Source organism: Schistosoma haematobium, chromosome 4, assembly GCF_000699445.3.
Source record: "Schistosoma haematobium chromosome 4, whole genome shotgun sequence".
NCBI classification, from domain to species: domain Eukaryota; kingdom Metazoa; phylum Platyhelminthes; class Trematoda; order Strigeidida; family Schistosomatidae; genus Schistosoma; species Schistosoma haematobium.
Genome location: NC_067199.1, coordinates 29146150 through 29218238, shown reverse-complemented (window position 1 = coordinate 29218238; position 72089 = coordinate 29146150). Strand labels below are relative to the sequence as shown.

General features: G+C 33.7%; 1 protein-coding gene across 1 annotated transcript; it reads right to left on the bottom strand.

The window, feature by feature from the left end:
- Window positions 1-22138: 22138 nt before the first annotated feature.
- KIF21B (Kinesin-like protein kif21b) lies at window positions 22139-69698 on the bottom strand. The gene is made up of 26 exons (XM_051219355.1): window positions 69455-69698; window positions 68956-69421; window positions 67408-67449; window positions 59023-59115; window positions 58018-58149; window positions 56569-56766; window positions 53535-53846; window positions 51952-52086; window positions 50084-50295; window positions 48716-49071; window positions 47637-47806; window positions 46450-46588; window positions 45708-46051; window positions 45274-45573; window positions 42114-42521; window positions 41340-41991; window positions 37858-37915; window positions 34949-34988; window positions 31970-32325; window positions 30960-31091; window positions 28551-28960; window positions 27627-27807; window positions 24867-25173; window positions 23685-23906; window positions 23267-23436; window positions 22139-23165 (listed from the first exon to the last, which is right to left on the bottom strand). The coding sequence occupies exons 2-26, from the start codon at window positions 69112-69114 to the stop codon at window positions 23129-23131; spliced, it is 5565 nt and encodes a 1854-aa protein (XP_051066716.1). The 5' UTR covers window positions 69115-69421; window positions 69455-69698; the 3' UTR covers window positions 22139-23128.
- Window positions 69699-72089: the final 2391 nt, after the last annotated feature.

Below are 72089 nucleotides of genomic sequence, written 5' to 3'. Positions count from 1 at the left end.
TCGGAATCTTCGATACGAACGTCAGGACAGTTCTACTGTACGGAGCTGAAACTTGGAGAACTACAACAACCACCATCAAGAAGGTAAAAGTGTTTAAATACTAGACCACTATTGAAAAAGAAAAGCCATGAGCGTGGAACAGAACAAAAGACAACCTTATTTGTTTCCTCAATGTTTCATTATTTATCAAATAAAGTCAATAAATCAATAACTACCAATCGTATATTGATTAAACTAAGTTCATAATGTAAAATTATTCATCATCTAATGTTTTTTGTAAAATAATCAAAATCATTCGACTGCTACTTATACCTTAACCTCTACTTGAAACACTACATTTTCTAGAATAGTTCAATGGTAGAAAGATTTTTTAATTCAGCTGATAAAACAATAATTTTAATAGTTGATTCATGGGTCCACGAATTTAACTATTAATATTACTACAATATCCACAAACCCCATTCTGATCATAATCATCATGTGCTCACTAGTGACTGACTTCAAGATGATTTCCTAGAGTTCTAGTGATAACCAGTGACTAGTGGAATCCAATCAGTGTCGGGTAGAGACACTTATCTATCTCAGACAATAAATAAATTGTAGCGCAAGAACATAGATCGATTGAAGCTAGAAATTAATACCGGCTCAGTGGTTTAAAGGTCAAGTGTTGGCGAGTGAGACGGAAGGTCCTGAGTCCGAGTCCCACGTGATGGATCGTGGATGCGTACTGCTGATGAGTTTCATACTAGTAAGAAACGGTCGTTTTGCGTTTCCAGATTTCCGATGGTGGTCTAGCTTACATCGACTCATGAATTCAACTATTAAAATTACTAAGATCTCCACAAAACCCCATTCTGATCATAAAACAATAATTGTCAATCGGTTGTAAAAAGTTCATTCATCTAGTGAAGACTTTTTTATACAACTAATAATGTGTAAAGAAAATATAATTAAGCTAACTGTTTATATTTACTACAAGAGTAATCCCCCAGAATTTCTATTCACTCGAGTTACTGAGTAGACGATAATAATCATGATAGATTCTAATAAAATATTTTTCATATGGTTATGTGAAATATATACATATGTATATGGTAAATAACTAACTTTTGACACATCTTCGAAAATTCTCTGCCAACTAATTCTCAATACGGGGTTATGGAGTGTTACATTTTTGATTGAGATCATGAATTGACCAATGTTAGACCATCATTGAAGACCTGGAAGCATTGGACTGCTGTTTCATCAGCAGTGCGTACTCAAGATCCCGTGCAATTGATTAACTTCAAGACCACTGAGCCGACATCTAACGGTGTTAATGTTTAATTTCAACCAATCATCGGAATTGTGTAACCATCTTCTATTGTCTGAGGCAAATACCTGTCTCTACCTGACACTAATTAGCTCCACTAATCACGGCTTTTCATTAAATCTCTAAGAATCACCTCACAAAGCTGGTCAATTATTCCATTTATTTCATTTAGAAAATTTAAAGTTCTAATTCACCTACTCTTAACTTCTCTTTAAATAAATAAATAAATAAATAAATAGATAAACAAAATTATTCACATAATCCTTTAACTTAGAACAGATGGCTCATGTTATTTTTCTTTTAAAATCTTATGAATTATACTTTATTACTTTATCACTACACATTGTAAATCATATAAATTTCACACTTGGTAATAGGGTTGTTTTGTTGTTGTTGTTTTTGTCTCACCTTTTGTATAAAAATTTGTTCTTTACGTGACCAATTTTAAAAATCACAAATTTTCATTGTCTAACATCATAAATTAGTTAAGTAATATATATTCAGATTTTTCATTGGATATAGAAATGAATTAATAAATATCAATAGTTGAATTTATTAGTTGATTTAAACTAGACCATCATTGAAAACTTGGAAGTAATAGACGACTCATGAATTCAACTATTAAAATTACTACAATCCTCCATTCTGATAATAAATATTAGTTAAATACATATGTTGAGATCATGAGTCAATTGAAGCTAGACCACCACGGAAAACCTGGAAGCACTGGACGGCCGTTTCGTCCTAGTGCTGGACTCTTCAGCAGTGCGCATCCACGACCCCGCTGCGCTAGATTCGAACCCAGGACGTGGATGCATACTGCTAAGGAGTCCCAAAATAGGACAAAATAGCCGTCCAGTGCTTCCACGTTTTACATGGTGGTCTAGCTTCAATTGACTCATGATCTCAACTGTTGAAATTACTACAATCTCCACAAAACCCCTTCTGATACTAAATACATATGTGTCCAGTGTAAAAATGTAATAAATAGTACATTGAACTATTACACTGTTGTATTTGAACTGTTTACTTATTATTATGTAAATGTTTGAATGATAATAAATAAATAATAATTCACTAGAAAGAAAAAACGAAAGGTTTGTGTTTTCATGCACCATGATTTATTCATTAACTGTATATAAAATCCTTGTTTCCTTTAATGAAAGAGATATTCAATTAACCTAGTGAAACAACTAGCTAGTTAATTCATTGAAATAATGTTTTTGAACCGTAACAGATATTTTTCTATGTCAATATTTTTTTCTTTCTTAATATAAAAAGTAAATCTCATAATACCTTAAATATTGTTCTTAACAGAATTTCACACCACTATTAATTTTAAATACCATCAGAATGGGTTTTCTGGATGTTTTAGTAATTTTGTAATTGAATTAATGAGTCAGTTGAAGCTAGACAACCATAGAAAACCTGGAAGCATAGGATGGCCATTTCGTCCTAGTATGGAATTCCTCAGCGGTGCACATCCATGACTGGTTGAAGTTAGACATTATCACCATTGGATGACGGCTCAGTGGTCTGTAGGTTAAGCGTTCACGTGCGAGATTAGTCCTGAGTTCTAATCTCGCGAGGCATGATCGTGGATGCTCACTGCTGAGGAGTCCAACACTAGAACGAAACGGCGATCCAATGCTTCCATGTTTTCCATGGTGCTCTAGCTTTAATTGACTCATGAATTCAACTATAAAATTAATTTTAACCAGTTGTCGATTCAGCTACTAAATAAAACAATGAGAAAACCAATTTTAATATTTATTATCTTTAATGTATGTACCAGTTATGATTTGACATTTCATTATTAATTTAATCATCGAATCTACTTTTTTATTTCGTACTTATTTTTAGTAAATCCTCATATAAAATGGTTTAATTAATTTCTACTTTATCAATAAAGTTACTATAATTAACTACAAATTACTGACAAAGTTTAAAGACGAGGTAGATTTCGTTTGTTTATTTTATTTGTCAATTTCTGAAGTAAAGCTTTGATGAACCAAGATGATCTACAGACTTTAAACTAAACGGTACTGAAACATAGTTGTAAAATATTGAAAATTAAGGGATGTAATGAGATTTTTCAAAGTCTAATTTATTGACTATAACATGATCTAAGAAAATCTCAACTTTAATTATGATTTATTTGAATAAAGTAGCAAAAAAATAGGAGATTGAAATTCCTTGAAATTTCTCATTTTAAATAGGAATTAGTTAATTAGCCAACTAATTCGAATAGTATGTAGGAACCTTCCATCAATGCATATACTTCAGTTTCTCAATTTAAATTCTTTTTATTAAATAGTTTAGTAATACCATTATTCTGAGAGTTTTGATGAAAAGCTTTGATTAGTTCAACTTTGTTGAGTATCAAACAAGTATCATCAACAGTAGTAGGCGATTGTTGTGCAATACCGCGAGTCGATTAAAGTTAGGAATGTAAAATAATGAATGCCAACCATTGGTTTAAAAGTTAAACGCCCACGTGACACCTGAAGTTCTCGAGTTCAATCCTTAGTGGAATCGTAGATGCACAGTACTGAGGAGTCCGACACTCGAATGAAAAAGTTATCAATTGATTCTTGATTTTAAGTTTCTCTCTAACTGAGATTAGTTAGTGAAATAAACCATGAAACTCATCAATATCCACAACAGCTAATAATAATAGTATTACGTCATTTCTCATGTCGTTACTTAGATGCCGATTTTTATTTAAATTGACATTTATTAGTAACTGAGATTTAACAAATGTTACTGTCACACTTATTTTTACATATACATAGAAATTTACAATAATCTAGGTATTCATTCAAGTTACTTAAATATATATTATTCAGTATTAAAATATATAAGAGGAATTAAGTACCTACATATTAAAACGAATTTTTTCTAATAAAATAACCTCGGGTAAAGTTCTATTCGAATACACAAAAATTGCAGTTCATACCTCTAAATATATATTTAGTGTAGTAATAACATTCAGAGACTTATGTGCAGTTAAACTTTTCATTCATTAGTCGAAGACAATCATTACCGTAATACGGGCCTGTTGACCTGTTGAATATATAAGACCCTAAAATTTGTTATTTAAAAATTAACGAAAATATCAAATAGACGGTATCGCGTGTGTAATAAGTAAAATTATATAAAAATAGCTTTATTATTTATTTATATTTTTATTCCCTTGGGCTAGTATGTAAACTATTGATATGATTTGAGTAGTAACTTAATAGTATTTCGGAAAGTTAGAATACAAAAGAGGTTGATAATTTGTACTACCGAGAAAGCCCTTACAACAGAGTTGAATAAATGTTTTTCTTGAAGAGTTGCATGAACTCAGATCATATATCAGTTGAGTCTCGTATATAACATCTCATCATAGTTTTAACTAAGATAATTATACCGACCGTCTATTAATTAAAACGGTAATTTTTTAGGATAGTCGCGAGCTTCATAATTGCCAGTTTATCAATCAAATTAATGGAAATGTGCATAGTTTCTCACTACTACATTGTAATCAATAATCATTTAGCTTGTTACAATAATTATTACTGACTTTAGCCTAGAATCAGTTGGTTGAAATCTGAATTTTGACTTATAACAGTTCGTACATGAAAAATCTTGTTCATTAATATAGTTTGACCCTAAAAGATGAGCATTTTTACATTAAAAATACTTCAAATTATGAAACTTATTCTCTGTCAATAAAGGTAGAATTCAATCACTCTCTCATGTTTGAAACTTTGACTGTATTCCTGAGTTGATCCTAGTAAGATGGTTTATTTAGGTATATGCGAAAGTAAATGTAGTTAAGCACCTCAAGTTAGGTTGACATTAGACAGTCTGATTTTAAAAGTCACATAATAAGGTTTCATTGTAAAGTAAAACACTTTAAATTGTTTCATTTTTGGTTGCCTATTAGGCATATATACAAATTATCTCGTAAGTCACATTCGACGATAATTCAATACTCCTAAATATTTTATCGCTTTCTAGATTATATCAATTTAAAGAAGATAATCATTGTTTGTAAGTTTTGATTACACATATTGGTCATATCTAGGACCAACACGTAAGGTTTTTTAGAAGGATCCTTTGATAATATTTAGATTTATAAGGTAATTATTTTGATTATACACAAAGACTCTTCAGTAAGTGGAAATGCGGGACTGGAATTACAATTGATAGCCATCACTGTGTTATGCAATCGTAACATCTATTGATCAATCCTTGATTAGACTTAACATTAGGGATAATGTTAGCCGTTTTGCTTATAATCTTTTCAACAATGTAATAACCATATTAATCATATATGTAACTTGACGCTAGTTACTAAGACTTAAGTAATTAAGGTCGTTAACTTATCAATCTTCTATGAATCGAGCTTAAAATTAATTAAATAAAATGTTTTAAAATCTTTTTACACTATTGGTTGATATATTTCAGGTACAAAAAAACATGTACTATAAGAAATTGTTTCAAAATACTAACCAGTTGCTATTCATCATTTTTATGTCTGCTTCCACTTCTGGGCGCGGTGTGTTCTCTGGCCTCCTTCTTTTTCATTCCCCATCAGGATTCCAAGTTAGCGCTTGCTTCGTGATGCATTCTGGTGATTTCCTCAATGTATATCCTATCCACTTCCAACACCTTTTCCTAATTTCTTCTTCAAATGAAAGTTGGTTTATTCTCTCCCATAGTAGGTTGTTACTGATGGTATCCGGTCAACGGACATTCAGTATGTTGTGTAGACAATTGTCTAGAAATACCTTTACTCTTCGATGATGGTTGTAGTAGTTCTCCAATTTTCAGCTCCATACAATAGAACTAACTGTCTTGACGTTGCGTTAAAAAAAACCAACAATGAATATTAGACAGTAATTTTTATTTTAATTTGATAATCATCGACAGTAATAACTCTTATAAGTAATTCTTAATATCATCGACCATTGAAATGATTTATTTCGGAATCTTGTGAAAGAATGGCTCCAGTTATATGTTTAGAAATTAGTCACATCTTGATTGGAACTTTTAAATTCTTATATTTTACTTGGTTTATCATTTATTACATTTGAAGTGTACTTCTTGTGTTTGTTTTCACTATTGCCGGTACTGTTGTTTTGAATTTTTCTAAAATCTATATTCGTTGTGCTGATATCAAGCGTAGGAACGTTTTCCAATACGTACTTTATCATGTACTCAAGGTTGTTTCTGATTAATTGGTTGAGGTTACACATTAACACCATTGGATGCCTGTTCAGTGGTCAAGTAGTTTAAGCGTCCGCGCGCGAGACTGAAGGCCCTGGGTTCGAATTTCGCGGGCGGGATCTTGGATGTGCACTCCTGAGGAGTCCCACAATAGGACGAAACGGCCGTCTAGTGCTTCCAGGTTTCCCATGGTGGTCTAACACCAATCGGTTCAAGATCTCAATCAACAATTTTAAAGAATTATGTCAGCTAGTCTTCAATATTTTTTTTAACTTCTCAATTGGTACCTTCTGAAATTTTAGATTATTTACAACATTACGTTGAATCAACTTGCATCAATCAGTTATTAATAAAAATTAATATCGTACTGTCTTATAAAACAATATAGAATTATTGATCCATGCAACTAATCACTTTCATAAAAACCATAATTTCAGCCAATTAAATGAAACTTCGAATTGTTAAGGATAAATGTCCAATATTTTGAGCAAAATCAATTATTTCCATTGTCGATAAAACATGCTGATGTATTTATAATCTGTTTGTTAACATAAGAAAAATCACTTACAGTGAAATAAGATTTGTACTTTAAAAGAAATCACTGGATCAGTTGCAGAAATGGATATATATATATATATATATATATATGCGACTACTTTCCATAAGTTCTAGTGTAAAACGGATCGTCTGTGTGAACTACTGCTTAGTATATTCGTAAATTTACAAGTAATAAAATGTAATAAGTAATATATAACACAAAATATCTGAAAGGGATCCTCTTTTAAATTAGTTTTAAAATAAACAAACAATAAGTAGTGCTCAGACGGGATAAAAAATAAGCCATGATCTTTGAGTATAGCAACTATTTATTTATTAAGTTTAAAACTGAGAAAATGCATTACTCTAATTTGATAATTGATGGTCATCATCATCATCATGAAGATAATGAATATACTAACTGAATATTTGATAGCGATAACCAATTCCAGATAGACATTTCTAGTCAATATACCATTCTATTTCGAAAACTTAACGTGACATTTTTTCTTATGTATGTATTTATATCTATATCTGTACATATAGAAACAGGAACTAAATAAACAAATAACTTTTTCCCCTGCATATTATTAAAGAAAAAAAACCATGCAACAATACTATATATATTTTTTCAATACTTAGAGTACTTGAAACAAGAGTGATTACTTTATTGTAAGCGTCATTAATAACATTACCACTAGAATTATAATAATGAATAAAACGGGAATATTCATCATGATAAGTGCATTACAGTGTTACTAAGAGAAGGAAAAATAAATTTGTTTTTGTTTAAAAAATACACATGGACAAAGATTAATAATCAAATCATTTATATTAATTCAACTGTATATAAGTGTTTTGACTTTTTTTTGTTTTCAGCTTATGATCTTATCGTGTAAGAACCTCAATTTATCTTTTTTAGATTCTGTTTTTTGTTGTTGTTTTATTGTTTCTAACTATTTATCTCTCGATCTATCTGTCTATCTATTCGTGTCAATATTATCTTCCTATGCTTAATGTACGGGTTCATAGAAATGTTATCATAATAATAATGGTAATAATAATGTTAAGCGAGGGAAATTGAATGAAAGGTCATAATTGTCGCCTATGATCTTTCAAGGTTTTTCCCTCTCAATATATATACTACATTTTGATAAATAGGAAATAGAAATAAGATTTCTATGTACCATTCAAAACACATAATATTAACAAACAATTAAATATAGTCTCAAATGTCATTTGTTCCAGTTAAATGAAATGAACAATAACTAACATCAATATTTTAGTTTTATTTAAAGGGTGCTTCAATTCAATTTGTCAAAATAATAGTAAAAAGAATTATATTCTATTAATTTTAAATGTTTATTTCTAGCAAAAAGAATTTATTTTGCGTCCCAATTCAATCAATTTGACTGGGCTTATTTTTTCCAAAGTTGTGTGAACCAGTTAAACTGGTTTACTGAATCATATCTAAAGCGTTCAATCATTAAAAATAAAACTAATAACTTATCATTATTATATAATTAATAACATGACTTATTAGTTTGTTGAATGTATCAACAAATTGAAAGTCTAGTCAATGTTAAATTTTTTTTTAAATTACAAAGATATCATATAGTATAAAATGATATTCCATCTGTAGCTCTTCTAGAGTTACTGCCGGTTCCAAGGCTGAGTAAAGGAGGAGGGTTGGGTGTGGGGTTGACAACCCCATCCGATAGAAAAAATCTTACTAAAAAAAACCCGAACAGATTAAACTAATTAAACCGCTTAAACTCTGTCCCGGAATTTGAAGGAAGAATTATGACGCCTCAGGATGAAAGCCAAGATTCTTCGGAAGTCGCATGGACGATGTCCCTTCTTATAACCAGAGCTACAATTTTTATAGGTACATGGAACGTCCGGACAATGTAGGAGACTGGGATGACTAGTCAAATGGTAGCGAAAATAAGGAGATACAACTTGACAGTACTATCAGTATACTCAATTAATTTCTTATTGAAAATAATGCGTCACTTCGATAAATTTAGTTAATCCAATGTGAAGACGAAATTTATCATGAAAATGCCTCATTAAGTAAATGATCAATCAGATTATTCACAATGTATTACGCTGACATATCATATAATTTTGATAGACTTAGTCTTCTAGTTGCATTATGCTAATTTCATGTTGCTTTTTTTCTGTATACATTATTCATTACGTACTGTGAACAGCTGAAGAATGATTAGAAATCAGAGACCACCGGAGTACTGTACAGTTTACTCTAATTTGAAATTCCATAGTAAAGTGAGTTGATGAGTTGGTGAGGAGACGAATCTAATCACATCCATGTATCGTTGTGAAACTGAAAAAAGACATGTCCTGTATGAATGGTATTTTTACACTTGGAAAAGTAGCTTACGGTAAATTGAACATAAAATTTCTACGAATAAACACAGTTTATTTATTATCGTCTTATAATATGAAATAGTTTATTCAATAAAATATTGACTGACTTATTTAGAAAAGACTTAGCTGTTATTCTAATTGATAATCGAAGTGAATAAACTCAAAACTTCTCCTAAATGAACCCGATCACGATTCATAATCAGTTAACCTTAATACTTTACTAAAAACCAATTCCAACATCTTCAAGTATAAATCAAGAGATATAGGGGAAGAAACAAAATATTTTTACCAACATTCTCACATTTTCTTTCTCTATCTTTATGGATGTTTCACTTGTGAAAGTATTTGATGATCTGATATCATCATTAAGGAAAAAAACATATTTGATGTTACTAGTTAAACGTGATAAATTTAAAATAAATTTAATAATATAATCTATGATCATAGAATATTCACTTGAATTGGACTTTTCCATATGGTCATACAATAAATTCAAATACAACTTATGAAATAGACATAATCAGACATTTTGAACTATTCAATTAATAAAACTAATTCATTCAATAACTTAAGTAATATCGATAGGAAATATTGATTTTCGCTTCTCAAAATTGATGGTTACTACTACGAGCAAGAAAAAGAAAATAAACGATAACATCATAATTAATATGACAGAAGTGTGCTCTTTATCGATTGTGTCAGATAAGGTGATATATATATATATATATATATATATATATATATATATATATATATATATATTCAGTTAGTTTCTATCAGCCAGTATACTAAATATGAATTACCATATAGATTATTGTTATCATTTTGGTCAGTAGAATAATAGTTTCCAGTACTTAGAACTGATCAACTTTAAAGTGAATCGTGAAAAATTCCATATAAAAAATGATTTCGCTTATCATACATAAATCTTAAAATAAGATAATAAAATAGTAATGAATAGTCAAAAGCAAATAATAAGAAGATTTAGATATTAGATTTTGTGAATGTAACGGGTTTTCAAATTAGAAGGAAATATATATGGTTGTTAAAAAAAACTAACCTATTTTACTGTAATTTAATAGTTGAATTCATGAGTCAATTGGAGCTAGATCACCATGGTTTTGGGTTTGAATCCCATGAGCGGGATCGTGGATAAGCACTTCTGAGGAGTCCCATACTAGAATAAAATGGCCATCCAGTGCTTCCAGGTTTTCCATGGTGATCTGGCTTCAATTAACTATTAAATTACTACAATATCCACAAAACTATTTTCTGACTATTTTATTGTGATTGAATCAAATCCACTAGATAATTAAACGTTATGTAGTTTAGATTAAATTCTGCTGATAAAAATTTATAAAATGTCCATTAGAGTGAATGAATACTCTGAGAATTTATATTCTATGGTAAACACTTGTAACTAGTTAAACGACTACATATATATTTTTAACTTTTACGCTTCTAACTTTAGTGTTATACAGACGTAAATCACTAAGAGAAAATAGAAACTAAATGAGAAAATTGAAGTATCTATTAACATTTTACTTTATTGTGGAATTCAAAAGAAATTCGTAGTTTTTTTCAGTCTATATCAAGATATGCTTTTGTTTGCCTTTTTAATCCATAGATAGTATCCCTGTGGTTGTATTTAATAAATTACTTGAATCTGACTAATTGTATCTTAACACAATAATTAAAAAAAACTCTTTCTTGTGTTTATTACGTCATTGAGCTTTCTTATATTTCGACTGCCTTCCAGATTGGTAATTATATTTTATTAAATGACCCTACTCTTTTAATTCTTATCGGAGTTTATTCATTATGTAATCACTTGTTTCTGGTCGTTTGAACTCTTGTCACAATCAACGTTGTAGAATATTCTTTTACATAATGTATATATTTACAATATACAGTCTATTAAATTTATTTACCTTCTTGCCTTCAACATAATTTCCAACTAAACTCTTACATGTGAGTAATTTAAACCCAGTTCGTAATTATGTTTTCAAATATTACAGGTTGTAGGCAGATGACGAGAACCAAACGAAATAAAACGAATTCATGTTATTCTGCTAAACCCTTTGTTCTTTCTCTCTTTAAGATAATAAAGGGAATAATGTACATAAAATAAATAGATTTAAATGTGAAAAATATTGAATAAATTTCACTTGACAACTTGAGTTTTTTTAAGAAAAATTCAAGGAATTTTAAATGGTGGATTATTTATGGAGATGATTGTTTCAAAAAGATGCCGGCTAAGTTGTCTAGTGGTTAAGCGTTCGCGCGCGAAACTGTTAGGTCTTGGGTTCAAACCTCGCAAGGTGGGATCGTGGATGAGCACTGCTGGAGAGTTTTATACTAGGACAAAACGGCCGTCCAGTGCTTCCAGGTTTTCCATGGTGGCCTAGCTTCAATTGACTCATGAATTCAACTATTAAAGATGGTATTTGATGTTAATTGTCATGAAGAAACTAAGAGTTTTCAAGTCTAAATAATATTTAAAATGTATCGGGTAATTTTCGTGACAAGTTGATTTTAATTATAAAAGGGAAATGGTTTAGGAAATAATGTACATGTAAATTATGTAAAAAAAACAATTTATTGAAATATTATTTTAATAAAACTACTGTAATATTACAGTTTATGAATGTTTTTGAACTTCAGTAATTTGTACTATTAGTTAAAAGATGAAATTATGAAATCAAACTGTTCAATTTATTCAGCACTCTGTTTTCAAGAAATAACAGTCCTACATTAACATCACAAAATTCCATCTAGAAATAACCTCAAAGATCCATTAAGAGATGGACAACTCTTAGGTAGAAAAGAGATTATACTGAGTACCCTTCAAAAAGAAAACTATCAGGTACACTATTATGAATGCTAAAATTGAATATCATGACTTTGAGGATTCATGAAGCAGACCAGAAATATTCGTAATTTCACTTCCTATAAAGCCAATAACTAATGTGTTCATATGAAAAGTGATTCTTATAAACAAAACTGTTGAATAACGCTATTCAACTATTAACAATTCTCCAGCTAACATGAACTTATGAAAAAAGTTGATTGTTAAATACATTTTGAAATTAAATCAACTCAAGTTTCCTAGATATTATATTACTCAAGTATAAATTGTGAATTATATATGTTTAAATCCTGAATATATACACTGTTAAAACTTCTTTCAGTTTGTTCTTCAATATCATTTGACGCAGTATGTTAACCATGAGAATTCTAAGGTTTTAATAATTAAATTGAGCAGTTTACTAGTAGTACTGAGGTATGTGCTACTGATATCGACAGATATAAGTAGTACATATCGTCAGTCAAAAACGAAATCCCTATAGGCAGAAGATCGAAGAAAGTGAATGAGAACAAATAATGATTAGTGTGAAAACGAAATAACAATGAAGTTTGAGACGATTAACTGATATTCGCAAAAGGAACTGTCAAGTTTGAGACAATTGAATGACATTTTGCAAATGAAGTATTTACAGCATGGTTCTCAGATTTTACTAAGACATTTTGTAATTTTGTATTGAAATACATTCGATTATTCCCATTTATGTTCTCGTTCACTACAGTATTATCAGTTCTCATATGGTAATATTGTTTGAATTTAAGGTTTAAAAATAATTTGTACTTGGTGATTTATGTTATTATGATAGGGAAAACTAAAGTTTAAAGATTTCATGGTATGTAAGTGATTTAAAACAAACAAACAAACAAAAGAATAGATGATTCATTTATTTTCAATTAACTATTATTTCTTTCAATCCCTTTTATTTATTTATTTTCATTAACATAAGTAAAATAGTAACAAGACGGAAAAACTCAAAATAAAACCATTACTATCAACATGTTGACATTTTATTTAGAAAATTGTTTTGAAACAATATACTCTTAATAAGTAAACTATAAATTGTATTTGTATAATACATATAGATAGAATAAATAACATGGTATAGGTTATTGTGATATGAGTTAAATAAGTCAACGAAACAACGACAATAATTATAAAGTTCATTCAATGAACACAAAATCATAGTAATAGTAGAAGTACTACTACTACTACTACTACTACTACTACTACTACTACTACTACTACTACTACTACTACTACTACTACTACTACTACTACTACTACTACTACTACTACTACTACTACTACTACTACTACTACTACTACTACTACTACTACTACTACTACTACTACTACTACTACTACTACTACTACTACTACTACTACTACTACTACTACTACTACCACTTCTCCTACTACTAGTACTACTAATAATAATAGTAATAATAATAATTATTATTATAAATAGTTGATTGTATAAATATAGAATAAGAAGAAATTGGGATAAATATGTATTTAGGGAAATTAATTTTATAAGTCATAATGACCTTCTTGAAAATTTCTATACAATGATTATTTATTAAATAATATACTAATCAGGTGACCAGGTGCAGTAAATATGAACAAAATAAAAATGAATGGAATGAATATTATTATTGTTTTAGAAAGAAATATGTACATTCTAGAAAATTCTTTAATATAGACAATAACAACAAATGAGATAACTGTCAGTTAGAATATATATATATATATATATTGCTGAAAGGTGAAGATGGTAGATTATTGGTTACCCTATGAGGTTTAGTTTTACCCTTGACCAATAATCTAAGCATATCATTTAAGGTAGATATCTTATTTTGATGCTTTAATAACGGTAATTTCGTTTTGAAGAATCTACTTAATTATAACTAGAATGATAAGTTACATCTGTAAGTTATCACTTCTATCAATTTATTCATTCATAACGACCATTTCAATAACTATGACGGCTGGATTAATCTAAAAATAACTTTTATCAATATAGTACCTATTCATAATTGAAACTATTTGTTAATGGGCTGACTAGGATCTAATTGGTAATTTGAAACATTATTCGGTTTAATCTTAAGAAGTAAATAAAGATTATAAACTGAATATAAAAATTTTTTTTGAAAAGTCTCTACCTAATTTTTACTGACTGTGACCCATCTATCTCAGGATTATACGAATAACAATATTAAGATTGACGCAAAAATGTTGATTAATCATTGACTATATCAAGAACTGGAGTTTCTTCTATTCAGTTATCTCTATTTAAAATTTATTAACAGAATTCTTTGGTTCAAATGTAAGGCTTTCATCACGAACTGAGATTAAGTGGGGAGGCATTGTACATCCATGGCTCTAAACAAACTAGAGCTCAAGACTAGCTTTGATATAGATTTCACTAAGTTTCAATGAGAAGCTTTGACCAGTAAAGCTACCTAAATCTGGGTAGAATCAACAGCTTGTTGATGGAAATGAATGAGCTTCAAGATAATGTATTTTCCTCTTATCGAATTTGAATTTCGTGAACCAATGAGAATGACGTAACTCTTTTTTATTCTACCACTACTTAAGTGTTTCGAATTCCGTCGTTATCATTGTGTAAAATGAATTCGAAATGAGAACAATTTATGTTTTGAAGAATTGAAGCTACATATATTTTATATACAACAGTGGATAGAAAGATTTTGTATAAGTTGTTCAGAATACTTATCTATCTGTTACGAGAGTGATCATATAAATCACTATGTCAGATTAAGTTTAAGGAGTCAAATAATTGTAACACTGTCAGGGTATGCTAGTTACGTAATTTACTAAATATGGGATATATGATTCTGAAGCGGTAGAAAAAATCTAGTGAAAATACCCAAGCTTGGAATCTCCTATAAAAAGTCATAAACTACACATATAACATGAAGATATGTGATGATATTTATTAGTGTAAACTAATGTTTTATAGGAATATAGCGCAAATGCTGATATTTACTCACATCTATCACTATAGAATTAACCCTAAAACTGGGTAAGAGGTTGTTTACTTTGAGAAAAAAATGACCACTACCCACTAAGCTACAAAGTCGCCCGAACGTCTGAATAGTTTTCTTTTTAAACAACATGGGCATTGAGCTATGACTCAACAAGTACATTAGTTGAGTTGCCTAACAAGTTGGTTAAAAAAGTATTATAATCACTAGTGACTCATTTAAAAATGTATTGAATTATGTTGATGAACTCTTCTGTAAACCAGGTTGGCAGCTAGTGATTCTCTTAAAGACAAAAGAAGTTTTTTTTTGAAATTTTGTTAACAAAACAGTATGTGATGCTTATTACTCATTAAACAGATTATTCCCATCAAAATTTAAATATCACACGAGAAAATTAAGTTATAAATACCTAACTACTTATAAGTAAAATAATTCACGAAACGTTACTTAATGTGTAAAATAAAATGATTTCTTTCATGAATCTCTATCACTTCTTTGTAATTTACTGTTAAAATAACCATTCATAGTAATATCAGTGAAAAGTTACTCATGAATTTTGTTTATACGTACAAAGATAAGTTAGTTAGCAGTAACTCTTGTCTATTGAAATCAATGTAATTTTAGGCAGAAATAGTTTTAATTAAATTCACTTTGTATTGTTTGTTTGAATCTTCCCATTGATATTTAGGACTGTAATTGATCAGCCTCTTACTGGCATATGTACATTCTGTACGAATATCCTCCAGCATTCTAAGCAAAGATGGATGATGGCTAGCAGTGGAATCGAGGACGCGCATTTCGTCCTATTTCAGACTCGTCGGCTGAATGTACCTGGATCCCAGGACTCACTAGTTAAGTGGATAACGCGATGTCATTTGAAACGAACAGTACTGGATCCAAGTCCCGGAGTGAATATCAACTCCGAAATTCAGGTATATCCTGCTGAAGAGTTTAAAATAGGACGAAACATGCATCCTGGATTCCACTGCTAGCCCCCATCCATCTTTGCATATAAAGAAATAGTTTGTGTTCATTTGCACACTAAATCAGTGTTAATCAGATAATTAATTTTTCCATGTTAACATAATATATTAGAAGTTATAACACAGAAACGGACAGAATAAGAGTATCAATTATCTTGTCTTTTCATTAATTTATTTATATGAGGAAAAATACTTTATATTCAAAATAGCTAAAAACTCGATGTATATAAGAAGTCAAGTGATAAAATAATAGGACATATAAAATTGAATACACTCCATAGAAGTCAATGTTGTATAAATATAACATTAGGTTTTCATATACAAGAAAGAAATGCATTATATCAAACGAAAATAATTTAATAAGAAAATAAATGTTAAGATTTTACAGTAAACCAAATAGTACAGTGAATTCTTTGCTAGATATTTCGTATGAAGACGGAAGTCCCGATGATATTTACCTTCAATAAACGAACGGTGATTGACTTAAACAGCATTATATGTAGACTGAAATCCAATTACAAATCAGTAGGGTTTCGAACCTGTTATCTAGAGAACATTGACTTAAATTCTACCTGTGTTTTAGACATTCTCACAACTTCAGTTATCATCTAAGTACAGAAATTACCGAGGATTGAACGATTTAGGACAATTTTTCGGGTTTATTTCATATCATAAACAATTTCTAAGCATACTACCTATTGATTAACGAATTCTATATCAAAAGTTTAGGAAAATGTTAACAGTGTGATTATCCTAACCTATCACTAAAATGACATTTTATGCTAAACTTGTAGTCATGGTAAAACAATTTGTCAATTTAATCAATATATATATTATCATTATTATCTTGTTACGTAATTAATATAGTGTATAATAGTGATTGACATATATGAAATAACCGAAATCGATTAACAAAAAGAATAGACTACTATGAAAATTCACTGTGATGGATATTAGCAGATGGTTTTATTTGTAAATTAATATTAAATAATTGTCAATTACATTTCTCATAAATAAAAATTACTAACCCTTGATTATATAATTTAAACAGTACATTATATATTTAATTAAGATTAATCATTGTGGGATAACATTTCAAGGAATTCGTTGATATTAATTTACACTTGTAAATATTCCGATTATTGATTGATGTGAAACTAAACTTTCTGGTAGTTTAGAAAACTATAACAAGTTGAAGTTCAAAGCAAAGTTACTAAGCTTAAACTCAATATGAACACAAACAATGGAATAGAGGAAGATATATCTAGCTGATGAACCCCATCTAGCACGAAAAGCTCGCATTCAAGAGTCCACTGTTGGGTACAATTCATCTATTTTCAACAAGGTCATTATTTAATACCACACTTTAATAAACTCATGAATTGCCTTGAAGCATCATGAAAACAAGGCTTGTACAATTGTGTCATTCATATTTCTCTACATAAATAAAGCGTTTAGTGAAGTATAACTGTCTTTCTATAACCTTTTATAATGTTTTTATTCTTTGTATCTCTAAATCTGGTCCAATATTTCCACTAAAAAACAAACTCCTAATATGCGTAAAATATTAGTGAAAATACTTCAGTAAAATTTAGCACTATGATACTTTGAAGTTCAGTTTGATAATATAAATGAATACATTTTCGAATTGATCATTATGTATATGAAATATTATTTACTTCATAATGGTGAACATAGAGACAGATCATAAAAAGATATATTGTTCTTTTTAACCAATATAATATGTTTCTCATTACATTTGTATAGAATTTGAACAATAAACAAATCAGTTTTGAAATAAATCTACTCAGATAAACAGAAATTGTCCTTAGTCAGTAGGATATGAATCTGTCAGAACTATTTACAGAACTGGAAAGCAATTATAATAATTAATTTTTAGTCAAAATAAGTAGTATTGCATTCATCATGATTTTATGTTTTATTATGAATGTACGCTTATGAAAAGTTGTAAACTAGAGTAAAACGATTATTGAGTACTCTCTATTTTCAAATATTTCTTCAATTCATATTAATTTTCATAGTTGAGATCATGAGTTAATTAAAGCTAGACCACCATGGAAAACCTGGAAGCACTGGGCAGCCGTTTCGTCCTATTGTGGGACTTCTCAGCAGTACTGATCCACGATCCCGCCTCTCAAGCTTCGAACGCAGAACCTATCAGTCTCGCGCGAGAGCGCTTAACTACCAGACCACTGAACCGACATCCGAGTGTTAATATCTAACTTCAACTAATCCACGAAATTGAGCGACACATCCACCATTGTTTTCATATTAATTTGCGAAGAAAAAAAATACTTTTTATAACCATATAAAATCTTTACGTAATATCACTCGAAACAAATCAAGTCAGAAACAGTAAAATGAATATGGATATTTAATAAAGTATGATTTAATATTGAATAGATACACGAAAGTGATAATTTAGAATTCAGGTGAACAAATAAATAAATAAGAAGTTTTAAGACAATATTGCATGTTATAAAAATTTCTATAGTCAAATTAACAGTTTTGTGTAAATATTAGTCACTTAAAATTATAAATTAACATAACATTTTTATTTATTTAAATCTACAATATAAAGTTTAATAGGATAAGTTGAAAGATTTTTAATAGAGATTTATAATAAATTATAACAATAATCAATAGAATGAACTGATCAGTTAGTAATAAGTCTGACAGAGAAGTCCTACCCACTGCCTTCTCGTGACGGGGGTGTTGTTTACGAAATTGAGATGATGAAAAGCGAATGTCCGGAGCTTTAACCGGGTTGGTGGACAAGGAGGATCCAACTAGGGGAGTTGGAAAACCCTGATTCCAGACCGATGGTCCACATGGACTCCAGCAATCTAAAGGAACAAATGGGGTATGAACCAATTGTTAGTCACCGGCTACCATGGGACTGCATCTCCTGACGTTGCTCAACTGCCTTGTGGATCAGACCTTTATGTCAAAGGCTCCGAGTGTGGCCCCCTAAAGGAAACCACCTGTTTCGTTTTGGGCACCCGGGCAGTATCCTAGCCCGAGCGCATATCTATTTGGTGCCTCCTTGTACCAATATTTATGTGTTTAAATAGACAACTAGCTAAGCTTTTAAATTAGTAGAAGTACAGTAGCGATTATAAATATATTATACGTAGGTACTAAATACGATACATAAAATCTTGAAAATAACAAAGGATTGTACCAACATGAGATCATAATCCCAAATCCAGTTTTATTTGCAATGATATAACAGTTCTGTCGCATCAAGTAAATAGTCAATATTGAAACAGAATGATCCAACTTGTTTTTTTTATGATGCGTTCAAGAAACGATGATCGCGTAAATCAAATTTAAGAATTCGTGAATGGTAGGTTCAGAGCAACAGTAAAACGAATGATAGATGGTTTACAGTGAAAGGATTATGTAATATTGGATTTCCTCGATTTAAAATATCACTCTTAATTAGGATAGAATTCTATAGAAAACAGTACGTTTTGCTCTTTCAGTTGGTGGTTATAAATTTAATGATTATATGAAGGTGCCAAAAAACGAACATTTAACTAATCTTATGTTATCAGATGGGTTTTTGTGGAGATTGTAGTAATTTCAATGGTTAAGATCATGAGTCAGTTGAAGCTAGACCACCATGGAAAACCTGGAAGCACTGGATGGCCGTTTCGTCTTATTGTGGGACTCCTCAGCAGTGCGCATCCACGACCTCGCCCCCTGCGAGATTCGAACCCAGGACCTACTGGTTTCGCACCCGAGCAATGGTGAATGTGTCGCTCAATTTCGTGGATTAGTTGAAGTTAGACATTAACACCGTTGGATGCCGGCTCAGTGGTCTAGTGCTCGAGCGCGAAACCAGTAGGTCCTGGGTTCGAATCTCGCAGGGGGCGAGGTCGTGGATGCGCACTGCTGAGGAGTCCCACAATAGGACGAAACGGCCGTCCAGTGCTTCCAGGTTTTCCATGGTGGTCTAGCTTCAACTGACGCATGATCTTAACCATTGAAATTAATCTTATGTTACTCTACAAACAATGACGAATTCACTGAAATGTAAACTGTATCGGACAAATGTATAACGCTAACAAATCAGTGTAATTACAAACCACAATGGTTAGGCTGTCATGGTGCAAAGTTTATTTGCCCGTTAATGATAGGGGAGATAAGTGGAAATCCAACCAGATATATTGAAATTTTCGTCTAGCTGATTAAAATTATCCCTAGTTGGTCAAATTATATTCAGCTATTTTTAGTTGCATGCTAATTTAAGAACTATGTAATTTATCAAACGAGATGTTACTAGTAAATTCAACCTCTCATACTTCCTTTATTTATCACTTTGATGCAGAAGAGCATCAAGACAAACTTTTTCCAGTGTTCAAATTCTTTTTACCCTAACCTATACATTAACAAATGATGGAGTGTAAGAGTTTATACTAAAAGTCAATAACAGCACTTAATATTAGCATAGTGTATATCTTAAGCTCTGAATACCTGTGGGATTATTTACGTACAGTGTGAAGCTACTAAACAGAAAACATACTCTCTAAATCGAGAACTTTTTAACTGTTGCTAATGTCCAACCCAGTTGAAAAATAGGATTAAGGTTCAGGACTGAAATAACTTTTGTCTCAAAAGTGACAAGAACTCCGAAATGATTAGTTTTAGTCAACTATCCATCTACACTAAACTTTCAAAACCCTCTGTCAGGTTGACAGGTGCAAGATTTACTAAGTAGTGTTCCTAATATTAGGTGAACGGTAGGAAATAAAAGTTGTATAAAAATATGGCCAAACAAAACAGAAACCTGGGTGCCATCAACCAATGGAAACGCTTGATAGATTGCCAAGAAAAACGATAGAACTGAAAACAGTTAGTGGTTTCACTTTAGAAATTACTAAAAAATAAAAGTTATCAGGGGAACCTCACTAAATGAAGTTCCGATTACGGACTAGATAGGACGGCAATGGATTCCCGTTAGCATCAAACATTTGTTAGAAAGTGAGCACACTGGGTTTCATGGTCATCCTAGAAGATGAAAAGTGGATCGGATCAATGAATCGATTACATTTAAAGGTTTTATTTGACGTCTCATAATAAGTAGCTATCTCAATTCTTCGACAAATACATGTAACCTTTTTTAAGAGAGCTTCGAACCAAAAGTCGAGATTCCGAAGTTCTTTAATTTCTCAGAAACATTTACACTAACATCCATATGAAATACAGTTCGATTAGAAGCAGTAAGTTCGGAGAAACGATATTCCACGGTGTGACCTAACCTAGAATGGGAAACTAATGTGAACCAAGTGGATACAATAGTAAGAATAATCCGAATTAAAAATTTTGATACGAGATGTTCTGAATATGCTAAAAGCATCTAACCAAATAGGAAACCATAAGCACGAAACTGTAGTTAGTCTATACATACCCTGTGTACAGGTATCGTTTGTAAGATAGGTACTTATAAACATCTTTGAGAGCTTGTCGGGCTATATAAATACTAGATAATTTTACTCGGTTTGAAGTTAACCAACATGAATAAATTTTCTTCAGTATGGAAACTGGCTCAAGACGAGTTAAATTGCAGGTCATAACTATACAATTTGGTAACTTTAATTTCCGAAGTATTTCTCATGAATTTCCTTGCCTTACTTACTATTAGTGAGTAGTAAAACAAACTACTCGTTATTTTAAGACATTACGGACAACAACTGTTTGACTGTGTTCACCAGAAGTAATTTTCATGCCCCTCATTACATTAACTTACGACTAAGGAACCCCCCAAGAACTCTTATTGAGAAAAAAAAGCATTATGGATAAAACTTGAGATAGTATGTATCGAATAGATATCTCATGTGATACATAAAAAGAGGACAACAAAATCGCGGATGACATGTTATGTTAGATAAAGTGATATATGGGTATATATTTTAAAAATAAATAGAGAATGAATGGACCACATAAGGGAACTAAAAAGAAATTAGTTCAACTCAATATACATATAGATATTTATATTTTATATCGAGGGCAAACAAACTCAAAGTGTACGACAAGTGAATGAAAATTAGAGATACATAAAGCGTAGCCAGAGCCAATAATAATAGCCGTGAAAATAATAAATGTCAATGTGAAACAATGAAGAGGAATACACAGAACAACTATTTCTGGAAAATGTGATGATAACTACATTGTGTATGTGTGTAGAAGGAAGAATATATATAAGTATCCGCTATGTTCTAAATCTTAATTTAAAAGGCAAAATAAATGTGATTCCCGCACAGATGCACAGAATAGTGATTATTATTATTATTATTATTATTATTATTATTATTATTATTATATGATCGGATATAATTGTCATATAAGGAAAAGGAAAAACCAAATAATGATAATAATAATAATTTAATTATTTAAAGAATAATTTCTCGATTAAATGCATCGGTATTCTTTGTTGATTAATTAAATAATTAATTAGTTAATTTAGAATAAAATGCACATTCACAAAAACAATTATTTACATAGATTTTTACAAGTATATAATGTATGTATATGATGGGAATGATTCAGAGTTAGTAATGACATTTAGTCACACACATATATTATGAAGCACCTAATAATCTGTCTTTTTTTTCTCCCAAATATCACTAGCGGTAATTTAAAAGGAAGAAGATTCTGGACCACGATAGATATCACAGAGAATGATTATGTAATCAAGCAAGCTAATAATAAAAGTTGTATTGGTTGAAATTTAACTCCTGGTGTTTCGCATGGTTAACAACATAATCCAGCTAATTTGACCAGATTAATTGATAAATTTCCAAAATCGTATATCTCTATCACTAAAATAAAGAAAAGCAAACAAGAACAAGTTAATATAGACGCATGCAAAAAGTGACAAAAAAGACATAATCAATCATTAGAAAGTAAACGAAAAACTTACTTGCCAGCAGTGAATACACGATCTTTATATGTTCTCACACAATTAATAGCCCCATCGTGTGCATTGTTAATCTCTCCTAAGCAAGTACAATCTTCCACTTTCCAAAGCTTAAGTGTACCACCACGACAACCACTAATAAGATTTGTCCCATCGTGTGTAATACCCATACCCTAAAAAAGGAAGTCAAGATTAAGAAATTAGTTAGAAAAACTAATTCAAACATTTTATGTTGAACCAATAGAGACTAGTATAACCTAATTATCAATTGGAAGACTAAATTAGCATTGCTAAAAGTTATTCGAAATCCCTCAACACAACATATGATTAAGTAGGGCTAGCTAAGTAAAATCAAATGAATATAATTATATGGAAATAATCGAGAAAACTTTCGTCAGAAGAAACAAAACAAAACACTTACCTGTATCCAATCTTTATGAGCTTGTGCAAGTAATACTTCTTGGCGACCATTTTTTGCTAAATTCCACTTTTTAATTGCAGCATCTCTTGAACCGGAAAACAAAATATTCCCATGGATAACTAGAGATTCTATTCCATCATAATGTGGTGGTTCCAAATCCAGAGTAGGTGTGAGCAAACCAGATGTCGTTGAAGAAACATCAAACACTTTTATGTAATGATCCTGAAATCGAGCATAAATCAAACAGTCAGTATTTACTTAAAACAGTTATAAAAGTCAGAAAAACGAAAAAAAATTCGCTTGCCAAATGTTAATCTTTTAAGGTAAATTGCTTCACCAAAATTTAAGAATGATAAATGAATCTTTTTCATTTGAGAAGTTGAGATTAGCCTAAATAAACCAATCAATAAGAAATATTTGACAAGAATACAGACAGTTTTTTGAGAACCATTCAGGTATTTCAGTTGTGATGTCGATAATATACATCAGATTATCAGTGAATATAACGAGAATAAAATGTAGCCCGCTGAATACGAAACATAACCGTCGAATGTGTAGAACAACCACAAGTTGTAGATCAGTTGCTAGATGTATAATCGAACTATTAGCTACGTGTTGCGGGAACACTTAATAATCGAGGTTGAGGCCAATAGCAAAGTTCCGGGCAAAAGCCCAAATTAATTGGTAAAGTTGTGAGTATCTGTCGATTGAAGTGACTTAAATTAAGTAACACATGTTTCTAGTTACAGTTTACATTAAAATTCAGTACTGATCGGATTAGGATTGCGTTGTAGGAAATCAAATGATGAGTCAACTCAACTATAAGGTTTTCCAGAGCTGGTATGGAGTTTTCAAAGCTATTTTTACAACCCAGAAAACAGCAGTTAGAGATCTAAGGGAAGGGATAGGTACAGACTTGATTGCAATGGTTCATATGTGCTAACAGTTCTCGTAATCTTTAAGATGTACTATCTTTTAGATGTTACTTTTTGGTGTTGTGCTTTCTCTGAACAGGATGGTCTAATTAATCAAACTATTCTCCATTTGTAGGGATATTTCATTCACGTGATATTGTGGTGTGCAACTTGAACTAAAGATATTCCCTCATAGCTTGGTGACAGAGTAATATCAAATAAAAACTACATATCAAATCAAACCCAAAAGCAAAAACATACAACTCACTTTTGAACCAGTAACTACGGTTAATCTAGGTTCTGAATCAGCGGTTGGAGAATTACATGGAGTTTGAGCAGCAGCCAATACCATTACAGGGGCCTGATGACTACCATGTAGTTTTCCTACACAATAAAATCGTCTTAAATCCCACAATTTTACAGAATTGGCAGTTGCTGAAAACATTAGATGATTTAATGATGGATTAGATCCGCCAAGGGTAATATCCATAATGTTTGTTTCGCCAGGTGGACAAATATTTTGACGACGCATAACCTTCGTTTCTAAAGAACCTTCCTGACTAAGGCCACTCGATCTTAAAAGAAATAGCAAAGGATATATTATTTATCATGGATAAACAGTTGATTATAGTCATTTTGTAAGAAAATAAACTATAGTCAAGGTTAAATAAAAAGACTGAATGACACATTACTGAACAAGTTGAAAATAATATTTTATTGTCTTAGCTTAATTACACGGGGCTCCAACCCAATGGCTAAAAGGTGAATGCCCCGAAAACTACATATACCCAAACGTTTAAAAATACATCATTCTCATAAAAGCAGAATTTTCTTTTATCCATTTCAACAGTCAGCACAGTTTTTTTGCTAACACCATCATATCATGAAAGTGAATCCATTATTGTATAAATAATTTGATAATGTAGCTGTTACGATTCATTCATTATCTTCGTGTTTAGCTTGCAAATGATTATTGTTTTAAATTCTGTATATAAATGAGAAACGTATCACAAATATATTTTGAAAAACATTGTCATGTACTTCATTACTAGAAAAAGAACAACAATTGTAATCTTTAAAACACACTAACAAATAAATGAATGTTTCATTCACAATGAAACAAAATATTGAATTTCAACATAGACAGATAAATGGCAGTAATACAGAAATAATTCAATTTTGTTCAAGAGATGAAATAACATGTACGCGTTCAATACTGCCAGAAACATGATAGTAATTTTATTTTCACTAAGAGAAAGTGATTAAGTGTCGAATATCACAAGAAATATTTCTGGATCTTCTGAAGACAGAAGAATTTAAAGAAAATTAAAGACTGTTTCAACAAAAACCGATACGCTTTCATCTGATAAGTGCTACATTACGATTAGTACACCAACAACAGACGTGTTCAATAATAATACTGTAATTTAAGAGATTACTGAATTGTATCAGATACACACAAAATGCAAATGAAAGAATGGACAAGAAAGAAAGTGCAACAAACTATGTTAGTACTTTCTAGCTTTGTAAGCAATTACATTCGAGTTGACTTCTTTACTATTTACATAATACTTTGGGCTTACTGATATTTCATTGAAATGTTTTTTTTTACTAACAAATCTTGGTGAATACAAATAAAGTGATTATTTATTTATTTGAATGCGAATAATATCCATCATGGAATGAAGTGTATTCTTAATTTATCAATGATTTTGGCTGAAATTTAATGTTCACAAATATTAAGGGAAGTAAAAACACTTAATTTTAATTTTACAGTACTTCGGTAATAAGAAATAAAGAAGTATCGGATAATAATAATCAGTGAAGGCTTATGCTCACTAATATCTAGCTTTGAGAGGTAATTCTCGGAGTCCTAGTGAGAAGCAGTGACAAGTGGAGTTAAACCGTGCTGGGTGTGAGGTCGCCATTCATTCAGAACAATGGAAGATGTGAGTGCGATGACGTGGATTGATTGAAGTTGGATAATAACACCGATGGATCCCGGCTCAATGATCTAAAGGTTAAGTGTTCGTGCGAGACCGAAAGTCCAGGGTTCAAGTCCCGCGTACTGCATCATGGATACGTACCTCTAAGTAGTCCCACGGCCGTCCAGTGCTTCGAGATTTCCGATAGTGGTCTAACATTTATTGGTTCATGATCTTAATAATAATAATAATAATAATAATAATAATAATTATTATTATTATTATTATTATTATTATTATTATTATTATTACGAGTGATTGTAATCATATTTAAGGTAGCAACAAACAATTTTAAAATCTTCAAGCGAATCAGTCAGTAGCCTTTCTGCTTTCATGTTTGCAGACTTAACTACACAAGTAAGTTCGTAATTTTTCAGTGTTATGTTAGATATAGTGCAGTAAGAGGCTTTATCGCTCGGCCCTAGATTCTGTGAATGGAAATAGAATAAATCAACCAGATACCAATGTGCGGTTTGATAGTTTATTTTCACAAACAGATTTTGTCCCGGCCTCATTCGAGGAACTTAATAAATTTAAGATCACACTGGTTGTCATCTGCCAACAAATGGTAAATATACCAAATGAAATCGAATTGTTTTACATAAACTTACAGAAAATAACACTCCGATTATAAGCAAACCAAACAAATGAGGGGAGCTAACTCTAATGAACAAAACAGATTACATTGATAAAATGAAGTCAATGTGGAATGATCCGACTAAATTCCGAAAACTCACTGATGTTAAGAATATAGAAGTGAAAACAGAGAAACTACTCACTAATTCGCTTAACGAATTAAAAAAATAAGAAAATAATTACTCCCACAGTTCATGATTCAATTTACAAATTAGTTAATTATTGACCGAGATATTTATCTTGAATATTTATTTCGGATTAAAACAAGTATGTCATTAACATTTCATTTAGCGATTTGATCTTAACTGAATGAAATCAATGTTTATAGTATACATCTGGAAGAAAAATGATTTAATTTAGGTATACACACATATTACCTTCAAACCAAAGAGTAAATTACAACTTACAACAGGGTACGAATACATCGGCGTACATCACGACGATCCCAAACTTTAATGAAGTAAGAACAAACAGTAAAAATCAAATTTGATGATGGACACATTCTAACTTTAGTCACATTATTCGGATGATCATGTAATGTATCCACTTCTTCCATAGTAGCTAAATCCCAAATTTTCGCAGTACGATCTAAGGAAGAATAATATTGGGATGCACAATTATTATGTTAGATAATAATAAAACACGTTTCCCTAAGTTCCCTGACGTAGATTTAGGACAGTAAGAAGATTGAAGACAATATTCAGTTACTTAAACAACAGTAGGTAGGAAAGTCCTTGGTGAGGGAGGGATCAAACCAAAATATGAGATCAATTCATGACGTCATTAACTGTCGGATTAAGCCGTGAAGGTCGGTCCAAACCATTTGTTTAAAATCCGTGAGATAACCACGCTCGGTAGACGGGAACACTAGATGACATCCGTCAGAATCATATGTAGTGGCCTAGATGAATTCACTTTTTTCTTTTAGATCTTTGGTTTGAACATTTTTTCATACATTCCTCATTTTCGAACCTCATTCTCCAAGTTTAGTTTCTAATTATTATTATAAATCATACTACTGTTACTTCGATTCTATAGCTAATCGTTTTGTTGTGACGATGTAGTGTGACAAGGTGGGCTCCAAATTACAAACTGACATATATGTCAAGCTTTATACATAGATCCTGGTCAAGAAAAAAAATACTTACATACTGTTTAAAAAATAGTCTGACAAAATCATTAAAATACACAAACATTGATTTAAGGAAGGTGTGTATAAAACTTAATTACTAATATATTTAGAACAGAAACGCATAAGTAAATCTAAATAATTAATGATTAAATAGTTATACACTGAGCTTAGCAATATTCAAGTATGGGAAATGAATTACCTTTACTACCAGTTATCATAACTTCATGAATTACATCAATATCGAGAACGGCGTTCGAATGACCTTTAGCTATGTGAGTACATTCAATCGGTGGAGCGAAACCAACAGACTGATGAACTATAGATGGACCTGTAGCATTCACATGAGCAGAAACATGACAAGAAGTACCATTAGATGAATGCATTAATTGAGAAGTAGAACATGAGGTGAAAAATGCTGCCAGAGGTTGATTCGAAGAGTTTCCAGATGAACTATTAATTGAGACAGTTAAATTGGTCGAACAATGACTAGCTGATGAAGGTGCTAATTGATAAGATTGATTGGACGCATTATAACTTGATATTGAATTCATGTTAGTGCCGCTGGATACCAAAATTGGATTTATTTTAGACAAAGGTTGTATAGAACCTCTGAAAAGTCAGAAAAAAAAGTAGCTTTTATCAGTAGAAATAAAGCCAATTTTTATATTAAGAGCAGTAAAGTTAATTTTATTTAGAGATTCCTATGACTGAATAGTTTTTATTTGAACTTAACAGCATAATGTTTAAACAAAAATTATTTTGGGTATATTTTCGCTTACAAAGTGTTATTAAATAAAGTTTAGAGCAAACATTTGATTAGTGAGAGATAACTCGAAAATAAAAGAAAGCTCTAATAACTGCAAACAACGTAGATTAATTATATCAGTTGGGTATTTTGATGGTTAAAGTTATATTCACCCTTGGATATTAACTTTAGAAAAAATCTTGTAAATATTTGTTTACCTATTAATAAAACAAATTTCGATAGGACACGACAACAAAAACGAAATGAGAAAAGAGTTACACAATATAAAATAAACAAATAAAGGGGAATGGCAGTTGATAAAATCAAACACACAATAGAAATCACAAAAAAATTGGAATCTGTTTAAAGAGCCGTATTTTCTCTTTATGCCTACTTATCATATATAGGTTGATTTTTGTGAACTTCGATAAATATTACATTTCTGTACAGAAATTTTTGTATAGTACGTGTTAGCGGGATATAGATCGAGTTAAAGCATGTTCCGTACAGGATTGTGTTGGGGCATGCTGATTGTCCATTTCGTAACCAATCAGAGCTAGTGGATACTTGGAGAAGAATTTGGAACCTTCTTATGTAAAAATTATAAATATGCAAACGTTTTTTGATTGTGACTCCTACTTCCGTCTACCCTTGTTATTTGGAAATATAATTACTTTCTTGTTCAACTGTGTTCTGATTTGGAAACTTGCCGAGTTAAGTAGTGTTTAAGAATACTAAGCAATATGAATAGCTGGGTCGTAATAAGACGATTCATAACGGTACTCAAAAACATGAATGTGTGCTCAAAGTAAAAATAACAGTCACTATACTATAGTACCATTCAGACTTACACATACTTATTAAGGCGAATATTAAAAAAGAACCGTGCATTAAATAGTTGGTAGGTGTTAAAAAAAGTTAGTCAAACAATCATGTACTTAGATAAATCTTGATGAAATTAGTCGAGACAACACATTTAAGTTGTTATAACTGACTTGTTTACCTTTTTATTAGTAATCCCTTAATCTAGCACAAACATTACATAATAGTACAAAAAGTTTAAGGGAAAATGAAATTAATGTTTTTATAAAAAAAGAAACAAACAAATAATTTTCTATCGTTAATACACTTAAAAGCAACTGCCGTTATTAGTAAACAAATATTCAAAGTCAATATTAGTTTCTATGTGATTTTTGTTTGCAAATTTCTATAGTAATTTTGATTTGTATATGATATTTCACTTAATCAATAGATAAACATATGTATATCAAAAATGGACACTTTTGTTATTTTGGCATAAATCTTACTTTGTATTACAGTTGCACAAAAGACAATATTAGATCTTGATAATAGCCTGTGCAAAGAATATGGTGTGTGTGTGTGGGGGGGTCGTGGCCATAAAAGTTATTTAACAAAATTTAAGACATATCTTATCAACCTTGAAAATACCCTCAATTTTTGGCAAAATACTTGTCGTTATTTTTTTGTGTACACAGATAATTTTGTGGAATTCAGTTTCTTAGCATGTATCCAGGATGAGAATTGACGATTGAGAAATACTATTAAGCAGGACATGTTCAATGTTTTATTTTTTTTATTGACATATGAGTTTGACGGTCGCTCTTGAACTAGCATTATATCACACACTTCATGACTCTCATATATCCTAGTCAGTAATTTATTTAGTAGTTAACTAAATTGGACTAATTTAGTAGTTGAATAAGTCACATAACTAAACAGAATAACTATCATAAAATGATATCTTTAAATGTACATAATATAAAACAAAGGTAAGAAAATAGAAATAAAACAATAGCTGAAGATAATTAATATTAAATAATAAATTTTATAAATCGTAGTCACCTGCTTGGATTTGGTGAATTTGACATTCCACTAGTTAGTCGATTAAATACATCATTGACTGCAGTAGAAGAACCTACTGAAATTACTTTATTATTTGGTGGACTGATCGGATCATTAATTTCAGTTGACATGCTGTAGTGAATGAAAATAGAAATTTAAAGTGAAACTGTGTATGACATCATTAGTTTTAATAAATGATTCGGAATTTACAATAATTTCAAATCAATAGTTAATTATTATTTTTTTTAAAATTAAGACAATTTTTGTTATATCTGGATGAGAATAATAAATGGTAACTGTTGGGATCTATTTCTGAACTAACACTTTACATATATCTTTTTATTGTATAATTGCTAATGAACTACTAAACTAAGTATATATTCCTCTTATCATAAGCTCTTAATTGACCTATTGGTTACTGTTACCAAATTTACTATTCTCAAGTTATTCTCAATCTATTAGTCACAGTTCCTCATAATCACAGCTACTTTTGGCTTGATCTTGTACAAATGTTATTTTCTATTTTACGGTTTGATGTGGTCTGATTTGTTTGTATATAAACCCAGTATGCTTGAAATATATGGTTCGTATCGCGGGGGCAAGATCGGTGTTCCGGGCTTAACAGACAGGACTAGGCGGAAAAAACCCAATCGGAACTCTAGGCTGACCGCACAGGTGCATGCGTCATTAGTTTGGTCGTATAAGTTAGCGTATCTAAACTGGCAATCGTATTTTGCGATAACCGTATAAGCCAAGGACATAACATTTTGTGTGTATTTGAAAGTAATTAACTTACATCTTTGAAAGGTACAACAATTAAATGTTTACACAACAAAATAACTATACCAAAACTCTAAATAAAATTTTATTTGGAAATAGATGAATATAATATTGAACTTGATATGTACCAATGAGTAGTGTTAATAAAAAATCGGTTAATGAAATTCTTACTGTAAGAAAATCATGAATGTTGATAATTAACATTAAATGAAAATAAAAGGAAAAGTTACCTATCAGTATTGTTAATACTTGGTAAAATGAGAGAGGTTGACATTGTATTAGATCCATTACAAATGTTAGTACGTGTTGAACCAATTTGTGCGTTTGATGCACCAGAGTTTAAATTGACAGATGTCGCTACACGTCGTTTAGTTGTAGGTGACTGACCAGCACTTAGGGGGCAAGTAGGACGAACAGTAGATGAATTATTCGGTAGGACACATGAACTGTGGGCAGTGCGAGGACGCCGATGTAAAGTGGAACTAGGTGGAGGCATGGAATCACAAATTGACGACTGTGAGATTGTTGAGAATGAATTCGATGAAACACCAAGAACATCTTCAGTTTGTAGTACACGTCGTCTGGCCTTAGTGGAAGAAATTTAACGGGAAAATTAAATTTCTTTTAAGAAACGACAGGGAAGAAGTGAAAACAAGTATAAGAGATGATAAACCTTGTAATTCATCCTGAAATAGATCGATGGGAATATCAGTTCATTAATGGACCGTATCACAAAACTTTGCACTATTTTAAGTACGGAAAAAGCATTTAAAAAAGTGAATGAGGGAATGTAGAATGAGTTATCTCTCAAAACGATAGGACAATTGTCATCAAATACACGGGCGAAAGAAAACGCTAGACACATAGTATTCTGTCATTGAAAACAAAATCGTTTACATTCATCTTTGTATTGGTTGTTTGAATATTCCCATAGATGTTCAGTGTTATATCCGGTGAAGATTAAATTACAGGTAACTTCCAAGGACTTTTCATGGACTAATATTCTATAAATATCCTTATTGTATAACTACTCAACAATTACACTATGTATATTTATATTCCTCTTATTATAAGCTTTATTTTGACCTATATTTTATTATTGTACGATTTACTGTCCCTAAATTATGCTCAGTCTATTAATTACTGTCCCCCTCATTCACAGCCACTTTTTGGCTTATTTGTGTACAAATATTATTTCCTATTTTATGGTACGTTGTGGTCTGTCTGATTGATATATAGACCGGGTATGTCTGAAATAAACGATCTGGTCTGATCTGCTCTGATTCGATTCATATTCGGAAGCTGGTATTGTGTCCTGGACTCAAGTGGAAGGGCTCGGAGGACATAGGACCAATAAGGACGCTAAAATGCCCACACCGGTTGAACGTCATTGGTTGGCCTAGTGTGAAGATTCGTATAAGTCGTACTCGGATTGGTAGATAAATCATGTGGTAGAAAAGTCAGACATTCAAGATCATAACATTTACGACTGTAAGTGATCAGCCTTTAATTGGTATATGTGCATACTATACGTATTACCTTAAGCCACAAGCATTCTAAGCAAAGGTGAATAGTGGCTAGCAGTGAAATTCTGGATGCGCGTTTCGTTCTGTTTTAGACTCGTCAGCTGGATGTATCTATATATTTCAGAGTTGATGTTCATTCCGGGATCTTAACCCAGTACCGTTCGCTTCTGCTAGCCACCATCAATTTTTGCTTATAATGCTTGTGACCTAAAGCAATATCGAGGCAATCCGCACAGCATGTACATATGGCAATAAGAGATTGACCAATTGCAGTCCTAAACACCGATCGGAAGATTCAAACAATGAAATGAATTAAGCTTCACCCCCATTGCACAAGTTAGTTGCTATTTGGACTCAGTAGCTAAGTGGATAACACAATGGCGTTTGAAGAGAACGTAACAGGTCCGAGCCCCAGGGTGAATATTATCTCTGGGATGCAAGTATATCCAGCTATGGAGTCCCAAGTAGGACGAAATATGCGTCCAGAACTTTACTGCTAGACACCATCCGAAATCTTTTATAGATTATTAAAACTCCTATTGTTTGAGTTGGAGTGATCAAATATGTACAAACTTGTTCTGTACGTTTCATTCAGATATTTGTAATTCAGCACTTGAATGCATTATTGCAACTATATGATATTATTAAGTTTGAGCGAATTTTTAGACCACCTGGGAACTTTTGTGTCTTCTTACGAACCAATCCGCGCGCAGTTAAACCAAATTAAAAATCCAAGTAATACAAGTTAAATTTGTTCTGTTTTTAATGAGCTAAGATTGTTGGGAACTAAAATATTATTTCAATGGAGGAAGTGATGAAAGGTTGTTGTTCAGATGTGTTGTTTTCAGATAACACTTAATTTTTAACAAGGTAAATTACTTTTACACATCTTAATAGTAGGTTTACAGAAACAACACAGCTCAATGATAGAAATATTGTCTTCTTGGTGCTTTGAGTACAAGAATCTCTTAACTATTAAAACAATTAGTCCCTTTGATAAATTTCGATAACGATATTAGAAGACGAAGATTATCAGAACTATGTGATGTTGTATAAAAGTGTAAAAGGGCGTATACTAAGGTTTATTGAAGCCTTAGCCATACAAAAATTCAAACCCCCTTTGTGTGTTCAAAAACAGTTTGTTTTTACCTTAAACCTACCCTGGTAATATTGACTTATTATCCAGAATGATTAGGTTTCAAATTGTGTTCACACTATTATTATTGTTATTATTATTATTACTCTTATCATTATCCTTATCTCCTCTTACCCCGTTTCCTGTCTAGTTGACCTTTTATTTTTATATATAAATGCTCTTAACAAGTATGTGTGACCAGATTGTTCGAAATGTATTGCGCTAATATATCACATAGCTCTTAACTTTTGTTGAACAAATATTTTTCATACACCTGATTCAATTAATTGCCTAAGCCTGAAATAAGGAACTAAATATTCAGTTAATTTTATGAGGCATCTAACTCTTACAACTTAAATGAAAGTTAATTGTATGTCGATATATTCAATCCAAAATTATAAATACTTCAAAAGTGAGTATTTTTTAGTTTTAAAGTCAATGAGACAGAAAATACAGACAACGAAAAAGATATAAGGAACTTCATAAAATGTTAAATTATATCAAAGTACTGTAAACAACAGAACACCAATGACACAATATACACTTACTTTGTTAATTATTCCCTGACTAAAACCACTACCGTTGACACTGAAGGAAAAAGAAAGATCGAAGGATTAGTATAACAATACAATTTACATTGAGTAATTTGCCAGAGAAAACTTACGAAATGTCACAAATATTGAACTAGATATTGCATAAATTTAATGCACAGAGTAAATACTAGTAAAATCATCTAAACACAATGAGTGTACATTTCATAAAAATTGAAAGTGGAAAATACAGTTTTTATTCTCTAAAAATATTGACTCTCAAACGCGTTATATAATCTTTTATCGAATGACAATTGATATCTAAAATACTTGAGGAAAGTATGACTCAATGGTTTAAAAACTAAATTAAATTACGAGTCAAGTGATTGTGTATTGCAATGTAAGAGCTTATCGAAGTTTCTATAGTCTCCCAAACAGATAACTATTTATCCACTCCCGTATTTATCGTGAGACAGGATTATAAACCCTGTGTGTAGTTTACAGCTTGGCACAAAAGTCAATGATTCATTAAAACTTCATGAAGTTTCCACCACTTAATAACAATAACCTAGTGAGCCTAATCTATGAAAATCATCGATTAAACTGAAATAAACAGTACCTAATTATAAGTGTACTACAAAAATCTGAAATATTAGGTCAATATTACTTTGAATATATACGATATTAGTTTACAGAATCATTGAAAGTTGGTATGAGCAGTGTCAGTAAATGCAGACTGCTTAGCTGGGACTCCGTGTGTAATCACTATGATTTGATACGTTGTGTAGAACGGTCCGAAAAAGGTATTGAAGATTTGTAAGTGTTTGATTTAGTGGTCACTGAGGTTTACTTTCAACCACCAGGTCACAGGTTTAAGTTTCGCACCACCTATTTCTGTTCTGGCAGCTGTATAGTATCATGGAGTAGAGTACATGGATCTGTACTTGATGAGTTAAAATTGGTTGAAATAGTTTAGTTGCATTGACTTTCTATCCTTCAGAAATCTTGGATTTAGTATTATTTCATAGTTCTCGACATAATTTATTCTTCTTGAACTATATTACTTATGTTCAGCTTTGCATCTAAGCTGAAATTATTTCCTCTTGTCCTCTTAATTTCTATTGTCTCTATGATGATGTGATACGGCGGTACAAACCAATAAGTAATTTTGCCAGTTCATACGTTACCTAAAAATAACTAATTAATTAAGCAGTCAAAGTTGAGTTTTGCTATCAACTGTGTTAGCTTGACAGATAGAACCCAACTGATTAAGGCTGTATATTTGGAAAGATTACGAGATCACTTAAAATCTGCTAACGGAACGAAGGATCAGCGACACAACAATACAAGCTCAACTTTTTCGATGCGTCCCAGCCCTGTTAGCTATAGGGAGAAGACTGGGTTCAGATTATTGAAAGGTATACTCCTCGAGCAGCCAGAAGAACGAACAAACCAAGCAGAAAGGTTTGTGGATATTTTTAAGAGGGCTCTACTCAAGTCGAATCAAGCCATGATCCCTGGACGAAAGCACATGTGGTCAGAGGGCTAGGTTAAGTCATGTACGAATTAGAAGTGGGAAGAGACAAGTGTACTTGACACCGAAACCAGTTACGAAAACGGCTAGACCCAGATCGCCCATAGAAATAAATCTCCCGCTCGACATACTGTTGGATACTTTCAATCTATCCACCGTTCCTGTGCAAGAAGAAGTACAGAAACATATCGATCCACGTTCTAGTAGGTGGTTGCTTCGACAATGGCGACAAACGGTCACGATGCAGATGGACCCCAGGAACGTACGCTATCAAAAGTGAGAAGTGTTGGGGATGCTAGATACCCGGAACTCACTTGGCAAACATCTTATTTTTGTAATTTTGAAATATATATATATATATATATATATATATATATATATATTAGATTAAGAGAAACACGTGACTTGTGACATTGGTTAGCTTAATAACGTGATTGTAAATGACAACCCGCCAAACAAGTATCCTTCTTACCAAGTATGATGTTTCTGCCGGTTGCATATCGAGTGTAGTACACGTTTGGTGCCTAACCGTAACTTTTTTGTTCAACAAAATCTAAACAGAAAAACTCTGACGTGTGTATCAGTTTGGTATTGCTTCAAAGGATAAGAATGAATGATAACTGACTGGTTTGTACATTGAATTTTGTTTCTTATTATTGTTTAGTTATGACTCATTGATTTGAATGAAATACCCTGCCATCAAATTAGAGGTTAACGCCTGTTTTATAGATGGCTTAATATAATCAACTTAAAGTAGAGTTGGGAATACAGACATATTTGGTGGCGTACACTGTTAATGGTAATATAAATGTTCCGCAAATACAATTCATGTAATGGAGACACAGATTAGGGTGAGCCACTTAAAGTGTTATATCCCAAAGAACATGGAACAATAAATATAACAGTAGTCACTTTAGCTTACTAAAACGACAATGTGGAATTTTGACATTCAATGATTACAAAGTCACATCATCAGCTAGACTATTCAAATGAAGTCACGCAAATTGTTTCACCATTTTATATAAATTATTTGAAGGTGAATATGATATTTAATTCTTTACCACATAATACAAGTATTTTTATCACAAATAAATGTTTTTCCAAGTGATTTACGGTCATTTTATTTATTATAAAATAATACTACATATGGGTGTAACTGACTCGATAGAGGGGTTTATTAACGTGTAGACAAACAAGAAATCAATAAACTGGATATAATGCAAAACCTTCATATTCATCAACACCAAACAGAAATAACTAGGTAAAATAAGACAATTAATTGTAAACATTGAAATACGAAAATTGATTAGAATATAATTTATACTAAATTATTGTTTTTGAAAACGAAGAAAGTTATAAAGACAATATAATACTAATAATAATAACAACTTACTTATTATCTGAGACACTGTAACTACCACTAGAGCCAGGCCCCTCTGTTGCTTTTGAAACTGAAACCAAGGTAACCCAAATAGTGAAGACAATGTTTTATAAATTTTAAGTAAACAAAAATTTCAGTAGTCATGTGACTAGTTTAACTTGGAATTAACTTTATATTAGAATAACCACACAGAGTAATCTAGGCTAAAGGGTATATATATATATATATATATATATATATATATATATATATATATATGCTTTCAATATTTCGGGATAAAATACAATAACAATTTTAAAAAATCTAAAATGAAAAATGAATCAAAATACATTCAAAAATTTCCACTGACGAAAATGTTAAGAAAAGAAAATCAGAAGCACCTTGTTGAAAAGTTTAACTACAAATCATTTGACCTGAATATTTGATCTAAGAAAATGGGTGTTATTAAACACTATTTAGCTGGATTTGAATATAAGAGAAAGAAATTGAATTTCGAAAACTATTTATATTTTATTAGTATGAATAAAAATATTAGCACCAAAATATATGTATGCGCCATACAATAAAGATTAGATTGTAAAGAAATAGAGAAAGGTGAAGTGAAAGCAGTGAGTGAGTAATAATGAGAGCAGTTCATTTAGGAAAAAATATAACCAGATAGGGATTTTTCGGTTAAAGTAGTTCCTCTCATTTACATGAACAAAGTAAAAGAAAGTCACATCAGGACTGATACTAGTTTCCATTCTAAGCCACATCTGATAACGCCTCAAGTCACTGTATTGCACTATCTCTAGGGCTCTAACCAGGGAGTTTTGGAGAACCGATAAATGCTAGTCCTGGACAGTTTTCTTTTATACCAAGACACCATGTCATACACTGACCACCTCCACTCTAATCTCTAACGACGTGAAATTCCCTGAGAAGATATTAGTACTACATTTACGAGCCACCGAAGTTAGTATCTCAAGATGGTAACCGAATGAATTACCGTCACTGTGTCCGAGCACACATAGCAGAGCCTCTACATTACAAACATGGTGTTTTCGCCAAATGCCATGAATCCAACGAACAACGACGTCCAAACAGAGAGAGTCGCTTAACATCCTGAAATCGGAAAGGTCAGGTTTCACAAGCATACAGCAAAAGTGCTCTCACCGAAGCGTTGTAGATTCGACATTTTACAGACAGACTGACATCACGAAGGCACTAAAGATGCCCCAGATTGATATAAGCTGCTCTAGCTATGCTTATATGTTAATTGGTCTCATCACTCACGCCACAACTAGCCCTTATGCAGCCACGCAGATGCATGAACTTCTTGATTACTTCTTACTGCCGCCTATCAAGAAGGAATGCACATACAAGATCTTTCCAGTCTTGTCAGTCAGTCAATCAGTAACAACGTAGAACTTCGTACGTACTTACATCAGTTCGAGTTGCCACACTACCTTAGCACAGAGATGCAGTGGTCGATTCAAATCCCGTAGTGGTAGAGGTAGCAAGAGTACAAGCAGTAATCGGAAAGATTAGGGTTTGGAGATGTTATTTAAAGAGCAAAATCCAGTGAAATAAATTTGGAAAGAGGAAAAAAGGGATATGAAGAATTCAGAAGATTAGAATTTGGGAGAACACAAAGAGGCAGTCGGTCGTTGGGCATACGTAACACATGTCCCAGCCATCTCAGCTGATGAAGTTTCACTACTTCATCAATGGATTCGCCATCCTTACCTAGTACCCGTTTCCTACCAACTGCATTACTTATCCGGTGGTCGCAGGATATACGAGCAATGTTTCGAAGACACCTATGATCAAATACTAGTAACCTACGAATATCCTCTACTCTTGCCGGCCATGTTTCACTGCCATAAAGTAGGACGGAACGAACTGCTGAGCAGTAAACATGTCCTTTGGTTGATAGACGGATATCTCGCCTACTCCATAAATGACGAATGTTGGCAAAAGCTAGTCGAGCCTTCTGTATCGGTGCTGAGATTTCGTCACACACCAGACCGCAAGGGTTGATGAGACTTCCAAGATAAGTGAAGCGGTCGACACACTCAACTACTTCACTCCCTATCACTAGTTCGGGTGTCGATGTAACCCAATCCTGAAGCAACATTTTGCATTTCGAGGGAGAGAATCGCATCCCGAACATGCTCGCATTGTTGCTTAGAGTGGTCAGAAGACTCTGCATTTTGTCAGCGTCTTCACCAAATAAAACTATGTCATCAGCATATTCTGAGTCAACAAGTGAACCTCCCGGTAGAAGTTCAACCCTTGGAAATTTAGATGAGGAGAGTGTTATCTCTAAATGTACGTCGACCACAAAGTCTTGTAAAAGTAATTTTCCCTTAGAAGATGCAAAGCACATTCCCGTACTAACGAACATTGATTGTCAGTTACTTGAGTGAGGATTGCATGGCTAGGGTATTATTGGACAGTACGACAATATCATCATGTCGGAAAGGCTTGACTGTCAGTACAAAACTAGGAAATGGACATTGAAAACTGTCCAATCTTTTTTGACGCAGTTAATTTATTTTATCTATTCAACAGTTAAATTTGATTCATAGTAAGGACTACGGTTACATTGAACAACTCATAAACTTTCTTAAGAAATACCAGTATAATGTATACAGAAATTTCTCACCATAAATAAACAATTAAGTAAAATGTTAATTGATAAAACAAGTCTGTGATTTGAAATTATAAATTATATTGGAATAGAACTTTATCAACTGGAAAACAACGACTGTTTACAAATCAATTAAAATTATCAATATGGAGAACAAAGGTCCAAAATCCTACGATAGTTGATGAAACTTTAGAGATAATTAAAATGATCAATACGCTTAACAACTTTACTTTCTGTGACCAATATAACCAACGACACAGACCAGACCTGAAGCCACATTCTGCATTTGGGAGGGAGAAACGCATCCTAAACATGCATTCATTATTCTTCAAGGAGACCAGAAGACTATATAATGTCAGTCTTTACCGAATAAAGTATGTCATTTGTGTATTTTAAAATGGTAAAGAAGTCCCCTGGAAGGATACTAGTGTCTGAAAAGTCAGACGAAGAAATTCTTGAGAAAGTGAGCAATCCTGATGAACAAGAATTGATGTTAATAACTGTAACGACAGTTTCCTAAAAGCTGTACGTTGTTAATAGAGTTCGGTATGGTTGGGATGTGTTACTTGAAGAAAAAATAATATTGACCATAAACTACACAAGGAATCCCCTATCAAAACGGTAGAATCCAATATCATATAATATGCATTGGACGACATCAACTCATTACTGATGAAAACCTTTATGTCTGAATGAGTAAATAAAATGTAGAAAGATTTCTAGGAAAACCTATTCAATAAAAATATGAAATGCTTTAAAACTGCGCTATTTTTCAGAAAATAATGAATACAGATGCATACATGTTTAGTCATTAATATGTTAACAATGAACTCAGCGGGAAATAAACTATTTATCTTACCACATTTTGATGAGTTCGATAATTCTATATTCGCATACATTGAGTGGGACATATGGTGAGAAATGTTAGTGAAATTAACTGAATCCTCTTGCCATTGGCTATCATCATTCTGTATACCGTCTGAAGAATCTTCCGAGGAAAGTGGTGCCGATAATACAGCACAACTACAACATTCACAGCCTGTGACATTTGATGTTCCATGATATGGGCAAGAATTTGTCCTTCGGATTGAGCGCTCGTTACCAGAGAATATTGCTTCAACATTATCTGATGATACTCCAGATTGCTGAATTGCTAACTTAAGCATTTCTAGTTCTTGTTCTCGTTCCTGTTCTTTGACCAACATATTAGCCCGTAGTTGGTTTTCATTCTGTTGCAACCGACTGGCTAGTAGACCACGAGAGACAGCTGTGTCAAAAAGTTTGCTAAGCAGAAACCGTGCTTCAGTTAACGTACAGCTTGAGAATAATGCATGAATATTATTTGACTGATTGTTACTTGAGAGATCTTGTCGTGAAACAATTGATTTTGTAGGTTTATTTTCAGTGATTTTTGATAAATTAGAACCACATTTTTCAAATTCAATAATACTAGCTTGACATTCCTGTATAGCGTCTTGAACAGATTCGAGTTGTGCTGTAACATTTCTTATCTGTTAGAAATTAGAAAATTTACATGCATTCACATTTATAAGTAAACAACCTCGTTCAGTAGAGACGAAGACAAATAAATGAAATATGATAAAACAATAAAATAAAAATTTATAAGGCTTACTTGTTCATCAAATTCAGCTAGTTTACTTGGATTCTCGACTTCCTCAGAATCATTGTTTGCATTTTCTTCATTGCGAGCTCTACGAAGTTGTAAACGTTTTAACCTTCGTCCTAAGCATTCACGTTCACGAATCCACGTTTGAAGATCATGTTCTAAACGTGCTGACTTTTGAAGACGTTCAACATCAGCGTCCAATTCTTGCGATACTACAGCCCATTTAGCTTTTGCAGATCCAAATAAACGACTTCGATTAAATGTTGAACCAGTCAATGAAGTTCGACGAACTGGTTTGCGTAGTGAACTCCAACCTGATCCAGTTATTCCTATTACACTTTGAGCCATGCGATTAGTAAATGAGGAGGACAATTGTCTCTGTTGTTCAATATTCTTACGTTTGAGGAGATCCAACTAAAGAGTTTAAATAAACAAATTTATGGTTATGAGGAATCTAAATCGAAGATTACCAACTGGGAAGAAAACTAAGTAACAAGAATATTAATTTACTCAACAAATTTTTCCACATTTTATTTAAACAGATAAACATGTTCGACTATGGCAACTGTTTGGATATGATAACTATCCTTGGCTATTGCAAAAAATCAGTTCAACCACTGTATCAAACTAGTTGTATTACCAGACTATAAGTCATCAATCACTCAGGTGTAAGCAACCTAGAACTTGGCAAATATATGCTGCAATTCGGTTTAATTCGTCACACCATAGCATCAAAGCCGGATGAAATTATCAAAACTCTGAGTGGTAGAAGTAGTAACAGTATCAGTAATAGCAGAATAAACTAGGCGTAGATAAAATGATTGGAGTGGAAAGAATGGATTTACAAAACAAGAATACAAAAACATAATATTAAAACTCAAATTTTAAACAAAGGCAAAGCGTGAATATATCTATAAAACTGTAATCGACTGAGTCATATTGCCCATCGGTACCAACCAGTAATTACGACCCCAACCTGGTAGTCCACATCTAGTTTTTTAAGATTTTTAGGTGCGTATTCGAAGGGGGAAAATCCACCCCTAAAATGGGTCTCGGCCGACTGTGCTCTGTTCCAGTGGCTCCGTGTGTATGTTTGTAAGGATTAGGAAACACAACACTATTTGTTCATAGTTTCTCCTAAAAACGAGAACTAAGAGGAAAAAGGAGAAATTTTTCTACTGAAAGCTGCAAAATCCTCTGTAAAAAGACAAACGTTTAAAGGCAGTCGCGGTATAGATGAGATAGACAAACATTTGAATGGTGCTTTAGGAACTTCAACACACCAAACAAATAACGATAACTATTTGCTACAACTATGATTATTCTTTATTTTTTAACACGTACCAAGTTTAGGTATATAGAGAGACGCTGTCTAACCTGGCGACTTATGAAATTAACTATACAATATACACGAATAGATGATATCACCATTACCAATCGTCACAAAAGATAAATAAAGGACGCATGTTGTTTCTGAAAGCACATCAACACTTAAGACTTATGGAACGTAAAAAGAATTTAATAGGAAATCTTCCGAGCCATATGCGAGATAATCCATGGTTTAAGACTTAGGGTGATATGCCCCAAAATTCATCACAGCAACACACTTGTATTCATTTATTACTTTTCACTGAATGTTTCACTTGTATTTACCTTTTGTTTCCCCATTCCTATTTGTTACATTATTATCAACCACTTTTTTGTTAATTTCCCCTTACTAGATCGATGAGATGTGGCAACCTAAATTCATATACATTTGCGTTACATATCAAACTGTTGTGATCTAGTTAGTCGAAATATTGATCCTATTATTAGTAAAAAGAAAGGATTGGAATGAAACAGGAATAGTCTGGAGAATGAAAAAGCATGGTTTGAAAGAAGATCAATACAAAATAATTAATTTTGAACGGGATAAAAACGATAAAACATCGCCTGGATTTTTTTGCCTGTAAGATAAAAACATCAATTTTATGGAAATTAAACTGAATGGCCAAAAGAATATAGTGAACCAATTTTTATTCCATTTAACAATAAACAATGAATATACAAATGGAAATAGACTGTTCAAGATTAAAGTACCCGGACCAAATAAAATTGCACAGTTTTTTAGGCTGAGTCACTATATGATAGAACTTCACGACCACTAATAAGAGTATGAACACTTCGTGATATATTTGCTTAAAGTTGATTAGCATAATGTGGTGTGTGTTACTTATGTCTGTCGACATAAGTAGTATGTAACACCAACTGGAAGTGGAAAACCTGGCAGCAGAAGGCTAAGAAGATCAAGTTGAAGAGAATAGAAGGGAAAATAAAAAGGAATTGTGAAGTGGAAGAATCACACAGAGTGTGAAGTACAAACAACGGAAATTTGCAAATGAAGTATTCAGTGTATGGTTCCCATATTTTACAAAGAGACTCTGTAATTTTGTATTTAAATACAATCGGTTGTTCCCATTTGAGTTCTCGATCACTACAGTAAGACACAAACCTTTGAGAAACCAGCTTTAGATAGAAGTAAATGACTAGGAATCCAGTCTTAGGAGTACATGCATTCATCTTTTAGAAAATAACAGAGGTATATACACCAAATACTCTTGATTTGAAGTGGAAAATCTATAGAACACTTGTGTTGGCTAGCAGGTGGTATTGATTAGTCGGTGAATCATATTCCACAGAAAATATGTTAATTAGAATATTTCAAACGTTAAAGTAAGTTTAGTAATCATTCTTTATAAGTTGTTATATAGTTTATTATATCTGTCGACAAAAGTCCGAATGTGAGATTACAAACACATATCAGACTAACAGACATATCTAAAGATTGATGCAACAGGATTTTTCTGTAACAAATTGAATCAATATGCTTTTTGATCATTTGTTTTACACCTGAGGTTCAACACAACATCATCTAAATATAATCTGCAGAGGACACATGAAGTACAAATATCCTAATACATGAGTTCTATGATAGATTTCACGATAAATCAGTCCACAGTTTTAAATGGATGAATGATTGAGCGATGACATTTCATAGAGTAAAAGCAATCTTTAATAATTCAAATCGTTCATCAAGAGAAAATGTGGAAGTGATTTAAGCTAAATACATATTCCCAGAAAATTTCTAAAAACTTGACATTATAAGAAGATTATTGTAAATTATTACCTCAGCTTGTTTCTGTTGCAATGCACGATCTTTAGCTGAATGTGCTGCTTCCAATGATCTAATTTGATTATCGGCTTGTGATTTAGCTTTTTTCAGTTCCATAACGCGTTTAGCTGACAAGGCCTCTAAATGACGAGTACGTTGTGTTTCCTCCCTTAAACGCTTGGTTAACTCAATTTTGTACCGACGTAGTTGTTCCAGTTCTTGCCTTAATTGGCGTAATTCGTCATTTTTCTTAGATTGTTGTCGTTCTAGTCGGATTTGTTCCTGACGAGCTAGATGGAGTTGTGAAACTTCCTCCTAGATATTAAGAAAAAGCCGAAATAATGCGTTTGATTAGAACATTAACTATATTGTACTTTATTTCGCAGCTAACTATGAACAATAAAATTATACATAAAGCTGTTATAAATGCACTTCAAATATGAACTTACTTGTAATGCAGATAGCTTTTTTTCGAACTCTTCTCGAGTGCGCTTTAAACGTTCTTCACCAGTATGTTCGATTTGACTTAAATTAGCCATTACCGAATCTCTTTCATGCTCTGTTTCTTTAATACGCCACTGGAGACTTGTCATTTGTCGTTCGTAATGATTTTTCAAATGATCAAGTTCGGCAGCTTTAGATTGTAACTCTGCAATTAGTCTTTGCTTAGAATCGATTTCTGATGATACGTGAGCTAAACTCTGGTGTAATCGAGCTTCCTTTAATCCAGATGGAAGTTTATTACCTGTCTGGGTATCCATACTTGTTAAAATATCATTTTCATCGTTCGTATCTATGACATAAAAAACAAATGAATAATGATGGCATATAAAAACCATTTTTGTATATTATGATGTCATATAATAACCTTATCTTTTTAACTATCGATGTTAGAACCCATCATCTAGTATCTTTAGAGTAAAATCGTCTAACACGTCCATGTGAAAAGGATTCACATACTGACGTATAGACAGACATTTTATCATGTTAAATTACCATAATAACAAAGCGATAACTGAATTACCAGAAAATTAATTACAGAAAACAGTATTTAATTTATTAAACAAATGAGTTCAGAATGATTATATAACTTATTTAAATTAAACTGGATTAACAATTGACAACCGAAACCATACGAAGTATAATAGTAACATTACTATATATATATGAAATTTACTTGAAATAATTTACCATCTATATCAGTGTCTGAACACGAATCCGTGAATTCTGTAGCATCATCCATTTTATCACGTTGTTTATCCCCTGAATCATTACTGGATATACTTACGTTGCCTAAAAGAGTTTCGTCGCCCATATTACCGCTTTCAATCTGGAAATATAGAAAAAAAATTTTACAAAGAAAACTTAAAGGTAGCTTTTGAAATTAATTGAATGAAAAGTGAACAAACTAAACAAAATAATGAGATCTTGAGCTCTGGCAAAGAATTCATTTGATACGACCTAAATGTAGACGAATAGTGATCTTTTAAAATATCAATATCAAGAAAATCCGTCTTTGGCTTAACTATTCTTGAATCATAACAGAATGTCACTACTTACGTACAGCACCCAGGAGGTAATGCGAAACAAAACGCTGGTGTTAGAGTGATAGGTTGATTGTTGTGTGATGAGTAGACCAACTACAATACATAATGTATCATTATTACGATTGATGATTACGTAACATCAAAGTTTAACATAACAGTATGCTGATGGAAATTAAAATAATATAACAGTAAGTATCCTAGTTTTATCGTTAAGACAACAATTTCCTATGCAAATACCAAGTAGTAAATATTAAAAAAATACAGAAGAGGAAAATTAATTGAGGAATTAAACTGCCAAGATATATTCTACCAAAAATTCTACAAGATGGTTCAAAAGCAAAAAATCAAATATAATAATAAGAACTATAAGAACTGTTGTATGACATTAAGCTGAAGAGTTATAGAAAAATGAAGAATGAGTACAATTAGGTTACTGGAAGTTATTTTAAGCCATATGATTTACGATCTTTGATAGTAGACCATAACTACAGTAAAGGCTCATTTAAGAAAACCATATCTACCTACATGACCCAGAATAATATGAATTAATATTTTGATGATATGATATGTTTATTGGATAAAAAATCATACCGAAATAAGCATTACGAGATTGAAGAATGTTTTAAAAAGAACGTGGTTACAAATAAATTCTTACGACACGGAAAATCAGTGAAACTCTGTAATTATGAATTCTGATAATATTCATAATATGCCAAGAAAATATTTCAAACGTTTAATTTTTACATAATTTATATATATGAATAATAGTCTTCAGTATTGACAGAGAACCTTGATTACTATGTGCTATTTAATTGCAAGTATAATACCTACCTCAACAGATACACCAATCAATGTTCCAGTCATTTTATTCTCACGATCTTCATCATCATCGCCAGTTACGCCTCCATCTAAGTCATTGTTTAAAAATTTATGCAGTCTTCTTTTCTGAGAATCAACACTCTCGGAGTGTTCCACATCAGAATGCACATCAACATTATTAACTACAAATATAATAAAAAATATTACATTAAGTAAATATAAGTTATTAGATGAGCAACTAGACATCGTATTTCCATAGGTAATTAGCAGACTTATGCAAAACTTTGGTTATCAGTATGGGGGGTTGTGGAGATTGTTAAGCTTTTGGTTGAGATCATGAATTAATTGATGTTAGACCACCGTTGGAAACCTGGAAGCACTGGACGACCGTTTCGTCCTAGTATGGGGCTTCTCAGCAATGCGCACCCACGATCCCGCACCCCGCGGGATTCGAACCCAGGACCTACTGGCTTCGCGCCTGAGCACTTAACCATTAGACCACTGAGCCGGCATCCAACGGTGGTCTAACATCAATTAATTCATGATCTCAACCAAAAACAAAACTTTAGTCTTAAATAGCAAGAGAACGTAATATAGCCAAACGGTTTTAATATTATAAGTGAGGCAGTTGTATGTAGAAAAAACATACAACAATAACTGTGTAACAATCTATAGGACAGCATTGGGCAATAATTTAATAATAAGAATATTATTTATGATATCCCGAAGAGTTTAAAATTGCATACCTTACGTTCCATGACTTAATGTAGGCCACTTTTATTTACTCTGAAGAATTGGCTTAAATTACGTCACGAAATGTAAGAAATACAATTTTATGCTCATGGGGATATCACGAATAGTATACTTATTGTTAATAAATGGTGAAGTTTGATTTCTTGTCTAGACATAGTGAATTATGTTAAGATTCAAATTAATTGTAAGGTGGAGAACAATATGACGCAGCCGCTCGAACTGGACAAGCACTAAAATATAGTGTTTGGAAGTCGGATGCCTTGAATCACGTTTATTCCAAAGTAAAATTGAATAGGTTAACTAAAGTTACACTAGTAAAAAATAACAGAAGTACTTACGTTTCGACTTAAGAGGTTTACGTTCTTCACTCTGTGTATTGATTATCTGCCTCTTTCTGCGTCGCCGTTTGCGCTGCCTGTGAGAATAACTAGATTCAATAGTGTTATCATCCGCTTGTACTTCATTACTGAAATAAGTATTTACTGCAGATAATCCCGCTTCGGCAGCAGCTAACATGCTAGAATCAAGGTCTGGGAATTCATTGCTTGTGAAGGCAACACGATTCGGTGTAAAAACTGAATCGATTTTTGAGCCAAATCGACGTTCTGATAAACGACTAATTTGAGCTGGTGAAGCATGAGTGTACGGTCGTTGACTGAATTCGACTAGTGCCTCAGCTTCCGCCAATTTAGTGCTAAGAAGCAATACAAAATATGTCAAGGTTCAAACAAACTAATACAAATAGTTAAAACAATAAGAAAATAACAGGAAACTTTATAAAAATTATTTGGTTTTACTAACTAATGCTTTTCAGAAGATAAATTAGTTAAATTAATAGGGACTACTATGAACTGAAAATACTTACAATGCAAGAAATCTCTATAAGCAAAATGAGCATTTGCTGAATTGCTGATAATAATAAAATAATAACATATATGTAAAATCCCAAAGAGTAGGAAATTGAATTTCCGACTATTCGCAGTCTGGTGCCACTTGCATCATCTACGAATATTTATTTATTTTCTTGAGAAGCAACTTACAAAAAGTCGCGAAACACCAGAAATCCCTTTTTCTAATCACCGGGAAATTACAAACAGATTATTAATCATTAAAAGAAATCTATACGTTGGAATGAACCGTGCAAAATTATAGTCCGAATAACTACTAACCTTACACAAATTTAGGTCAATTTCATGAAACAAAAGTGTCCAAAATATCTTGTGGAACATTAGTGGGTAGGCCTTAAAGGGTAGAGAGTATAAATGAACACGATTCCAAGACAGAAATATTTGAAAATGGAATGGGAATAACAAACAAGTTATTTGAAGGTAAACAGAAAACCTTAGCTGATAAACTGAAGATTTCGGTAGACAGACGACAAAGCGTCAGATATAAATCTTTAGGACTACGATATGGCAACAATAAAACTTAATCTAAAACTATACAGATGTTTTGTGCCCCACTTTTTGATAACATAATGTAGATAAAATGTTTGTGAAAAAGTGAGACTTTCAGGTGCCACATTTGAAAAGGCATAAGGAAACGACAAGACCTTTTAGCAGGATCGACTTTGAACCTTAGGGCGAATGAAAAGCTATCCAAGTCGTCTGAATACACTTACTTATCTGAAATTACAAAGCCATAATAAAACGTTTTGGACTAACAATCAAAATCCCAACAAATAGAAAAAACCTACGGAAACATACCGTAGTTCTTCCACTTCCACGGTATACTTTTCAACAAGATGACGAAAATCTTCTGCATCAGCAGAAATGAGACCAAGTGATGATGACCTATCAGATTCTACCTTGCTTGTTTGTTCATTAGATTCATTAGTATGTGCTGCTCCAGACAACCGAAATTTCAATGTTGCCCAAGAACATGTCTCTTGATCGGCAAGTAGTTGTGCATTTCGCACCTAGAGAAAATAAAAGTTAGACAGTTATCCACCATAGATGATGGACGAGGCACAATATCATGAACTGATTGAAGTTAGGCATTAGCACGGTTGGATGCCGTTTTAATGCTCTAGAGGTTAGGCGTTTTGCACTAAGATATGCCAACAATAAAACTTAGTCTAAAACTATCCCGGTGTGTGAGTCCCATACTATGATGAAACGGTCGCCCAGTGTTTCCGGGTTTTTAATCTTTGACATTATATTTTTATGTGGCCTACACATTGTCTTACATCAATTTTAGTCTTGAATTTACTCAGCTGCGACTAGAAATTTCATTCCGTTTCAACGATTTTCAGTAGATGAGTGGTAGATTTCTTTAAGGCATTTTCGATTGTGTAGCATTTGAACGGTTGTTCTGTAAGCGTTAAAACTTTTCAAGAGATAACATGACGAAAATTGAACACGGAAAATCTCTTACATATTTTTTATGCCGACTTAAAAGATAATTATGTTTCGCTATTTCACAATGTGTGATAAAAACTGTAGAAGTTCCCTGCAATCCAAAATATTTTGTATCATAAATTTGGTTACAGAACTATGTTGATGTCAAAATAACTAAAAAGTTTTAAAGCAATTGCTCTTCACAATCTGTACGATTGATAACACAAAATGTTGAAAACAATATGATTTAATGGTTCATCCAATATATAATAATGATGAGAACGAAAGAATGTGTTGCGTATGTAGACCACCTGAACGTATTGTTTTAGACGTGTTCAATATCTTATAATTGACTTTAAAGTACAGGAAATTGTCATCATAAAATAGCTTGCATGGAAATAATGGAATTCGGGACTTGTAACATACATCACTTTTAATAAAAGACTGATTGATAAATGAAGAAATGATTAGAAACTAGAGACTGCTAGGGATACATGGAAATATTCAACATAAATACTTGATATTAACATATGATAAAATTCAAAAGCCAAATCCAATGACTACAGAGAAACAGTAACTTTGAAGTACCAATAGAATATAAAACAAACTTTAATATTAATTTTAGGGATGGAAAGAATCTCGTTAAAATTATGAAGAAAGGAATCTGTTAGCTAGGAGAAAGATTTTATGATCAAACATTACTCATACAGCTTATTAAACTAGTCAGTGACGAGTATATGTGAAAAGACCCGAAGAAAAATATCCAGAAAATACTATAAACAGGAAGTTATAATCTATCATTGATTAGTGTATCTAAAAGGGATAGGATGTCAGGATATGAAACATTTCAATACTCGATTTAAAACCGGTTCAAATTTGTTTAGCATTTTAAATTAATAATGACTGCACCCTTAAGAAAAATTTCCATAAGACCGAAGTTGTAAAAATCTGCGTAGAATCTGGAAAGACAGTGCTCATCACTACACCTTAGAGATATCATAGTAAGGATTCTAATGCTGTCTTATGGGTTAATGGTTGGGTACATTTTTCTAGACACCAGATCAAAATTCATATGTGGGTCGTTAATGCTTTACGACTAATATTGAGTTAGAAGGGATGGAATCAAAATGGATGACTCAGGGGCTGTAAGCTATATGAATGAGATCTCTAAGTACAATGCACCCAGTAATTACATGAATTATTTGTTTTGAAAATAATACAACAGTCGAACTTGCTTTTAAAGCATCCACAGTAACAGCCAATGCTTTAACGCGAAGACGAAGTTTGTCATTTTCAGACTGTAGCATGTTGATCTCACGTGATAAATCACTTGAATTTCCCGAATTATTTGTTACTGCAAGTCGTCTGCCCTTAAAAGAGAAACAACAGAGAATTCGGCGTCTAGAATGATCAAAAACTAGGTCAGATAAACACCAAAAATATGTAGAAAAGTAAGTTTAATTGTGAAAATAGAAAGAAGAAACGACCAATGGTGAGGCTAACCAGTTTGAAATAAAAACTGAACTACTTCGGAAGTATATTGCCTCGGAAAGAATTACTAAAAACATAATTCAAATAAAATGCTTAAAAAATATAAACAAAGTTACTCATGGATACGAATAATAAACACGATAAGGAATGCAAGTTATTTCACACAACCAGGCATATTTCGTAGTTAAGTGAGTAAATTGATAGGTTGTTTACTCCATAGTATTTTATTTTTTTATTTTAACACATAGATATTGGTACAAGGAGGCATTAAATACACATAAGCCACACAAATCTCATTCGATATGTGTGAGGGCTGTGATACTGCCCGGGTGCCCAGACCGAAGCAGTGGTTTTCTTAGGGGGCCACTCCTCGAGCCTTCGACCTGAAGGTCTGATCCACAAGACAGTGGAGCATCGTAAGGAGATGCAGTCCAATGGAAGCCGGTGACCAACAATTGGTTCATACGCCATTTGTTCCCGCAGGATACTGGAGCCCATGTGCACGATTGGTTTGGAATCCGGTTAAAGCGCCAGACATTCGCTTTTCGTCCTCTCATCTTCGTAAACAACACTCAATATTATCTTATCGTGGATTGATTGAAGTTAGGCATTAGCACAGTTGGATCCTGGTTAAGTGGTATAGAGTTAAGCGTTGGTGCGCGAGATTCAAGGTTCTGAGACCATCCAGTGCTTTCACGTCTTTAATGGTAGTCTAACATTGATCGGTTCACAATTTAATAAAACTCAACAATTCCCACAACTATATAGTGATATCTATTCCTAAGTGAAATATCATTTTTACAAGCACATTCAACTTCCAAAACTGAAATTATTAATGAATTTGATATTCTGAATTGATTTCGTCTTGATATTTATAATGTGATAGGCAAAGTGAAAATCCTTATGACGAGGACTAAAACCTCAGGTAAACATCTACGATGCTGGTTCATAATTAATTTCATAATAACAGTCTAGTAGAAGGCAAAGATATACCTGATAGAGATTGTCTGTCTGAAAGGAACCTGCCAAAAAGGGATAACTATACAGTGAATAAAGATATTACGAAAATCTTCAAATATAATAAATCATTTACTAATGATGTGAAGCAATTGGTGGGAACAATATTTTGACTAACTTCAAATGGATGACTATGAGATGGTATAAGTGAAAGGTAAAATCGACCAGACAATTTCTTTATTTTAGGATAAAGTAATTTAATTATCTTATTAACGCGATGCATACATGGATATCTTAGGATTTCACTGAAAGCATAGGCACATGCACAAAAATATGAAGGAGCACCCATAATTCAAACAACTAAACTTACTTGTCTGTATTCGTTTAATTCTTCCTCCAAAGCAGCCAATTGAGCGCGTAATGTCGCCAACTGCTTACTTGTTTTATCCTGGTTCATAGTGACACGATTACGTATATTACGTGCGCGATTCGCATATTTAAGGGTATTCAAAGTTTCTAAAAAATCACAATCAGATGGGCTAATACAGGCGATCATAATTGTGCGAGAATTTCCACCTAAAGAATCTTGAAGCAAACGGGTTAATTTAGAGTCACGATAAGGCACATGACAGCCTCGTTTTGTTTTGTCACCCAAAGCAGATATGACATTACCGAGAGCAAGCTAAAAAATAAATGCAAACAATTTAATAAGTGAATGAGACATTAAAATAAATAATCACAAAGGAATAATTAATAAGACAGAATATAACACAATAGATACTTCAACAGTGTTATAGTACCTATCACAAACATACAGTTATCATTAGAAATTTTAAAAACAACAACAAGGAATCCTTTATTTTCACGAAAATGTTAGTTAGAGAACGAACAAAAAATTATCTGACATCTTCAGTACAAACAGGAAAGCAATAAGAATAATAACAACAATAAAAGTAAATAGTTATCTTTGAAAGATAAATACAAATATTTAAATTATTAAACGTCTTAAGAGATGTGTAATGACGTATTAAAAGTTTATGTGAAATAATGAAACTTATGAAAGATAACAGCAATTCAGATTCAATAAACCAAGAATATAAAATGATTGATACAACAACTCAGTAAACAGGCTATACTCTTGTGCACAAAGCTTTAAGAAAAATACTACTTGGTTGTCCAAATAAAAAATAGAATAAAATTCACTTTGTACGATTAAAATTTTAATCTGTGTTTCATACATTAATTCCTTGTTAGCTCAATTCATGACTATCAAGTGGATATTATAATCATTTAATTAATGCATCAATTGATAAAGTAAGCAAATAAAACTCAAGATTAATGAAATTTTCAACGTTCAGAATAACTAGATGTTAAATGAATGAGACACTGATATAAAATAGTGATACATAAAATGCATTGATAAGATTACTCACTACAAAAAAATGTTTTTTTAATACACCAATAGTTTAAAGTTCAATGATTTCTTAAGCACGAATAAATGTGATAAGTCAATCAGCTACAGCGTAGGACCAGGCACATATATGCATCAGTCCAAGTTGCCATACCTCATTAACACAACAAGATGAACACCGGATTCACAAAAGTAGTTAATTCAGTTGTGGTAATATATAAAAGAAAGATTGCATATAAGGATATAGTACAAGAAGAAAGAATTAGTTCGTAGAAAGAAAGATATGAAGCGATTTTAATCTCTTAGTTTAAGGGAAGACAATGAGTGTATACACCTACGCCATTGTGATCGACTCTGAGCCATGTCACCAAGAGTCTCCAACCATTGGTTACCATAGTCACGCGGACCCCAATCAAGTAGTCTGCATCTACCAACATGGCTCAGACTAGAAGTTAGTGACTTCAAGCACTGATGCCACGTTTTGGTTTGGCCGCCCCTAACTAGATAAATGTGATAAATTTCTATTTTATAAATGATCACTAACACTGACCTTGAATGCACTTGGTTGTTTAAGGTGAGATAATAAAATAATTAAGGCAAAAAATAAAGAAATAAAAGATGTATAAGTTTGCCATTTATTATCAAGTTATTGATTAACATAAAGTTAAAAGAGTTACTGTTAATTATATTAACTTAATAAAATACTTAATTATTCTATGAAAGAAAGAATCAAACGGGAAACAATACATAAGGGAAGTAACCATTTAGTACAGGTTATAAAATATCATTAAAAGATTTGAAAATCAAAAAAATATATTGTTTTAGAAGAAAAATGATTATTTATTCTGTATAATTAAATAATTTCATATTATAATTAGTTCATACAATTAAATTATACGTAAATAACTAAATCAAAGTAGAGAATAGTATAAAAGTAATCTATAAACTATGTTCTAAGTTAATAAAGCAGAGAGAATGAAATTGTGGCTATCTAAGACTTGATCGTTAACCTTTGTATGTAGCTGAATATCAATTTTTTCTACTTTAAATAAAAAGTTAGAACTTGTGGAACGTGTCCATTACTTAAATTTCTATTGGACAATCATGCATTTCCAGAAAATTCGACAATACCCACCCAAAAACTGATACTTCTAATCTCAATTGTTAAACTTTCTAGATGATGTATGAGTAAAATTGAATCTCCGACCCTTAAAGCAACATCTTCAACAGTAAGTTATCAAGAACACTATAAACTGCATTACCAAATGCAGATTTTCCCCTGTACATTTTTATTTCACGAACTCATTCTTTTTTCCCCGAATCATATTGTATATCTTTAATATCTTTTACTACTACTGGTACTGTCGCTGTTTCTACTACACTGAAATTTGTCTTGATAATTTTATCTTACTGTGTTGGTGTAGTATGACAACTTGCATATACACATATGCCCCAGGTTTTAGGTTGCTCATGACTAACGTTTCACTGTTACATCATAGTAAAACTTTATTTATCTTAAAATAATATTGTTTTTTATAAGTGAACGATTGTTCAGTAAGAGAATTTTGAAGCAGTAACCGGATAATTTTAATGCGATCAAGGTGAATTCATTTTACTTTATTAATTTTTTATCTTATGAAAATTTTGAGGTTCATACGAAAACGATTAAAAAACAACAGGATTAACAGAATAAACAGGAATTAGAGAACTTTTCCTTTTAAAAAAAGTAGACAGAATCTACCTTGGTAAATAGAGATAATACCATGCAAAATGCTCACTCATTGCTAAATTTAGCAAAAGAATTATAGGATACAAAACTAAGAACTACATATACATTAGTATATGGGTTCATAAGTCACAAACGTAAAGTATATACAAAATAACACGCAGTACGGATAATATCTAAGCTAATAATAAACCAATTATCAGAAGCAAAATTCAATCTATAGATCACTTCCTTTAAGAGTGACCTATGAATGATCCTATCACTTACTAAACCGCGATTGATTGATATACCCTCTTTGGCACGATCGCCAGTAGCACCAGTTCGTTTAAGACGTTCACTGCCGGCAAGGTCGACAAAATGAAATTTTGCAGTCAGTGTTTCATATTCAGGCACTTGGTCAGTAACTGTAGAATTAGGATCAGGATCTGCGTCCGACTGAACATCTTTCTTGTGTCCACTGGAATCCTATTGATTTGAAAAAATTTAATCACATAGCTAATCAATAAAAGAATCAAAATGACAAGTGAAATGTAAGCGATCTATTCCAACACCACGGAATGCTAGAAAAGAATAAGGTCTCACATCAGAACATAAAGATAACAAATAACAACCGTTTAGAAAAAAAATGACAATCACGAATTATTGTGTAGATCTTGTGACCAGAGCACTCGAAGGAAGCATCATCAAGATTCCGACTGTAGATAGAGGTTATATTTAATAAACATTACTATAAGACACTGGGTCAACCAATGAAGATATTGACCTTTTGCGTTAAAATACTTGAAATGAGAAAAATTAGTGTTTGGAGTCCTTAGGTGATATTGAGATAAAGGAATCGTGACGCAAGACAGACTTACACATTCTAAATCTTGAATGTTAGCACCTTTTACTTATTTTTATTTTCGCTCTCAAATGCCCTGGTACGGCATTTTTTTGCATACGTAGTTAATTTACATATCACAGACAGGCTTATTAATATCTACACAAAATGGATGATTTACAACTAGTGAATAAGAGAATATTTTGTGTTTAGTGATCCTTCTTAAGTCGAAAAACAGATTTAGATTTCCGAGATGTCCTTAAGTTACTGTGATATGGCAGGGACATCTCAAAATTCGAATAGTACAACCCACCAACAATCCATCAACTACCCAAGAATTAGTACATACGTGGATTGACTCACGTTGTTCCACTTCATATAAGTTCAAAGACGGCATGAATGATATGGAGTCCAGGTTACAGTGGATAAAAATAATAAATATAATGAGCTGTCTGAACACTTGTTAGTTTGTCATCATAGATATACCTTGAAAGTAAGCAGTGAACAGTAGAAGGCATCCTTTATTAAAATCATAACCAAACACATTCAGTATGATGCTCGAGAATACCCTGAATATCGCTTTAACATAACTGTAACTAGGTTTTTTACGAAATAGTATGCTAGTATGAAGCTTAGAGAGTCTCTATATCAAATTTGAAAACGATCCGTTATTCATTTATAGCCGTTTATCTAAATGTGTTCAGTCAATCGACTTGAAGGTAGAAATACTCAACTTTTAGCCAATAAGTCGCAGGTTTGAACTTCATTACACCTACTTCAGTTTTAGCATCCAGGTAGTATCCCTAACACTGGTTTAAAGATAAGTACATGAGCCTACACTTGATAAATGATTTACATTAGATATCAATGTCAATTAAATGAATATTTGAACTCACCTCTTCATATTTTAATAATCTCTGTTGTCTAATGTGCAATGTAAATATAGCGTGGGAACGAGAGGATTGAGTATTCATGTTAGTACTAGCTGTACTTCTGATTAGTGAGCCATCACGAAGACATTTTAGGGTCTGAAAATAAAATGGTAGGATATGTTTATATAGTGACATTTATTACGTCATCCTTACCACTTTAATAGTAAGGAAAAGTAGTTCTGGAGAAAAAAACTATTTAGTCATGCTAAAACTACATTATACTCACACGCTTCTGTTCTGAACAAATAAAGACACACCTGTAACTTTGCAGAACTTTTCAATACCTTTTCATGAATTTCCTACTCAGGCACCTGAAACCTACGACTTTGACTATGTTATATCAAGATATGGTTAGAAAGATTCATCCCAGTTTGAATTCATAATGTGGCAAAAAAAATTATTCATTCAGGCGACCATGTATTAAAATAGTAAAGAAAGATTGGATTACCTAGATAAGTGATATATTAAAGTAGACCGGAAGTATGGAAAAGATAGGTTTAAAATAATAAAACATTTACTATTTATGATATAGTGAAGATTTGTAGCTCGGGTGGATGATTTTGGAGTTTTGTTCTGTGAGCTGGATGGTTTGGTCGTGGAGCCTTCATCGTTCATCTGAACGATGATGTATAATTATGAAAATTCTTATACTACATACGATTGCAAAGCAACTTACCATTTCAATAACTATTTAACTGAGGATGATTCATGACAAAAACGTGCAAAAACGACAATGCAAATCAACAACCACGTGCACATTATTAATGAACTCTAACACACATTCGGTGAGAAATATTGATTCTGAATGCCAGAAACTAATGAGACTCTAGGCCTTTTATTTGTAAATTGTCAGCGAACTACGACTCCCAACAAGAACTGGATAGTCTTCTCTGGTAATTCTAGAAGTTACCCGCATCCCAAAAGTAAAATTCAGAAAGTGGAGAATGAGAACACTTTAGTAAAACTTACGTCATCCAAACTTGATACAAGTCTAGTAGATACACCGGTCAAATATATATCCCCTTGTGCGTTTTCATGCAATCTTAGATGAGGCTTTTGAATCTAAAAAAGTCGAACCCATGAAATCAAGTATAGATAAACCATTATTATAACAACAGAAGTTGACATCAAAGATATTTACGAACTAAACAAATTTATATAAGATTAACTACCTCAGTCAGTCAGCTACAACGTAGGACCAGGCACATATATGCATAGGTTCAATTTACCATACCTTATTAGCACAAGATGAAAACCAAATTCAGAGAAGCCGTTACTTGAATGGTAGTGAAAAATTTCATGCAAGGATATGATACAGGGAGAAAGAATTAGTTCGTAGAAAGAAAGGTATAAAGTAATCTCACAGTTTAAGGGAAGACAGAGAATGTATACACCTATGCCATTGTGATCGGTCTAAACTCATTATTACTTACCCGGTGGTCCCAGCAGATGAAAGCAATATTTCCAATACATCTATGATCAATTACTAGTAATTTGTGAGTAATCTTTATCCTTAATAACCACGTTTCGCAGCCGTAAAATAAAACAGAACGACCTACTGCTCAGTGTACTCGTGCCTCAGTTAATAGACGAATATCTCCGCCATAAGTGACGTAAGTTGGCAAAGGCCAAACGAGTTTTTTGAATTAGTGCAGAGATTTCGTTAGACACTGACCCATTTGGGCTAATCAGACTTCCAAGATGAGTGAAGTTGTCAACGCGTCCGATTACTTCACTCCCTACCCATTAACTACCTCAAGAACAAACACATTTAATACGAATGAACTGAATATCCCATACAAATGGTGTTAAACACTTTTAGTCACATGTTTCTCTATAACTATAAAGAGACGTTTAAGTTTAATACGTCCTTAATGAATAAAAAAATAATTGACAGATAATTGCTTGAAGATACATGTCTGAAAACCGTGATTCTTAGACACCACACAACTGAAATACCAGTTAGGTTGATTACTGAACATCAGTAACAATCAACTTGTAACTAAAGTTTAGTCGTTCGAAGCCCCCAAATGCCCTGGTACGGCCGAAAGTGGGGAGAGTCCGCTCTCCCTCTCGAAATACTCTCACACGGCCATGCCTATACAGCCTCTGCCAGGGAAGTCCTACTCACTGCCTTCTCGTGGCGGGGGTGTTGTTTACGAAAATGAGAGGACGAAAAGCGAATGTCTGGCGCTTTAACCGGATTCCAAACCAATCGTGCACATGGGCTCCAGTATCCTGCGGGAACAAATGGCGTATGAACCAATTGTTGGTCACCGGCTTCCATTGGACTGCATCTCCTTACGATGCTCCACTGTCTTGTGGATCAGACCTTCAGGTCGAAGGCTCGAGGAGTGGCCCCCTAAGAAAACCATTGCTTCAGTTTGGGTACCCGGGCAGTATCGCAGCCCACACGCATATGATGAACTTTCTATATCTATGGAAACTACTTTTCTCGCTTCAAATAATAATCAAATTATTATTATTATTATTATTATTATTATTATTATTATTATTATTATTTACCACATTATTCACCCTCCTTTATACTTATACAGCGGCTCGTCTTTGGTGGAAATTCGACTGTATCTAAACGTTCTCGAGTCACTATCCGGTTGAAAATTGTATGTTACCACCGAATATGAGTACTCAAACAGTTTTTCTGAAACCACGTGCACCATTCAAACTGACTGCCTTCAACGTTCGCACACTTATGCAGATCGGACAACAGATAGGGTTTGATATCGACGTTTGTTGTCTATCCGAGACCCATATTCAAGACTCTGGTGAAGTACTACAAATTCGCTCTCCATCTGTCGCTTCAAAAGGCTTGTTTTACGTGCGTTTATCCGGGGACCCTGTGGCATCTTCGACTGGTCTTGCTGGTGTTGATGTCGCACTAAGCGCTAGAGCTGAGGCAGCACTAATCGATCGGATCCCCATTCACAGTCGGTTATGTGCTGTTAGATTAGAAAGTTCCATCAAAGTGAGAAGAAATCGGCTTGAGAAACAATGTCTTTTCGTCATCTCCGCCTATGCCCCGGCAGATTGCAGCCCGGATGCAATCAAGGATGTTTTACCACCAGTTATCTGTTCTCCAGAAAGTGCGTTCGACAGATATTGTAGTACTAGCCGGAGACTTGAATGCTCAGGTCGGGCGTCTAGGCACAGAAGAGAGTCGTTAAGGTGGCCGATGGGGACTCGTTGGTCGCAGGTCAGATAACGGGGACCGTCTCAGTCAGTTAGTCAGCTATAACGTAGGACCAGGCACATATGTGCATCGGTCCAGGTTGCCATACCGCATCAGCACAACGAGATGAACACCGGATTCATAGCAGTGGTTAGGTCAAAGGTGGTAATATATAAGAGAAAGATTGCATATAAGGATATAGTACAAGAAGAAAGAATTAGTTCGTAGAAAGAAAGATATGAAGGGATTTTAATCTCTTAGTTTAAGGGAAGACAGGGAGTGTATACACCTACGCCATTGTGATCGACTCTGAGCCATGTCACCAAGAGTCTCCAACCATTGGTTACGATAGTCACGCGGACCCCAACCAAGTAGTCTGCATCTACCAACATGGCTCAGTCTAGAAGTTAGTGTCTTCAAGCACTGATGCCATGTTTTGGTTTGGCCGCCCCTAACTTTCTTCCAACCATCTCCAATACCGGATGGCATTGCACGTCGTGGTAGTCGGTGTTCAGGCATATGTAACACGTGGCCCAACCATCTCAGTCGATGAAGATTCACAACCTCATCGACTGATTTACCATCATTCCCTAATACCCTGCGTCTAACCTCACTATTACTTACCCGGTGATCCCAGCAGACGCCAGCAATATTTCTAAGGCATCTGTGGTCAAATACTAATAGCTTACGAGTGTCTTCTACTTTTAGTGGCCATGTTTCGCTGCCGTAAAGTAAAACAGAACGGACTGCCGCGCAGTATACCCGTCCTTCTATTGATAGACGGATATCTCGCCTTCGCCAAAGGTGACGCAAGTTGGCAAAAGCCAAGCGAGCTTTTCGAATTCGTGCTGAGATTTCGTCAGATACCAACCCATTAGGGCTGATCAGACTTCCAAGATAAGTGAAGTTGCCAACGCGTTCGACTACTTCACTCCCTATCCTTAGTTCAGGTGTTGACGCAGACCAGTCCTGAAGCAACAACTTGCATTTCGAGGAGGAGAAGCGCATTCCAAACATTCTGGCATTGTTGCTCAGTGCTACCAAAAGACTCTGCATTTTGTCAGCGTCTTTACCAAACAGGACTATGTCATCTGCGTATTCTAAGTCGATAAGTGGACCTCCTGGTAGGAGATCAATACCCGAGAACTCAGTCGACGAGAAAGTTATTTCCATCAGTAGATCTATGATGAAGTTAAACAAAAATGGAGAAAGTGGACAGCCTTGACGGACACCACTTGAGGTTGCAAAAGTAGATGACAGTTCGCCATAAGCTCTGACTCGACTAGTAGTGTCCGAGTAAAGAGCCTTCACAAGGTTTATGTACTTCTGTGGTACGCCTTTCAATGACAGACACTGCCACAGAATCTCGCGGTCTACAGAGTCAAATGCTGCTTTTAAGTCAAGAAAGACCACCATTGTCGGACGCCGATAAGTATACCTGTGTTCTAGAACCTGAAGAATGGTGAATATGTGGTCGATGCAGCCACGACCAGGTCTGAAGCCAGCTTGAGTCTCTCGTGTTTGCAGTTCACGAGTCTTAGTTAGGCGTCTGATAATTATCGAAGCTAGTATTTTAGATACTATATTAGTTAAACTAATCCCTCTGTGGTTGTCACAGGACGATTTTGACCCTTTCTTATATATTGGGACGATAAGTGATTGTGACCAGTTAGATGGGATAACGTCTAACTCCCAGATCTTAGCTAAAATATTAGTCAACCTAATCGCTAAAATTGAACCACCATGCTTAAAGACCTCTGGAGCCAGTCCATCTGGACCAGCTGCCCTTTCTCGCTTCAGATTAACTATAGCCTTTTGAACTTCAGCAAGAGTTGGGGGACCTACTTCAATGTTCCATTCACACTGTCTGGGAATGGAGGGTAGTTGTAGAGTAGCTGAAGGCCAGTTGAACTGTTCTCTGAAATGTTACGCCCATCGTTCTAAACGTCTGGACTGGGAGCAGATGAGTGTATCGTCTTTTTCCGATATAATCTCACTTACACTTGACTTATTAATTCCAGTTTCTTTTATTAGTCTGTAAAGCTGTCTTGTGCTCCCTATAGTTGCCTCCTTTTCCATCTCTTTTGCTTTCATTGCCCACCACTGCTCACGGTCGTTTCTTAAACTTTTTCTTAACCTAGATCTGATTTGTTGTCGCTCTTCATCATGTTCGGAACCTGATGGGACGAGTTTGCGAGAATCCATCAGTGTGATAGACTTTGAAGAAATCCACTGGTTCTTTGTAACTCTGTGGTTTAAGTCGCTAATAGATGTCACTGCTGTTTCCACAGCTGTTTGTATGGATTTCCAAGCAACAACTGGGTCAACCTCGTTTTCAGAACTACCTAATCGTGACCTCAGTTGTTCCTGGAACCTACTTTTGGTTTCCTCGCTACTCGGTTCGAATGGGTCTTTTTAATGTGGCTATTGTGCGTCCAGTGAGGTGCAAGCAGATGCGTGCCCGTATTAGGGCGTGGTCGGAGTCCAAGCAGGTACTCCAGAATGAGCGACAATCTTCTACCAACCCTCTCCAACGGTGACTGATGGCAATATAGTCTATTTGAGTCCATCGTTGGTTTGGTGTAGGGGGCCGCCATGTTAGACGATGTCTCTCCTAATGCTTAAAATTTGTTTGCTAAAAATAAGCGATTGTCTGAGCACAGTTGCAGCAGACAGTCACCATTATCTGTTCGCTGTGCCGGAATGCTAAAATATCCACCTAAATGCCTTTCTGTTTGGTTTAAGCTATCTATCTGAGCATTAAAGTCACCTCCTATGAGTACTATGTCTGAGCGTTTAGCTTTCTGAAGAAGTTCAGAAAGCTTTCTGTAAAATTCATCTTTCACATCATCTGAGCTGCAGTCAGTGGGAGCGTAGGCAGAAACGACGAAAAGGCAACGACGTGTATCCCTATCCTTTCGAGTTCTTACGGAGCCGTTTAACCGAACAGCACATAGACGACTGTTGACGGGGATCCACTCTAACAGTGCTTGTTCCGCCCTCATGCTTAGTGCTATGCCTACACCTGCCAGTCCACGAGAACTGGCCATAGGGTCACCAGATACATGTAGGGTGTATCTCGTTGGCTCTCCGTTTTGCTGAGGTGAGGTCAAGTGAATGACCACACTGGAATCCTGTATGCGTGTTTCGGAGACACAGCATACATCAATGGAAAGAGACTCTAGGGTTTTAGCCAAGGAAGCCTGCTGACCGATTTGACATAGGGTGCGTACGTTGAAGGCTCCAATGTGTAGTTTGGAGCGAGGTTTCAGTAGACCTGGGACAGAGTTTTGAGCACTAGAATTGTTGGCTATGGTGATACTTGAGGAGGAAGCCGAAAGAGGAAGTTTAGAGTTGAAAGTCGATGTAGAAGGAATAATAGGAATTGAAGAGGAAGGTTGATTATGAATACAGTGGTCTCGAGTGCTGTTAGAGGTATGAGGGCGGTTATCGCTTCCCGGTTGCCCACACCGAGGAAGGGTTCTTCTGGAGGTACCTGAAGAGGAAATTGGGTTAGAGGCGGTTTCAGTGACCTGAGAGCGTGACCGCAGTGCCCAAGGGACAACTGCTTGAGGCCGGTCGCGCACGGCCTTTTCGTGGGAGGTTTTTGACGTATTAGCTCCGTTCTTCAAAGGGCCTTACCGCCGGAGACGGAAATCTGTGAGGTAAGGTGAGGTGTGCATTTTTAGGGTCGACCTTTTCTAACCCCACCCCTCCTTGTGGGAAGGCATCATCGCTGTCATGCTGGTTGTCTGAAGGAAACACCTTACTGCTGTCACACCTCTGTACAGTTAGCAGTACGACTTCGCCTTCGGACCTTGGGTTTGTTGCTTTTAGTCTTACCGCTCTTCAAACGACCTGTCTGACATGGTAGGACCTTGAGGAACGGTTGTTCCAGCCAGTATAGCTCGGTTGCTTCATCACGATGGGCAAGCCCGACCACCACGTCAAGGTAGCAACAACGGTCAGGGACCGTCTACTGCAACTGTGCATTATTTGCCGACTCTGGGACTGGTTGGAAAAAGCGAAGAGGTGGTCAGTGCATGACATGGTATCGTGGCATGAAAGAAAGCTGCAAAGGACTGGCTTCTGTCGGTCCTTCACGACTTCCTGGTTGGGGTCCGAGAGATAGTGCTACACAGTGGCTAGAGACGTTATCAGATATGGCTCAGAATAGAAGCCAGTGGCGATCCTGCTGTAATTTTTTACTTTCATAAAAAGTGGTTGTGTCTCCCTTACCTGAAAGATTTCTTCTGATTGTACCTTTCCGTTCCCTCATTATTACTATTATTATTACTACACTACCTTACACCAACCTCTTCGTTATTGTTCTTTTTTTACGCTCCTTACCTTTTTTTCTTTCTCTTCGAATTCTCATTGTTTTGTGTGGTGCATACATATTGGCGCTCTCTTGTACCAATATTTATGTGTTCAAATAAATAAATAGTCGTTCGAAGCACATTTACAATCCTTGTTATGTGAATCAAGTCGACATACATCTAAATGTAGTTGTTTAAATTGAATAATTCCATTCCCAATCATAGACTCAGGTAGTGTTTACTAAGCCGTGACTAAATATTATTTTGGAATGAACACAACACCAATTATTTTAATCAGAACCGAAAACCAAAAGCATCCAGAATGAGACTTTAACTTTTCATAGGACCAATAAGTTCTAAATGGATAAGAAACTTTAATACCCAGTCACTTTGACATTAACCATAAAATATGAGAACGATCAGTCAGAACCTGATTACCTACAGTCCCTTTCTTAGGAATTAAAACGACCTCCTAGTACACAACATTAATTTAGTATTTACTGAGACGTTAAATGAACGAAAGGGAGGAAGATGGGTTCTAATACTCTAAAACAGGGAAACGCTTGAGAACAGACTATAACAATAAACAATACAAAACAGTGTTCATTCAACAACGAAAAAACTCAGCCACCAGGCAATTGGGTATGAGCTACATGATCTGAGCGCTCATGATACTATAGGGTTACTCGAAACGGAAAATAAAGCGCAAGCTATATTTGGCGAGAACAGAATTCTGTGAAAAAGCAAGGTATAATGTGCAACAAAGATGTGTTCACAAGTAGGGCATACATTTCGCACCACCAAAATACTGCCCCAAGGCTGGAAGGAGCCTGTTTAAATGTGACATTGTAAAGAAGTGACGCGCATGTCAGGTTTTATCTTGCATATGAGTGAGCTGGTGTGTCATCACCCTCTGTGATGGAAAGTCAGAAAATTTCGAAAAATTTGTATCTGAGTAACTGTATGAGCGATTTGTTGCATGATGGGTGAGATTAACTTATGAATAGTAAAAGACAAAAGGTTTTATGTCGATTTGGGAAACTTAATGCTGTCATGCTGTAATTCCAAATGTATAAGGTTGGGTTTACAATGCATCGGTGAAAGCGGTTTTGGTTTATGGTTGTGAAACCTTCCTCCAAGCTAGTGGTATTTAATGCGTGTTTAGTCATCGTTGTCACAAAAAAATATTACTGACACCCAGCGGAAACACCATATTAGTAATGATGAGGCCTGTTAATGTGTCTCAGAACAATCAAGATAAATCGATCGGTTACCACCTTGAAACACCGACTTTGGTGAACTGGATATTATTTAGAATTGTTATTCCAGTGGCTCTCATTTTTTCTATTTATTCCAGATTCTAGGACTGGGTGGAAAAAAGAATAGGTGATTAGTTTATGAGATGGAATTGTAATATGAAAGACAACTGTCTTAGACTGTCATCTATCAGCCTGTCAGGGCTCCCTAGTTGAGGTCCTAGGTATGGTTTAACTCAATGGTTTGAAACTATTAAATATGGTTTGGAATAGAAGCTAGTGATGATCCTACCATGGTTTTCTATTACACCGAATAAAATTGAAATGAGCTTCCATAGCTGGAAAAAATATTTCTTGGCCACACTTTTAACTGAACTGCATCTCTTATGAAATACTATTTCTGATTATTCATGTACTGAATATATTGCCTTTCTCTATTTCTTCGCGATACCGCCTCACTTACATGGAGTATTTTACCCGTGCTCTTTTGTACCAGCATTAATACGCACAAATAAAAAACACTGCCTGTAAATATACTCTAGCACCTCAATACTGAAATTACAACTCAAACATTATCATAAAAACTTACTTTTTCAGAATCAAGTAGATCAACTAACTCTTCATTGTAAAGCTAAAGTTAAAGAAATACATTTAAAATAGTAACTGATATCAGCCCGGCACAAACGTGCGTTGGCACGATTTGCCATACCGGGTCAACATGAGATGAAAATAATAAGATATTGAAATAATGTACTAAAGATTAAAAGGATTAGAGCTTTGAAATATGCTTTGAGAAGACAGAGCGGACAGGTATCAATGTAGGGATACTGGAATCCAAGATGGAGAGGAAGACAAAAAGTGAATGCGTCTGAGCTATTGTTAGCAATTCTTAGTCATGTCACTCAAAGTCTCCAAATACTAATTAGTTATTTTGCCGACCTCAACCAAGTAGTCTGTATCTACCAACACAGCCCAGACCAACAATCAATAAGTTTATGAATTGATGGCTCATTTGGTTTGACCACTTCTAGCTTCTTCTCAACCTATCTCCCCACTAGCAGGAATCGCTAATCAAGGTAGATGGTGGTTAGTCGTAAGTAACATGTCCTGATGTGAAGATTCTGAAAGCTGTTTGGAAACATGTCAACGACATGAAATTTCAGCTTTGTTTGAAAATCTAACAAGTATGCGTCACAGTAAAACTCAGGACAATTCAGCGATGCTGAACTAGTGAATGACCGAATTCTCTTAAAATAACCTAATAGAAACATATATGACGATTGTTTAACAAGCACTAGTATGACTCCGACTTACCTTGATTTTAGATGAATACGAAAACATCAGCAAATAAAAACCGAACAAACTTAAGAACTTTGCATGAAGACTCGAAACCTATAGTTCTGATTGACGGATATTACTCTAAAAGTACGAGCCTTTAACATACAGTAGATACGATATGTGTCGTACACCATCACTGGACGTTACGTAAACTCATTAATAGCGGTAAACGTTAAGTTAGAGATTACACCCAATATTGTGCAGGAAATTTCTAAAGAGCTATAAAAAACCTAGTTCATACTGTCCATTTCAGTTCTCCTCCATGATTACTTTTGGCACGGTACTCCACTGATGAAATGTAAATTAAGTCAGAGCCTGAACCAACTAGAGTACTACGATATTTAAGCACGGCTTCCTCTGTTAAACATCATGCTGTGTTGTATGATGGGCTAGCTCAAATGCCAGTACTAACCCTTGTGGACGTTCCTTCAGAGGACACTACTGAGTTTAACAAGTAGCTATGTTAATTACTTTGGCAAGTACTGTCTAACAGGGTTGAAAGTAAAAGTGGTGCGAATACTACTTAACTTCTTAAACTTTGGTAAATGAGCCAAGTCTTATTGTTTGGAAGGTGTCCAGTTTCATAATTCAAAGCTCAGAAATTCAAATACGACCGGAAGTTTAGATCTGTGAATACATCTAGTTGTGTTTTGAGGTGTGATAACTAAGCTGTAAAGGTGAATTAATTTTGACAGATATTTCATGATAACACAAAGGGTGCCTACTATCAAAACTCACAAATGATGTGAACTAGTTTTGTAAAATGTGTAACTTAACGAAAACACGGAGATAGACCTACCTCCAGAAACTGCGCGACAACCTTAAATTCAGGAACTGGTTGTTGTTTAGCAGCGGCTTCAGCTCTGCGCTTTGATACACTAGTAAATAAATACTGGACAGCACGTGGAATGATCCCAGCATCCGTGTGGCTGCAGTTGAAATCAAAACCCGTACCCATAGTATATGTTTTTCCAGAACCCGTCTACACAATTAGAAGCAAACGACATACCTGACCATAAGCTATTATTGTTGCGTTATATCCATCCATACAGCTAAAGAAATAAACAGAAACAAGAGTGACAAACCCATCAATCAGTGGCTTTGCCAAGGTTTGGAAGATATGATCCTGACAAGCGTTCATATTGAAAACGTGATCATAAGTAAACGTAGCATCTTTTCCAATAACTATTTGAGGTTCATTCGAGGCAACTGTAGTACATATATGATTCATTCCAGCTTTCTCCTTAGCACTCTGAGGTCGAATTCTAGGGAGTTATGATTGATCAGAATGTTCCTACCTCACGGCGACCCTGACAGATGTAGAGTCAGCGTCCATAGGTGATTCCGCAGAAGATCTCTGAATTCCCATATACTAAAGTGGAACTATAGATTTGATGAAAACCGAGGTCAGCTGGCGCGCGTTATGTGTTTCTACAAACTTCAAACTACGCTGAAATTTCATGAGGTTAGTCAGGCGATGCCATTTAGCCTAACATAATGCGATTGTTTAGATCCATTTCTAAATCCACTCACTATTCAGATATTAATTTACTTCATATAAATCTTCATAAGTACATAAGTCAACTATTCTCACTAATTTTAAACATGCATTACTTTGAACTCTGACTAACCTTAGTCTCCGGTAATATGTGTAATAGATCTCCTTACCTCAGTTAATTCCTTCATTACTTCTGTGAATATTTAATTTATTCTTTAAAATGTTCATCAGCTCGGCTGATGCTAGTTCACCTGACCAAGTAGAGCGTTTAAACCTTTGATCACCAGATTAAGAAAGCAGCATCTCAATCATCCTTTCCGAACCCTTTAGTGAAGGCTTACAAGGATAATAATTATGGCCTACGCAAGAATTCATTATACGGTAGAGCCAAAATTATTCAAGACACGGAGTATAGAGATAAGATCTCGCATTCCATGAGGAGTTTTAATCGCCCCAACTAGGGAGACTGGAAAAGCCTACGGATAACTTAGTATCCACTTACTGTAAATGTTCCTTGGTGTCATAAGACATGGACCAGCTGCTTATGCTTAGTATTTTATGTAAGATTTCTCGTAGGTGGGGTGTGAAATCAGAAATATATCGTCAATGAACTTGGAACCTGTACGAAGTGACCGTAACATGTATGACAATTTAGCTACTGCAACTACGTAGTATGTGACTTTTCAGATCGTAGATTACAGTTAATTTTAGTCAATCCTGTACTGGCACTTCTGGAAGTGGACCTCCATTAACTGTTTACCAGTGACTGATATAAATTAACGCACATTATCCGAGACTAATTGCAAGGCCTTAACTTTGTGATCATCATGTTAATTTATTCGAATCACTGTAAAGGTAAAGCGTATTGTCATGCAGTGGTCATTTTTCGTTCTTCATGGACTATTTGAGTGAACCCCTGATTGTTGTGCATGTTATTTCTTTTGCCTGTATCCAGGTTTCATGAAAAATATCTGCCCAGCTCTTTGACTTTACGAACCCTGTATGGTGGTTTTCATCTGAGTCTGATAGCTCGAATGCTGGCTTCCCCTTCACACCACCCAAAACTGCTAGAGCAACAGTGTGATCTTGAGATAAATTTGACTGTTTTAAAAATGATCGTGAATAGGAGCGTCGTTGTTTGCCATCCTTCAAACTTTCAAAGTGTTTGTAGATGATTGAAGTTGCTATTTAATAAAGTTATTCTCATCGATAAGTTTGAGTAAAGCTAAGTCCCTTCCCCTCTATCTTTTTAGATTTAAACAATCCTTGTCATTTGAGTTATGCCACACTTACTGAGTATATTTTTATGCAATCATCGTGTCTCGCGTAAGCTACGCCGTTAGTTCAGTGGATATGTAGTGGTATTAGTATTGGTCTTTGACCTTACGATCCTTGAAGTTTGACATTAAATGACCAAAAGGACTCATATTAAACACTAAGCACTCGGAGAAGGTCGAAGATAGTGAACGCGGGAGAGCTTAGTGGAAGCGTGATAGCTCAGCCATGTAGGTATGGTCACTCGATTTAACCTAGTGTTTGTTTATATCAAATATGTTACTCTATACCTATCCCAAGTATATTCTTCAGAACCCCTTAGCAGAAGCCGCTGAATGTCACGATAGAACGAGTCAATATATGTACTTGTGTGACTTCCTAGTAAAATCTGGTAGATTAGGTAGTCACACAATGGTGAGTCTATAATTTTGGGTAAGGTTCATTATTCTAGCAGTATAGGTAAACTAAACATTTCGGAGTATTATATTTTTATGTGCTTTCAATTTTACGCCTTTAGTTTCCGTGTATGTGTTAGTTATCTCACTCTCATAAATATGCTTCACGCAAGATTGCATGTGCCACATTTGACTAGCTGGCGGCTTTCAATGATATCAACACAGATATTTGGGTAAGTCTGTAGAATTATGGTCCAGTTCAGTATTAATACTACTTTAATAATAGACCTGGTCTCAAAATTGTAGATTTGTCATGAAGTGACTGACTAATCTACAAGAACGTAGGTGGAAGTCACATCACTGTCTACACTGACTCGTCGTATCATGACAATCAGCAGTATGATGTTTGGCACTTAGGAAAAACATATTTTGTCAGAAGATAGAACAATATATTTAGAGTGGGAAGGTACGAGTTACACATAAGTGACAACGCCTGTAATGCTGAGCCAGGCCATGAAGATTGAATGATTGTCCCCACGTTCACCATTGCTGACCTCCTCTACCTGTTAAATGCTGAATGCGAGTTCTCTTGGTCACCTGTCTAGTGGTGTTTATACTATTAAGGTATTTTTGTGTTTGCAATACTTAAACTCTGTTTCGCAACCACATAAGTGACATAGATTTGCATTCGGAGACCGAATGACTCAAAGGAGCTTCATAAACTGCTCGGAAAAACGTGGTTTGATATAACCTAATAAAAATTGG

What these genes read in the sequence shown, in the direction of transcription:
- KIF21B (XM_051219355.1), bottom strand. Translation starts at nt 69,114, where the DNA reads ATGGGTACGGGTTTTGATTTCAACTGCAGCCACACGGATGCTGGGATC. An exon ending in AATTAAACGAATACAGACAA is followed by an intron (nt 52,087 to 53,534) that starts GTAAGTTTAGTT and finishes TTCTCTTTTAAG; the next exon opens with GGCAGACGACTTGCAGTAAC. An exon ending in TACAGTGTCTCAGATAATAA is followed by an intron (nt 34,989 to 37,857) that starts GTAAGTTGTTAT and finishes TTTTTCCTTCAG; the next exon opens with TGTCAACGGTAGTGGTTTTA.